Below are 63,129 nucleotides of genomic sequence, written 5' to 3'. Positions count from 1 at the left end.
GCAAATAACTTTATAACATTTTTTACATGCGTTTTTCAGGATTTTTTGTTGTTGTTATTCTGTCTCTCACTGTTCAAATAAACCTACCATTAAAATGATAGACTGATCATTTCTTTGTCAGTGGGCAAACGTACAAAAGCAGCAGGGGATCAAATACTTTTTTCGCCCACTGTATGGACAGTACCAAAATAAATGATGTTAAATGATCTCTGCCTCCTCGCAGCAAAATCTGCAGAGCTGGGAAGATTGTATCCCCCATATATAACATTCTATTGGTTGCAATAATTTTGTATAATTCATTTAAATTGAATAATTCAAAGTTTTGAATCCGGCGTTATTTTGCGTGTCAATTCATAAACCATGTAATCGGTACATCGAAAATCTCTTCACAATTATTTTGCAATTTATATGGCATAGCTGTCAATTTTTTGGTCCATAAATAAAATTGGTATATGTTTTAATTTATCACAATTTTCTTTAACTATTTATGGTCTTTAATGCAGGGCCGACAGACAATTTCCTTACTTTTTCCCCCTTCTACTTGCCTAGTCCATTTTTGTGGTAATGCTGCAATTAGTTAGTTGTAATTTTGGGTAGAGCAGACATTTCCATATGTCTGTTAGCTGCATGTGTGACATAACTCCACCAGTCCTATTTATGATATGACTTACAAAAATTATACCTTTTTTAAACATTTTATCGAAAAATACATTTTTTATATCAATTAGTATATTTTAGTTTAACCACAATATTTATTATATTATTTGTTCTGTCTTTTCAGGTGGATTAAACTGAAATTGCAACCAACTTTAAGGCTTGTTTTAAAAAATAACGATATTTTGGAGATGATTTTGTTTTCAAATAACCGAAAGTGAGCAGTTGTAATCTGAATAAAGGGAAAAAGGCCATTCTTGAACTATAAGGGCACAAGGCGAGACCCAGATGCAGACACAGGAGGCAGATAGTTTGAGTCTTTGATATTTATGAATCAATCCAAAAGGGGTAGGCAAGAGAATGGTCGTGGACAGGCAAAAGATCAAAACCAGCTCTGAGTTCAGGAGGTACAGAGTGGCAGGCAGGCTCGAGGTCAGGGCAGGCAAAATGGTCAAGCAGGCGGGTACAGAGTCCAGAAAACAGGCAAGGGACGAAACCGGGAGGACTAGCAAAAAGAGAATAGAAGCAGGAGTAGGGGAAAACAGTTGACTTGAAAGACACACAAGACAAACTGGCACAGAGAGACAGGAAACACAGGGACAAATACACCAGGGAAAATAAGCGACGCCTGGAGGGGGTGGAAACAATCACAAGGACAGGTGTAACAGATCAGGGTGTGACATGAACATGGGGTGAGACATTCTCACTAATTTACTAGAGAACCATTTCAGATTTAAGTATAACTTTTGTATGACTGATGCCTTTAGTGAGAGGTCTAATGCTTTAATATTTAATCATTTCTGCCTTCCAAATTCATATTCGTTATATAAATAGGCCCATTTAATTTTGTCTGGCTTGCCATTCCAAATAAAATTGAATATTTTTTTGTTCATATAATTTAAAAAGCAGGTCACTAGGTGAAGGCAAAACCATAAGTAAATAGGTAAACTGATATGACTAAAGAGTTAATCAGGGTGATTTTTCCACTAATAGACATGTATTTTCCTTTCCATAGTAGCAAGACACTATTATCTATTTTTGTAAACTTTCTATAAAAATGTATTGGAGTGAGAATTTCTTTCTTTCGGGATTTGAATACCTGAGTTTGTCCACATCCCCGTCAGACCATTTTATTGGTAAACTACACGGTAATGTAGAACTAAAAAAAAATTGTGATCTAATACATAGTACTCTTATCATAATTTGGTTTTAATCCAGAAAGGTTAACAAAAGTATCTAGATCCTCTGAGGCTGTGGAGGGATTCTAATTGTGGTTTCAAAAGAAAACATGAATCATCAGTGTACAATGACACCTTTGTTTTTAAGCCACGGATTTCTAATCCCTTAATATTATTGTTGGATCTAATTTGAACCTCTCTGGGATAGGCATCCCACTAGCGGGACACCTGGCCACAACTTCCCGTGAAATTGGAGGACATGCAATTCAAATAAATAATCAGAAAAATGATGGATATTAAACATTTTGGTACATACAAGTATCTTATATCAGTAAAAAGCTTCATCTAACTGCATTGCCTGATTTACAATAGGCTTTACAGCGAAAGCATACCATGCGATTGTTTGAGGACGGCACCCCACATCAACATATTTTTTTAACCAGCACAGGCTTAATAAAATCACAAATAACGATTAAATAATAACTTACTTTTTGAAAATCTTCCTCTGTTTGCAATCCAAAGGGTCCCAGCTACAATATGCATGGTCGTTTTGTTAGATAAAATGATTCTTTAGATCCCAAAAAGTCTGTTTAGTTGGCGCCATCGATTTGAGTAATCCACTCGTTCAACATGCAGGCAAATTAATCCAAAAAGCTACCTCTAAACTTTGTTAAAACAAGTCAAACTACGTTTCCTTTTAATCCTCAGGTACCCTAAATTGTAATTAAACTATAATATTTCATACGGAAAGAAGTATGTTCAAAAGAAAAGTAAAATTAGCAGGCGCGCGTCCTCTTCATCTTGCGCTGAGTTCCAGATATGACTCCTGGTGCCAAAACTCCAAATTCTTCCTTGTTTGGGAAGAAACAAGCCTGGAACCTTGAAGAAAGACTGTTGACATCTAGTGGAAGCTAAAGGAATTGCAATCTGGGAGCCAGATTTAACATTGTCCCTATACGTTCTAATGGAAGAGCATGGGATCTCAAAAAAAATAATTATGGTTGTTTTTTCTTTGGATTTTCTCCTACCATATCAATTGTGTAATAGTCTCATGTATTATTTTAACATTTCTACAAACTGCAAAGTGTTTTCTATCTAATGCTACAAATAATATGCATATCCTGGCTTCTGGGCCTGAGTAACTGGCAGTTAACTTTGGGCACGTCAGTCAGACAGGAAGTGGAGAAAATAGGGGCCTAGCCCCTGTAGCGTCCCACCTGGCCAACGTCCGGTGAAATTGCAGAGCGCGGAATTCAAACTACAGTATTATAAATATTTAACTTTCATAAAATCACAAGTGGAATGCATCAAAATAAAGCTTAACTTCTTGTTAATCCAGCCACTGTGTTAGATTTCAAAAAGGCTTTACGGCAAAAACACACCATGCGATTATCTGAGGACAGCGCCCAGCACACAAATGCATAACAATAATTTTCAACCAGGCAGGTGGCGACACAAAAGTCAGAAATAATGATGTAATTCATGCCTTACCTTTGAAGATCTTCTTCTGTTGGCACTCCAAAAGGTCCCAGTTACATCACAAATGGTCCTTTTGTTCGACAATGTCCTTCTTTATATCCATAAAAACTCAGTTTAGCTGGCGCGCTTCAGTCAATAATCCACCCATCAAAATGCATACAAAATGAATCCCAAACGTTACTAATAAACTTTTCCAAACAAGTCAAACAACATTTATAATCAACCCTTAGGTACCCTAATACGTAAATAAACAATAACGATTCTCCGTCTTAAATTTTATTGTCTTTACCGGAGAAAAATACCAAAGAACGCGCTTGGAAACACTACAGCCAAAATGGGAGCCACCTAGAAAAACTACAATTTCTGGCTCATTTTTCCAAAAACCAGCATGAATCTCTTTCTAAACACTGTTGACATCTAGTGGAAGCCATAGGAACTGCAATCTGGGAGGATTTCGCCTTATAATAAAAGTGACAGCCATTGAAAACAGTGGTAGGCTGATTTTTTTTGGGGGGGGGGATGGTTTGTCCTCGGGGTTTCGCCTGCCAAATAAGTTATGTTATACTCACAGACATCATTCAAACAGTTTTAGAAACTTCAGAGTGTTTTCTATCCAAATCTACCAATTATATTTATATCCTAGCTTCTGGGCCTGAGTAACAGGCAGTTTACTTTTCATCCGGACGTGAAAATACTGCCCCCTACCCAAGAGAGGTTAACCCATTTTATAAGAGATTATCCAAAATTGAAATATTCTAGGCATTTATATATAAACTCCAGTCGTACTTTATCAAAAGCTTTTTTTAAATCAGCTATGAAAACCAGGCCTGGTTTCCCCGATATTTCATAGTATTCTAAATGACTAATTAATGACGGGTAGGATATCGATATATTCTTGAGTTAATTCAGGAAACAATAACTCAACAAACTGTTCCTGTGGTGCCCAAATTCCTAATTAGTTAATTGTTACATGATTAATTTAATTGAGTAATAATTAAACGTAGTAGGTAATTATTCGATAAGTAGCAGTCATCACATTAATGATAGTGCGAAGGGATCCATAAGAAGTTTTAAGTCAATAAACATGTGTGCAAAGTGTACACTTTTGTTTCACAGTAGATTTGTTTAAGACCACCAAGAAACACCTGATTTAGCCCACTGCATTAATTATTAAGTGGGGTAGAAAATGAATCTGTTTAAATCATAAGTAAAGGGCCCAACTTAAAGAGTACAATTACCCTTTCAAAAAGAGGCAGGCATGATTGACTGTGACAGCTACCCCCTGGAGAGCAGCTCTCCTTTGGGTTGTAAGGGGTATAAACCAATTATTATAATTTTTTTATCCCCAACCTAGGAATAATCACCTGTTGTTTGGGTATCGTTATGTATATATGCCCTCTTATTGTTGAATTGTTTAGATAAAAAAACATTGTTTCAAACACCCCTGCAGAGACATATATATATATATATATATATATATATATATATATATATATATATACACACACACACACACACACACACACACACACACACACACACACACACACACACACACACACACACACACACACACACACACACACACCCCTCACACACAGACACACACAGACACACACACACACACCCCAGGATAGATCAACTGCAAACACATTCTTTAACATATACAGATCTTGTTAAATAAACACTAACTCTAAAGCGTGACAGCTTCAAAGGAATAGATGCGCTATATGCATAAATTAACACTCACTCTAAGGCGTGAGAACAGGAACAGGATGTCCTGACACGATGCCCATATATACACGTCACCCATGACATAGGGTCATAAATCACACGTTTGATGTGTGCCGTCTACTGTATTCTCTCTTCCCTGCATTCTCTATCATAAAGTAGGCTGACCCTCTTTGAGGTCACGTAGGTCAATTCATTGCTCTCTATGCCTTTATAAAGCTCTTTGACATACTGTAAACTCCCTCTGTAGCTAAAATCTACAATAAACATTAGACGTACAAGTCAGAGATATCATACACAGTCTCTGGGATTGCTAGCTTTGGAAATTCCTTTGGTCTGTACAGAGTTAGGTAAATCAGCTCTTTGCACCTTACTTTTTTATTTTTATGTAACCTTTATTTAACTAGGCAAGTCAGTTAAGAGCAAATTCTTATTTACAATGACGGCCTACCCCGGCCAAACCCTAACCCGGACAACGCTTGGCCAATTGTGCGCCACCCTATGGGACTCCCAATCACGGCCGGTTGTGATACAGCCTGGAATCAAACCAGGGTCTGTAGTGATGCTTCTAGCACTGAGATGCAGTACCTTAGACCGCTGCACCACTCGGGAGCCCAGAAAAACTTGGAATAATCTCCAAGCTTCTCTAAACATTGAAGTTTTGGTGCTTCTAGGTTAATTTAGACTGCTGAATGAGGCCTGTTACAATTTACTTACAAAACCTTTATAGGAGTTCGTAAAACTATTTAGTCATGGATGTATGTAAACATATTTAACACCTATTGCTTGCTACAGAAGACTACTGTTGTACATTTAATAGCCATTCATCCCTGTTACACCTCCTTGATGTGATGGTTCTCTATGTCTGTACATGTTTATAATACACATAGTGTGAATAGTGGTTTCCAAAATGTTATTAGCCCCCCTAAACCTGAATCTGAAATTACCTTTATGATCTTTCTTACCACTATTACTTTGGTTCTAATCCCCCCCACTTTCAAAAAAGAAAAGACAACTGTTTTGGGGTTAATTTCACATCTGCTTGCATTGCTTGTGTAGCGTGGTTTGTTCTGCGTTGTGTACTTTTAATTAGGACACTGCCACAACTGGAGGTCTGCTGGTTGAATTATTTTTATTTGCCCTGCACATGAAAAAACAACACACAATACTTTAGCCCTTGGCGCAGTCACAGCTCTCCGGCACCTTGCTATGCCGAAGGTCAGGCAAAAGAGAACAATAAGGGTGTACGGAAATACAGACAACCCGCGATGGGCCAAACCAAAATATACAAAACTTTTACAATCACATGTATGTACAATATTGATATGAAAAAGTGTTTGTACACCAAAGAATGACATTAGCTATGCAGCTGTAATTTAAAAAACACACATTGAATTATTATCATTATCAAATTATTAACATCCCCTCTTGACCTGGCCTATTTGAACTGATCCTTGTGTGCAACTTGGTGCATAATCTAGGGGAACAACATCACACTGCTACACCTGGTAGTGTATTAGCATGGTATGAGACAACATAAATAATACAATTTAAGTAAAATAAAAAAACAGTATTATCCTAAATTGAGGCGTAAATAAAAATTGTTATCACATCAACAACAAAATCTTTCAGAATCTACCTGTTTTCAGTATAGAATGACATGTTACGCGGAGCAAAACAGGGGAACCCAAGAGCGGACTCAGAAGTGGAAGCCGGGATGAATGAACCAAAATGTTTATTGTACACAGAGAAATATGGAGTGCAGAACCGGGGTAGCTCAGGTGAGTTGCAGAAAAAACAGAAGTGTAGAGTGATGTTGGAGTTGGCTGAGTTGAACAGAGAAACAGGTCCTGAGGGGAATCCAAGGTAGTGGTGGTGAGTGATATCCAGGGCAAGGTGGTTGGGTGGTGAGATGTGAAACAGGAGACAGGAGCCAGAGACAGAGCAGTAACTGCAAGAGAGGACACAACAGTGTAAGGCAGGGAAACAAGCACAGCAGAGCAACGGGATCTTGAGAACTAACAAAAGGCTAGGATAATGACTGACTGAGCAGAGATTACAATCTGGCAGAGTGGAAGTGGCAGGAATGAGTATTTGTAGAGATCTTGATTTATGGGACGAGTTGCAGCTGGTAGGGATCTGCTCTGACTCCAGCACACCTGTCTCCAACCACACAATCACACAGAGAGGGAGAGAGAGAATAAAGGGGGAGAACTGCAGGTCAAGAGGACACCGGATGACCACCAGAGGGCATAGCAGGAGCAGATGTGACACTTATACAGATCAGTTGCGACCCACATTTCATTCCTGTTTTGCAGGTTATTTTGGCAATAATACGAGTCACATATACAGTTGAAGTCAGAAGTTTACATACACCTAGGTTGGAGTCATTAAAGCTCGTGTTTCAACCACTCCACAAATTTCTTGTTAACAAACTATTGTTTTGGCAAGTCGGTTAGGACATCTACTTTGTGCATGACAAGTAATTTTTCCAACAATTGTTTACAGACAGATTATTTCACTTATAATTCACTGTATCACAATAACAGTGGGTCAGAAGTTTACATACACTAAGTTGACTGTGCCTTTAAACAGCTTGGAAAATTCCGGAAAATTATGTCATGGCTTTAGAAGCTTCTGATAGGCTAATTGACACCATTTGAGTCAATTGGAGGTGTACCTGTGGCTGTATTTCAAGGCCTACCTTCAAACTCAGTGCCTCTTTGCTTGACATCATGGGAAAATCAAAAGAAATCAGCTAAGACCTCAGAAAAAAAATTGTAGACCTCCACAAGTCTGGTTCATCCTTGGGAGGTTCATCCTTCCAAACGCCTGAAGGTACCACATTCATCTGTACAAACAATAGTACGCAAGTATAAACACCATGGGACCACGCAGCTGTCATACCGCTCAGGAAAGAGAAGCGTTCTGGCTCCTAGAGATGAACGTACTTTGGTGTGAAAAGTGCGAATCAATCCCAGAACAACAGCAAAGGACCTTGTAAAGATGCTGGAAGAAAAAGGTACAAAAGTATCTATATCCACAGTAAAACGAGTCCTATATCGACATAACCTGAAAGGCCGCTCAGCAAGGAAGAAGCCACTGCTCCAAAACCGCCATCAAAAAGCCAGACTACGGTTTGCAATTGCACATGGGGACAAACATCGTACTTTTTGGAGAAATGTCCTCTGGTCTGATGAAACAAAAATAGAAATGTTTGGCCATAATGACCATTGATATGTTTGGAGGAAAAAGGGGGAGGCTTGCAAGCCAAAGAACACCATCCCAACCGTGAAGCACAGGGGTGGCAGCATCATGTTGTGGGGGTGCTTTGCTGCAGGAGGGACTGATGCACTTCACAAAATAGATGGTATCATGAGGAAGGAATATTATGTGGATATATTAAAGCAACATCTGAAGTCAGGAGGTTAAAGCTTGGTTGCAAATGGGTCTTCCAAATGGACAATGACCCCAAACATAATTCCAAAGTTGAGTCAAAATGGCTTAAGGACATTTTGGACTGGCCATCACAAAGCCCTGACCTCAATCCTATAGAACATTTGTGGGAAGAATTGAAAAAGCGTGTGTGAGCAAGGAGGCCTACAAACCTGACTCAGTTACACCAGCTCTGTCAGGAGGAATGGGCCAAAATTCACCTAACTTATTGTGGGAAGCCTGTGGAAGGCCACCCGAAACGTTTGACCCAAGTTAAACAATTTAAAGGCAATGCTACCAAATACCAATTGAGTGTATGTACATTTCTGACCCACTGGGAATGTGATGTAAGAAATAAAAGCTGAAATAAATCATTCTCTCTGCTATAATTTGGACATTTCACATTCTTAAAACTAGTACGGGCAATGTGGGATGCTAGCGTCCCATCCGCGGTACAGCCAGTGAAATAGCAGGGCGGCAAATTCAAAACAACTAAAATCTCATAATTCAAATTTCTCAGACATACAAGTATTATACACCATTTTAAAGATAAGATTCTCCTTAATCTAACCACAGTGTCCGATTTCAAAAAGGCTTTACGGCGAAAGCAAAACATTAGATTATGTTAGGACATCACCTTGACAAGAAAAACCACTCAGCCATTTTCCAAGCAAGGAGAGGCGTCACAAAAAACAGAAATACAGCTAAAATGAATCACTAACCTTTGATGATCTTCATCAGATGACACTCCCATGACTCAATGTTACAAAATACATGTATATTTTGTTCGATAAAGTTAATATTTATATCCATAAACCCCATTTTACATTGGCGCGTGATGTTCAGAAAATGTATTCCCACCAAAACCCCCGGTGAATGAGCACATCAATTTACAAAAATACTCATCATAAACGTTGATAAACTTTACAACAGTTATTGAAAGAATTATAGATATACTACTCCTTAATGCAACCGCTGTGTCAGATTTTAAAATAGCTTTTCGGCGAAAGCACATTTTTCAATATTCTGAGTACAGAGCTCAGCCATCAAAGCAAGCTATACAGTTACCCGCCAAGTTCTGGAGTCAACTAAACTCAGAATTAGTATTATAAATCTTCCCTTACCTTTGCTGATCTTCGTCGGAATGCACTCCCAGGACTCCCACTTCCACAAGAAATGTTATTTTGGTTCGAAATACTAAATAAATACATATTTATGTCCAAATACCTCCGTTTTGTTCGCGCGTTCAGGTCACTAATCCAAAGGCATAACGCGAGAGCGCAGAACCAGAGACGAAAAGTCAAATAGTTCCTTTACCATTCATAGAAACATGTCAAACGATGTTTACAATTAATCCTTAGGGTCTTTTTAACATAAAACATCGATAATATTCCAACCAGACAATAGCGTATTCATTAAAGAGAAAAAAGAAGGAGAGGCGCGCCATGTGCCCGCGCAGTAAACAACTCACTGGTCCTAGGCAGTCCACTGATTGACTGAGCTCCTATTCTCTGCCCAGTAACAGTAGACGGATGAAACAAGTTTCTAAAGTGCAAAATGACCCCACAGACACTGTAGTTTGAATAGGGATTAGATAGAAGAACTACAAGTCACTTCCTGGTTGGATTCTTTCTCAGGTTTTTGCCTGCCATATGAGTTCTGTTATACTCACAGACACCATTCAAACAGTTTTAGAAACTTTAGGGTGTTTTCTATCCAAAGCCAATAATTATATGCATATTCTAGTTACTGGGCAGGAGTAGTAACCAGATTAAATCGGGTACGTTTTTTATCCAGCCGTGTCAATACTGCCCCCTAGCCCTAACAGGTTAAACCCTCAGCCGTGAGGTCTCTGGGGAGGACCAACAGTGAATCTAATCTAATCAGTGATACAGGGGGATCTTCTGAAAGGGACTGACATGCAGGGATGGAACGTAAGGATTTTGGGAACTGGCCAGCAGACCACGATTTCTACTAGCCCGTCTAACATTCAGGTCCTAAATCTGTGGCATGCAATGTTTCTAAAGGCAAAATTTCAGTGCTGTGTCAGGCTAGTTTGGCACATTTTCTACTAGCCATTTCGCTGCTGTGTCAAGCTAGTTTAGCATATTGTCTACTAGTCCAGTCTGAAAAGTATTAGACTCAGGCTAGCTTAATTTCCATTCCTGCTGAACTGACTTCACGGGTCATTTGATTAATCATGTATAACAAATGCACACCATTTGTGTTTTGTATGGGAAAACGTTGAGCCCATAAGTCCTTTGTGAGCTAGCTAGCCAGCTAGTTAACATTAGCTCACCGTTCGTGTAGTCACACTTTTCCACATGGTGATATGCTAGCTAATGTGTAGCTAGCTAGTCACATTAGCTCATCGTTTGCGTAGTCAGACTTTTCCCTAGACCCCACAGAGGTGACATGCTAGCTAATCCACCAGGACAGAGATATGTAACATTAGCTAGTTTGCGCTAATAGGCACATTCACTAGCATGTCACCACATGTTGGGAAGGTTTGACTACACCACGGTGAGATACGGTGCAACGTTAGCTAATGTAGCCAACTAGCCAGCCAAGATGCCTAACTAGCTAGCCCACCAGATGATATTCAGCTAGCTATATCCCTGCCCTGGTGGGCTAACGTTAGTTAGCAGGTCACTTCTTGAAAAAGTGTGACTACACAAACTGTGATCTAACGTTAACTAGCTGGTTAGTTTACAAAGGACTGTTCAAAAATTAAAAGGTCACCACAGTCATTATGCAAGCCTATGCTGGTTTTCTTTTTACTTGTAAGAAAGGTAACATGCGTTGTACACGTAACTACAGTCAGTGGTTATCTAGATCATTTTCAAAAGCATCTAGCTAACCCCAGACCTTATCACACAGCTCCAGCGATGCCTCTTGCTTACAGAGGTCGGAAAAGGATAAAATGCACGTGTGCTTACCGGAGTAGTGTTTTCAATCTGTACATAGCACAGAACCGTCCTTGCTTGTGATCGACAGAGAGACCTAAGGTTAGCTATTTAGCTACAAAGGCCAGGGTCATTTAAAAAAAATCAAAAGGTAGCTTGCTAGTTTGAAAAATGCTAAACAACAATACACATGAGAAATACACAATGTCAATTATTTACACAAGAAACTAAAAAGGCAATAATATCTACTCACTAGATTACTTGTTACTTTTCAATGAGAGTTTGCATGGAGAAATGTTGAGGTTTTTTCCACCCTGGGCCTTGATTGATTACGTCAAAGCTTGTGACAGGATGTGTAGTTCTGTATGATAGCAACAATAGCAGCTAATTTGCATTTAATTTTGTGGTGGAAATTACAGGCGAATATATTGATAAATGTTACCTTGTCTAAGAGAGATTTGCGTATTTATCAAAACATCACACCAGTGTAAGCCTACACGAAACACAGACCTTATATGAAGTAGTTTTAAAATCTCCTGTTGAAAAATTGAAAGGTCGAAAAATTATTGGAACCACTTTTGGGTTTTACCGCTAGGTTTTATGCGTATTGTGACTCATACTGTGGTACTCAATGGAATATGAATGAATTTCATCCAATATGCTGTAATAGAAATGCTCATAAATATGTTCCCTAATCTTAAAAGGAACCAAACGCCACTGACGTGCACACACACATTCATAAGTCTTTGATAGAGTTATATTTGCAGAGCCGCTCAGAACAGTGAAAATAATTAAAACTCTTCCAAGTGGAGAGAGAAAGCAATTTAGAGGTGTGCTATGAAAGACCGTCCATGCTTTTCACTTATTCTTCCAGACAACAACAAAAATATTTTGTGTACAAGAGGAAAGCCTCTGGGATGATTCCATTATTTTATTTTGCCCTGCAACAAATTGGAATGAAATGATCGCTTATGGTGATAGATGAGAATATTTGCACAATACCTGTCGGGTGATTTTCTTGTTTAACTTCTATGGGCTAGGTGGGACGGTAGCGTCCCACCTGCGGGACACAGCCAGTGAAATAGCAGGGCGGCAAATTCAAAAACAACAAAATGTAATAATTCAACTTTCTCAAACATACAACTATTTTACATCATTTTAAAGATAAACTTCTCGTTAATCTAACCACATTGTCCGATTTCAAAAAGGCTTTACAGCGAAAGCAAACCATTAGATTATGTTAGGAGAGTACATAGACAAAAATAATCACACAGCCATTTTCCAAGCAAGGACATGTGTCAATAAAACCCAAAACACAGCTAAATGAAGAACTAACCTTTGACGATCTTCATCAGATGACACTCCTAGGACATTATGTTACACAATACATGTATGTTTTGTTCGATAAATTTCATATTTATATCCAAAAACAGCATTTTACATAGGCACGTGATGTATTCCCACCAAAAACGTCCGGTGAATGTGCACATCAATTTACAAAAACACTCATCATAAACGTTGACAAAATATATAACAATTATTTTAAGAATTATAGACAGACTACCCCTGGATGCAACCGCTGTGTCAGACTTTAAAATAGCTTTACGGAGAAAGCACATTTTTCAATATTCTGAGTACATAGCTCAGCCATCACGGTGAGCTATTCAGACAACCTAAACTCATAATTAGTATTAGAAATATTCTCTTACCTTTGCTGATCTTCGTTAGAATGCACTCCCAAGACTGCGACTTCCACAATAATTTTTTTTGTTCGAAATAATCCATATTTATGTACAAATACCTATGTTTTGTTCATGCGTACAGATCACTTATCCAAAGGCCTAACGCGCGAGCGCAGAATGAGAGACGAAAAGTCAAAATGTTCCATAACCGTACTTAGAAGCATGTCAAACGCTGTTTAAAATCAATCTTTATGGTATTTTTAACGTAACATTGCGATAATTCCAACCAGACAATAGCATATTCATTCAAGAAGAAAAAGAAGGAACAGCGTGTTCACGTGACCGCGCATATCCAATCCCTTTGTTGCCAGGCAGACCACTCAGTAACTGAGCTCCTATTATCTGCCCAGTGACAGGAAAATGCTCAAACCACTTTCTGAAGGCTTTAGACAGCCAATGGAAGCCTTAGGAAGTGCAACGTCCCCCACAGACACTGTAGCTTCGATAGAGAATCAAAAGAAGAACTACAATTCTCAAACTTTTCACTTCCTGCTTGGATTTTTCTCAGGTTTTTGCCTGCCATATGAGTTCTGTTATACTCACAGACACCATTCAAACAGTTTTAGAAACTTCAGAGTGTTTTCTATCCAAATCTACTAATAATATGCATATTCTAGTTTCTGGGCCAGAGTAGTAACCTGTTTAAATTGGGTAAGTTTTTCATCCGGCCGTGAAAATACTGCCCCCTAGCCCAGACAGGTTAATCTCCAATTTCAGGGCCATGTCTGGTAAACGAGCAATGTAAAAAAAAAGAAAGAAAAGGAAGACAACAAGATTCAATTTCACACCATTTTTTCCGTTTTTAGATTGAGGTTGATGAAAACCAGAGGACAATGGCCAGAAGATTCTGAAAAATAGGAATGCCGGTGTAGCACTCACACCTGACCGGAGTTGTGGTCTCGACTAAGACTCAAAGGCAGCAACAACAACACCGTCTCTCCCACAGCCCCTCTCCTTTCTAAGAGGGTTACCCCTCTGCCTTAGTGATTGATCATACTGACTCAATGATCTGTGTTTGGCAATGTAATAACAGATGGCTTGAGTTCCTGCTAAGAGTAGGAGTACAACAGGATTTCAAGCTTTTCAAAGAGAATAATAGTCTTAGTGCTAGTTGGAGATTCTAGACAAAAAAAATGCTGGTTTAAAAACAACCTTGGATTATTGGGTTATTGATGCTTAGGTAGACCAGTTGGGAACAAGTTCTCATTTACAACTTTGACCTGGCCAAGATAAAGCAAAACAGTGCGACAAAAACAACAACACAGAGTTACACATAAACAAACGTAGTCAATTACACAATAGAAAAATCTATGTACAGCGTGTGCAAATGAAGAAGAGTAGGGAGGTAAAGCAATAAATAGGCCATAGAGGCAAAATAATTACAATTTAGCATTAACACTGGAGTGATAAATGTGCAGATGATGTGCAAGTAGAGATACTGGGTTGCAAAAGAGCAAGAAGACCAGTGAGCTGAGATAAGGCGGAGCTTTAAACCCTGTGGCACCCCATAGAGACTGCCAGAGGTCCGGACAGCAGGCCCTCCGATTTGACACACTGAACTCTATCTGAGAAGTAGTTGGTGAACCAGGCGAGGCAGTCATTTGAGAAACCAAGGCTATTGAGTCTGCCGATAAGAATGCGGTGATTGATAGAGTCGAAAGCCTTGGTCAGGTCTATGAAGACGGCTGCACAGTACTGTCTTTAATTGATGCCGGTTATGATATTGTTTAGGACCTTGAGCGTGGCTGAGGTGCACCCATGACCAGCTCGGAAACCAGATTGCATAGTGGAGAAGATACGGTGGGATTCGAAATGGTCGGTGATCTGTTTGTTAACTTGGCTTTTGAAGATTTTAGAAAGGCAGGGCAGGATGGATATCGGTCTATAACAGTTTAGGTCTAGAGTGTCTCCTCCTTTAAAGAGGGGGATGACCGCAGCAGCTTTCCAATCTTTAGGGATCTCAGACGATACGAAAGAGAGTTTGAACAGGCTGGTAATAAGGTTTGCAACAATTTCGGCAGATCATTTTAGAAAGAGAGGGTCCAGATTGTCTAGCCCAGCTGATTTGTTGGGATCCAGATTTTGCCGCTCTTTCAGAACATCAGATGTCTGGATTTGGGTGAAGGAGAAGCGGAGGGGGGGGGGGGGGGGGGGGGAGCTTGGGGAAGTTGCTGCAAGGGGTGCAGAGCTGTTGGCCGGGGTAGGGGTAGCCAGGTCGAAAGCATGGCCAGCCGTAGAAAAATGCTTATTGAAATTCTTGATTATCGTGGATTTATCGGTGGTGACAGTGTTACCTACCCTCAGTGCAGTGGGCAGCTGGGTGGAGGTGCTCTTATTCTCCATGGACTTTACAGTGTCCCAAAACTTTTTGGAATTAGTGCTACAGTATGTAAATTTCTGTTTGAAAAAGATAGCCCTTGCTTTCCTAACTGACTGTGTATATTGGTTCCTGACTTCCCTGAAAAGTTGCATATCGCGGGGGCTATTCAATGCTAATGCAGAACGCCACAGGATGTTTTTGTGCTGATCAAGGGCAGTCAAGGCTGGGGTGAACCAAGGGCTATATCTGTTCTTAGTTCTACATTTTTTGAATGGGGCATGCTTATTTAAGATGGTGAGGCAAGCACTTTTAAAGAGCAACCAGGCATCCTCTACTGACGGGATGAGGTCAATATCTGTCACGAAAATGTTCAATCCCAATGATGATAACTAAACAATCATTTAAGCTTTGACTAATTCCCCGAGGTTTGTAAGACCCTGGGTTTAATAATAATTAGGCAAAGTTTCAGATTCTGCAAAACGTTCGTTGTAGTTTATTCACGAGGGCTCTGAAGTCAACCAAAATGTGAACAGTTTTTATAACCCCCCCCCCACACACACACACACACACACACACACACACACACACACACAGTAGGTGGGCTGTATCTTTTTCCACAGTTCACATTCCTCGTTTATCACTATTCTACCAGCTTGGCAGTTTTCTGGCCGTTCCTCTTCTCCCTAGATTAGAGGGGCCTTGACAGGGCCTCTTTGCTGTTGTAAGTTTTTCAGAGTTACAACCAGGTCATGTGTAGTTCAATTGTCCTTTGTTTTCTCCACCACAGATTTCTCACCTTTAACTTGTCTCACACATACATTATTGGATTATAGTCTTCTAATTCTAATACATTTCACATAGTCTTATAATTCTAATACATTTCACATAGTCAATTACGCTTCAGGGTGGAATTCTTTAGTCATTACTTTAAACATATAAATTCCTTTTTCAATATCCTTCAAGGATATTCTTACTGTAGTACTGTAGTCCACTCGCTACCGGTCACATTGTACAGCGCCTGAATAGCATAATGGTCTAAGACACTTGATAGCAGTGCAAGCTGTGTTGCTACAGATGCTGGTTCAATACCTGTGCCGGCCTCCATTGGGAGAACCATGAGGCAGCTTTTGGTTTTAATTTACAATCTTCCAATCCTCTGTTATTATTGGCGGAGAGTCACATCATATTTTTCAAAATACTGTAGGTGTACCGTAGGTGACATGAGTCTCACTGGTGTTGAGTAATGTGCTGTTAAAAGTGGTGTAGGTCTTATTTATTTAAAGAGCATACTGAATTTAGAAGCAATTGGATTTGAAGCAATAGCCTACAACTATTTTAGCACCGTTTCGGAGCTGCTCTGAGACAAGCATGAGGACAGGTCTTGATAAATCAATGAGATTTTTTATTTTGACTGAATCTCAGTTTGGGTATTGGTTAAACTAACATTATAGTGTATAAATGTTATGCTCTTAGTGTAACCTTTTATTTAACTAGGCAAGTCAGTTAAGAACAAGTGTTTATTTACAATGGCAGCCTACTCCTTCCTCCCCATCTGCCGGGGATTCTTTTGCTAAAGGGCCCTAAACAGTTTCCCATGCATGGTCAATGGGTGTTGTAAACCAACACGGGTGTAATAGAATTCTGGCCACATGCTGACTCACATGCGCTCCTCAATGCAGGACGTGGAAGTGGGGAGGGACGCACACTCTGTAAACAGGAATAGGTGCAACACCGGTCACTGAGCTGGCAAGCTAAAGTTAGCTAGTTAGTCACAGAAATGTACGTTCAGCCTGTTAATTATTTCAGTCCGATTTGACTTATCTTACGAAGTCAGCATGGCTTAACATAGTTCCTTTCGTTTTTGACCTCGACATTGTTGCTGGATAGATACTGTCATAGCTAACATGCTGGCGCTGCTAGCTAATGCTAACGTCGCTAGCTAACCTCATTTCTGGATGCATCACTCTAGTTCCGGAGAGAGCAGCATACTGGTAAGGCAACTTTGCTTTCAAGCGTTTTAATAATCTGTACAATTGTTTTACATACAAGCTAGATAGGTATTTTGTTAAAAAGCCTGTTGTCATTCATTTGTTGCTTATTTGGAGCTAGCTAAGCTATCACTAGCTAGCTAGGTGGATAATAATGTGGTAACGTTACAGTTTTATAGATGAGACAGATATTTCACCGGAGGTATAAATGTGAGACATCCGGTTGGCGTTTCCGCCACTACCAGATGTTGTAGTGAGAGGATGCCCAGTGGCTGGTAGTGGGAGAAGATTGAGCTAGATGGATTTTGGCCGACATTCTGCAAATTTTCTCATAAATGAAACTTTTGATCTCCATACAGTTTTCTGTTTCCAAAACTAGAAGCTATAACAAACAGTTCTAGAAAGGTTTGGTAGACTTGACTTACCTAATTGCTTATGGAGATACATTTTTTATGACGAGTGCATTTTCCTAATGAACGTCATGCATATTCAGTAAGGCACAAATAGTCTAAATCTACTACTTGGCGGTAGCTAGCTAGCTGTCCCAAGTAGATATCTAGCTGGCTAGTTAATTCACAACTAAAAACACAAAACATACTTGACTTAAATAGCTAGAAATCGATTTCTTTGAACGTTTTCCCACTACTAGTACTCCTTTTGTGAATCAACAATTTTTCATGATAAGAAACACGTCATTAATAAATACCTTGTTAACTGTAAAATGGAAGGGGGAAAATCCCTTTTCCAGTTTCCAACAGACGTTGTAAGGTATGTCATAAATAACGAGAAGATGCATTTGGAGTAATTATTGCATGGTGAGGCACACGTTGTTGACTATGTACTCTGTAGTGTGCTGTATCCATGACTACCCATCGAATCAATCACCAAAGCAATAATCACTGATAGATAAAACATGCTAGCTACCAGTAATGAAATAAATGTATAGCTGGGTTTAACACAACTAGCATAAGGCAGCATGGCTAGTTGATGTTAGTATACCAATGTGCACAGCCATATTACATCCAAGGCCATCCCAGCATATGCTGCACAATCAATAGAAGCCATCATTTGTGACACTGGGTCATTGCAAAGTAATTTATTGAGTTGTAGAACACCATTAAGTACCTCTTAAATGATGGTAGAGGTCTGTAAAATGTTATATAGGCAACTACTTATGTTCTGTTGCCCTATGATCAGATTAAGTAAGAATACCACAAAATATAGTCTACTATAGTTGTATGCATCTTCAGGAAATAGACAAAACTCAAAAGGTTGTACAATGGCTTGTGAAAGTATTCACCCCTTGGCATTTTTCCTTTTTTATTGCCTTACAACCTGGAATTAAAATATTTTTTTGGGGGGGGTTGGTATCATTTTATTGACACAATATGCCTACCACGTTGAAGATGCAAAATATTATTTGTGACAAACAAAAAAAAAGAAAAAAAAAAGGAAAACTTGAGGGTGCATAACTATTCACACCCGTGAAGTCAATACTTTGTAGAGCCACCTTTTTCAGCAATTACAGCTGCAAGTCTCTTGGGGTATGTTTGTATAAGCTTGGCACATCTAGCCACTGGGATTTTTGCCCATTCTTCAAGGCAAAACTGCTCCAGCTCCTTCAAGTTGGATGGGTTCCGCTGGTGTACAGCAATCGTTAAGTCATACCACAGATTCTCAATTGGATTGAGGTCTGGGCTTTGACTAGGCCATTCCAAGACATTTAAATGTTTCCCCTTAAACCACTCAAGTGTTGCTTTAGTAGTATGCTTAGGGTTAGTGTCCTGCTGGAAGGTGAACCTCCGTCCCAGTCTCAAATCTCTGGAAGATTGAAACAGTTTCCCTCAAGAATTTCCCTGTATTTAGCGCCATCCATCATTCCTTCAATTCTGACCAGTTTCCCAGTCCCTGCTGATGAAAAACATCCCCACAGCATGATGCTGCCATCACCATGCTTAACTGTGATGGTGTTCTCGGAGTGATGAGGTGTTGGGTTTGTGCCAGACATAGCGTTTTTCCTTGATGGCCAAAAAGCTACATTTTAGTCTGACCAGAGTGCCTTCTTCCATATGTTTGGGGAGTCTCCCACATGCCATTTGGCAAACACCAAACGTGTTTGCTTGTTTATTCTTTAAGCAATGGCTTTTTTCTGTCCACTCTTCGGTAAAGCCCAGCTCTGTGGAGTGTACGGCTTAAAGTGATCCTATGGACAGATACTCCAATCTCCGCGGTGGAGCTTTGCAGCTCCTTCAGGGTAATATTTGGTCTCTTTGTTGCCTCTCTGATTAATGCCCTCCTTGCCTGGTCTGAGTTTTGGTGGGCGGGCCTCTCTTGGCAGGTTTGTTGTGGTGCCATATCCTGTCCATTTTTTAAATAATTGATTAAATGGTGCTCTGTGGGATGTCAAAGTTTCAAATAATTTTTTTATAACCCAACCCTGATCTGTACTTCTCCACAACTTTGTCCCTGACCTGTTTTGGAGAGCTCCTTGGTCTTCATGGTGCCGCTTGCTTAGTGGTGTTGCAGACTCTGGGGCCTTTCAGAACAGGTGTATATATACTGAGATCATGTGACAGATCATGTGACACTTAGATTGCACACAGGTGGACTTTATGTAACTAATTATGTGACTTCGGAAGGTAATTGGTTGCGCCAGATCTTATTTAGGGGCTTCATAGCAAAGGGTGTGAATACATATGCACGCAGCAATTTTACGTTTTCAATTTTTTTCCATTTTTGGAAACAAGTCATTTTTTTCACTTCACCAATTTGGACAATTTTGTGTTCGTCCATTACATGAAATCCAAATCCATTTAAATGACACGTTGTTATGTAACAAAATAGGTAAAACGCCAAGGTGGATGAATACTTTTGCACCTCACTGTACATTTATTAAATGCCTTTTAACATGGTGAAAAAAATAGAACATATAAACACCATGAAAGTAGAGCATTTGATCACAACCTGGAAGAACACATTGTGCATGCATCCCCTGAATAGGAAAATGGTCCAAGTAGAAAGACATACACCATGTGTAGCATTAGAGCAGAGCATCAAAAGATCTATCAGGTTTCAGAGGGCAGCAACTGAAAATGTTTCATAGAATAAAGTGTGGGTCTTTATTATAATGTTTCATAGGACAGGATAAAGTGTGGGTCTTTATTCTATAATATGTTCTCCGTTATTGAGGGTGTTGCTAATCAGGCGATGGTTGTTAAGGCGGTGTCTTACAGAGGAGTGTCAGTTTTGATTGAAGAGGAGTGTGACGTAGACCCCAGATGTCTGCAGACTACAGGGGTGAGTCCATATACACTACTAACTATAGCAGGACACGGTCCGTAAGAATGTCAGGTCCTCATTTGGGTCCTGGTCACAGGAGTAGCTAGAAAGGCTGCCTTTCTGCTGACTTCTGTAGTCTACATCACACTCCTCTTACACATACAGAGAGAAAAAACAACATGGCTGCTGTTTAAATTAACTGTTGAGTACTATAAAAAAAAACTAAAATCAGGGTCAATAACGGGGGTAGAGGACATAATAGTTTATGGTTATCTGCAACCACTACACTACTAAATTTACTATAAAATAGGAAACCTTAAGCATAGACCAACATCCAGCTGAATTCAATAAAATGTGAGATTAAACCTTACACACATTTGTAATTACTCCGGAGGAAGATGTGGCTGAGAAACATCAGGCGTACGGACATCAGTCTGCAGAAGTCCTTTGAGGACCTGAAGAAAGGGGGTTACGCTGTGTGCGAGGAGCACTTCGAAGAGTTTTATTCTGATTATTATCTTTGTCCAAAAAAAAAAGAATCAGTCATGATATTTTCGGGTAAAAATGTCTTTCAACAGAGTTCACGGAAGACACTGTCCTCTGAGGCAGTACCTACCAGAATACATTGCATGAATCCACCCCCTCAATCTGCAACAAATGCACGGCGTAGTGGAAAAAGAAGCCAACCACAAAGTTAGTAGCAATTAAAGATGCATCGTTATTGTTTTATATCAACAGGATTAAAGTCTTAAATTGTCTATTTTTGAAGGAGAGGACAGGGATGCAGATGTAGGAGTTTCAGGTGAGAAAGACAGAGAGAACAAGAGAGTGAAGGCGACCCAGCTCCAGCAGAGAAAGCAGCAGATACTGAATTTAGTTCAGATGGTCTGCAGGAAGTGGTCTGTCAGGTGACAGAGGTGGCAGGAGGCTTCCTCACAAGCATACAGGAGGTGGTCTGTCAGGTGACAGGTGGCGGAAGGAGTCGTCCTCACGAGCATAGAGGAAGCTCAGGTGTCAATGTAGCATGTAGCTCAGGCAGCATGTAGCAAAGGTGTCATGCAGGAGGAGGCCATCCAATTGGAGGAGATCTATAGTATAATAACAAATACACACACATTGAAGGAAAAATATCACAAAGTTAATCTCATACAGATGTTACTTTAAGAGAATACAACTCCTAGAAAAGAAGCTGTCAAAATCACAAAAAAACAACAGCAAATGCAAAGTAGGCATGCTGCAAGACTGAAAGCCACCAAAACCAAGTACATAGTCATCTTATAGATTGGAATAACAAAAAATGGAGGACATAGTTGACAAAAACTCTGGGCAAAAACTGGCATTGTAAAAGTACTAAGAGTCGTCTTACTTAGATCTAGTGCCTTTGATTTCATCCTGGAAGGCCATGTCGAGCATGTCTACCCCTTATAGAAAAAATTATAAAGAAATGCACCCTGTGTAGAATGCGAGCACAGCTTAGAAAAAAAAACATGGTGAAGTTAACTAACCAAAAACCATAGCACAGCGAAAACTGTTTCACCAGATAGTACTTTCCTTTTGGTGCCTGGACTCTCCTGTCTCACTATCCTGGTGAAGAGAACAAAAACAAACAGAGAAAAGGGGAGTCATCCATTCCCTTTATCCCAGGGATCATCAACTAGATTCAGCCGCGTGCCAATTTTTTCTTGAGCAGATTGGTTGGGGGACCGGAATATAATTACAAATAATTTGTAGACTGCAAATTGACTGGAAGAAGCCCCCAAAAATATAATGTTTGAATAAAATAATAATTCAAACCTTGCTTACAATTGTATATGTTCAGGTGTCTCTATTATGCATGGGAATACATTTAATAGATTCTTAAATAAAAATCACTTGGAGCTGATTTCCTGGTGTTTTTCCAGTCTTATGTACAACAATAAAAAAATATATATTTTAAATTGCCTCAATTTTGGGGGCCAAATAAAACCACCCATGTGCCAAATTCGGCCCGCGAGTTGGGGGAACAGTGCTTTGTCCTCACTGTCACTCAGAAACAAATTCCAATGTCCGCCTGGTAATGGTTCTGTTCAAAACAATTGTAAAAATAATTTTGGTTCCAACACCTGGTTCTAGCTCTTTTGAAGTGTAACAATGCAGTACTGTAGAGAGTGCATTCATTCATACAAATGCTGTTCGTCCGTGCTCATCCATGTTCTAGCTTTTTCTAGCTCTTCGAGTAAACAAATAACTTGTGTCCTGTTCACTCTGATGTGCGGTCCTGAATGATTAGCTAGCTAAACTAGCTAGTTACTCTATTTTTCTGACATCGGATTTATTGCGCTACAGTAACGTTAGCTAGCTAACTTTAGCGGAGAAATATAGAATATTGTATATATCAAGCTAGCTACTATTTCTCTCTTCTTGCCCATGTGAAATTCTATAATGTATTAAGAGAAGAGTAACGGGTTAGCCATTAATAACTTCACTCAATTATATTTTACCAAAAGTCTTCAGTATTGATTCGCAAAATGACAACTGTTAACTAGTCCTCAGCTAGTTTCTTGCATGTGCGGAGCCCATCTAATTTAACATTATTGATTTAGCTAACGTTAACTGTTAGCTAACTTACCGTTACTGTTCCTCAGCATGTTACCGGAAAATAGCTAGCCGAACAGTTAACACCCCTACAAAACGTTTTAATATATCATATGTATAACATTAAACTATATATTTGTAACTTACTTTCTATCTTGGTAGCGTTATAAAAAGCTCAACAACTAATAGTTACTTAACGTTGGTACATCAAATCAAGTGTTAAAGTCCCTCTTCTCCAAATCTCCAGTCCAACGTCTGCATCTCATTTTGAATATGATAAACATGTATTTTATTGACGTCATTAAGCCATCTGACTGACATCTGATAGACCAATAAACGTGACTTTGAAAAACCCATCTCGACACTTGATCCCACCTACTCGGCACACTTGCCTCCCATTGGAAAGGACAGGATGTGGTCTATTTTAGTAGAACATCTTTGGTATTACCGAATGACAACAATATAGTCTTGTTACTACTAGTTGGCAAGTTGGTTGATATGGGGTGCAGTAGGCTAACGTTGTTGTTATTTGTTGGGTCCCTTGACAAAATGATGTTATTTTTGGCTTGGTAAAATAAGCTAATGTTTGTGTGCACTCTCACTAGATAGAATTGTGTGGTTTGGTGGCAGATTTTCATAAGAAAATAGACATATACTGTATATTATCAGCAATTCTCAATCAGATGAGATGCACAGTTAACCCATATTGAATTTCATTCATTCATAAATGTGGACACTAATTATTGTTAATATTCCAATTTTCTAGGCCCTCCATTCCCAAACCTGAAGCCCCCTGTCCCCAGCAGGAAAGACCAGGAAAAAGTGTTGGCTTAAGGTACAACTTCCTATTGAGGAAATGTAGGACAACTCAATGTCATATTTAGATTTAGTTACTTACATGAATAGAAGCGTATACAAGCAATCTATGAAATGTATTTTATAAAGCCCCTTTTACATCAGCAGTTGTCACAAAGTGCTTATACAGATACCCAGCCTAAAACCCCAAAGAGCAAGCAACGCAGACATAGAAACAAAGTGGCTAGGAAAAACTCCCTAGAAAGGCAGGAACCTAGGAAGAAACCTAGAGAGGAACCAGGCTCTGAGGGGTGGCCAGTCCTCTTCTGGCTGTGCTGGTGGAGATGATAAAAGAGTACACACATTTAGCCAGATTATTCTTCAAGACGTTTAAATGTTCATAGATGACCAGCGATGTCAAATAATAGAGGGTTATAGAGGGTGCAATAGTTAAGCACCTCAGGAGTAAATGCCACTGGCTCTTCATAGCTGAGCATTTAGAGGTTGAGACAGGATCAAACAGCGGGTCTGGGATAAGTTAGTTCCTCCGGTGAGCCTTGAGCAGGTCAGGGTTCCATAGCTGCAGACAGAAACAGCAGAGACTGGATCAGCAGCACGACCAGGTAGACTGGGAACAAGGACGGCCAGGGAGTCATCAGGCCAGGTAGTCCTGAGGCATGGTCCTAGAGCTCATGTCCTGCATCCTTTATTTCACTTGAGTCTAGACTAAGCCCTAGAGGTTTAACTTCACATGATTTAGCCTACTTGTCAATCCAGATCTGAATATTTGATATCCTTTTTACTGTACTCTGTTTATAGTAATTTTCCCCAAGCTAATCACTGAATGGCCTACTACACGAATGTGGTCAAGTTGACACTTCTAAGTCATAACACAGAACACACACACGCATCAGATTGCAAGTACAATGAGCAGTTGGGAAAATGAAGTCACACGCAAACTTAATTCATTTGTTGTGTTGTATTTATTATGGATCCCCATTAGCTGCTGCCAAGACAGCAGTTACTCTTCTTTGGGTCCAGCAAAACTAAGGCAGATGTACGATTTTAAAAACATTACAATACATTCACAACACATTAAGTGTGGGCCCTCAGGCCACTACTCTACTACCACATAACTACAACACAAAATCCTTGTCTACGTGTGTGTACAGTGCGTATGTTATCGTGTGTACGCATGTGTCTCTTCACAGTCCCCGCTGTTCCATAAGGTGTATTTTTATCTGTTTTTTTAAATCTAATTTTACTGCTTGCATGAGTTACTTGATGTGGAATGGAGTTCCATGTAGTCATGGCCTGGAGTGGGTGACAGGTAACCATCTTTCCACCAAGCTGTTCCAGGCCTGGAGTGGCATGCTGGAACTTCCAGAGGCTTGTAGACCTGAAGCAGTGTGATGTGGTCCAGGTAATTATCAAACTCACTCAATCACTCACTTTGTTTTGTTGTATAATTATTTTAACTTAAGGAAATAGTTCCTCTCTCTTTTAGATTTGACACCCCTATTAGCTCAACCACAGTCTTCACAGCTGCAGTTGTCTGCTCCTGTATCTGCTACCCCAGCCACGACAGGTGGTACAGGTAATTATCACATGCATGTATACACACATGCACGCTCTCCCTCACTTGGGGCTCTATTCAATCACGTCCGCTTTAGTCGACATCCGCATAGCAGTTGTTTTGGTGGTATCTGAGGTAGAACTGTGTTAGAGCTGTCAAATCCACATAGTGGTTGTTTTGGTGGAACTGTGTTAGAGCTGTCAAATCCACATAGTGGTTGTTTTGGTGGAACTGTGTTAGAGCTGTCTAATCCACATAGTGGTTGTTTTGGTGGAACTGTGTTAGAGCTGTCTAATCCACATAGTGGTTGTTTTGGTGGAACTGTGTTAGAGCTGTCTAATCCACATAGTGGTTGTTTTGGCGGTATCTGAGTTGGAACTGTGTTAGAGCTGTCAAATTCACAAGCAGCTCCTGCCATTATACCTAAAGTGGACATTGCCATTGGCTGCACGGAGTCTCATTAACAGACATCTCATGCAGCCCTGTTCACAAGTTAGAACACTGCAATTTGAGATGTAATCAACACCCCGATTAGGCTGGTAGAAATCCTCATTATTTAGTTTAATGATTTTGAATTTGAGCGTCAGTATTTTTATATAACATATATACTTTCTCGTTCAGAACTTGTAACGTGAGTAGGACGGGTGTGGTTTTGTGACAATGATCAAGAGCTGCTGCTTACTGATTAGACAGATCCAACACAGTTACACCTCCGACACGGCCAAAACATCAGCAATGTGGTGTCATATATCACCTGACACCACCAAAACATCAGCTCTGTGGTGTCAGATATCACATCAGACACCACCAAAACATCAGCTATGTGGTGTCAGATATCACCTCAGACACCACCAAAACATCAGCTATGTGGGTGTCGGCTATCACCGGTTAACACTTGATCTGATTGGATCTAGGCCTTACTCATTCAGTCTGTTTAGTTGTATGATTGCTGTCAGTTAAGAAAATTGTGCCTCTCTCTTTTAGATCTGCCACCCCCAGTAGTTCAGCTGCAGTCACAGCAGTCCTCTGCTGGGGTATTTCATTTACTGGCTGCACCAGTTCCTACTACACTGGCCGTGAAGGGAGAAACTTTTGAGGAGACCCAGATGGATACAGGTAATTCAGAATTATATTGCATATGCTCAGTCACACCAACAGATGTACACACAGACATGTTGTTGAGCTGTGTACTTACTGTCACTTTGTGCAAGTCCACCACTGCCTGACAGCCTCACCCAAAAGACACTGGTTCTATCAAGACTATCAAGCAGAGATGGCTGGCTGACAAGGAAAAATAAAACAACAGGCACTCACACACATTATCCACAATGTAAATAACTTGTAATTACTTGTTTAATCTTTGCTCCATTTTATTTTAGGATTGGAGATATCTACTCCTTCATATCCATTCTCAATATCTACATAATTACTCTAAATATCTATCAAATCAGTGTAATTGACAATATTGTAAAAGACTGTGACTTAATGTGTACAGTTAGAGGAAATTCTGTGTGCTTTTTTCTGAGTTGAAAAACATGTCTCCCTCACACACACATTGTGTCTAATTTAAATAAGTTGTAATAACTTGTTTATTTTATGTATGCTCCATTTTATTTTAGAAAAATATCAGCAATAAAGTACATTCACAGTTAAAGCAATGTCTTTGGTTTGTTGGATATTTCTCTGAATACAATGTGTGACCAGAAGGAAGTTGGCAGACCTGCAACCCTTGGACTGTGTAGGTTTTGTCATCTGGAGCTGAAAAATAGAGGGATAGGTAGGGAGGGGAGGAAGAGTGCAATATAAAGGTTTATCATTAATAACACACAATTCTATAATGAATACATATTAGAATAATAATACATAGTGACCAATAGTTACTGTACTGTGACTGTTGAGTATTTTATTTACTCAATCAAGTAGTGCCCCAAGGAGGGATTGAACCATGTCTCAAAAGCAGCAGAAAAGGTCAAATAAGGTCACCAAAATTTCCGTTACGGCTATACACGACTGGCCCCCACGCACGACACGGGGATTCTTTAGCTAAATAGCCCAGCACTGTAGCCTACTCCCGACTGTCACGTTGTACACCACCATATTTTCCGTTCCATCCAGAGAGTTTTTCGTTTTTCTTGGAGTAGAAATACCATAATATTAATCAAATTAATTTAGCAACATTTCTTAAAATCAGTCCCATATACTATGTTCTTACAAAAAAAGGTTTTAAATTCTCTAGTAGAGCCACTATTGAAGGCTATCTGGCCTGCTCGCCTCCCTACCTCTGAGGAAGCACAGTTCCCGCTCAGCCCAGTCAAAACTGTTCGCTGCTCTGGCACCCCAATGGTGGAACAAGCTCCCTCACGACGCCAGGACAGCGGAGTCAATCACCACCTTCCGGAGACACCTGAAACTCCACCTCTTTAAGGAATACCTAGGATAGGATAAAGTAATCCTTCTACCCCCCCCCCCCCCCCTTAAAAGCTTTAGATGCACTATTGTAAAGTGGTTGTTCCACTGGATATCATAAGGTGAATCCACCAATTTGTAAGTCGCTCTGGATAAGAGCGTCTGCTAAATGACTTAAATGTAAATGTAAATGTATCAAATTGTCTCAAAGATGCCCTCTGGTGGTCAAACTAGCACTAACTAGCATTAATGGTACCAGTGGTTGGCACTTAAATAACGTGCCATAGAATTCTGCGGCACCGTGCAAGCTGTGCTACAGTACGCTGCACCTTTTAAAGGACAAACCACTGTATATAAGCCAATTTATGACTGTGATCGTTGCCTTTGTTTGATTGTATTGACATTCCCAGAGTTAGTTACATTCGTCTGTTTTTGTCCAGAATATTGAGTAATTGAAACTAAAACAGTGCATCCCGAATGGAGGCAGCAAACAATGTACCAGGCCAGCTGTGATTTTACAATGTGATAGCAATAGGTATTGGTGAATTATATGAATTATGCATTGAACTGCCTCCATCTATTCTGCCAACAATGCCTTAGTGTATGTCCAGGCTGTATCACATCCGGCTGTTATTGGGACTCCAATAGGGCCGCGCACAATTGGCCCAGCGTCCTCTGGGTTTGGCCGGGGTAGGCCATCATTGTAAATAATAATTTTTCCTTTACTGACTTGCCTAGTTAAATAAAGGTTAAATAAAAAATGTAAATACATGTTATGGAACATTGAGTGAAGTAGAACCTATTTTTAAAATCTCTTTTAAAGTTGGTTTTGTAGCATAAACTGGGAATTTGATATTTTTGATATTATGATTGTCTATTTCATATCTGCAAAGCAGTTCCACTTTAAACTTTAGGTCACCAGTTACTTTGTGTGCTAAACGTGAAATGCCTTTTTGTAATGGGAAGTAATAGTTGTAAATTTAAATTGGGAAATGCTTAATGGTTGTGTTTTTGTATTCTTATGATTGGGACCTACTGGCTTATTATGTCTGAGTTCATGGACTGCTTATGCTTTAACATCATGCTGTGTGAATGCTGTCTTTCCACTGGCCCTATGTAGTGGTGCCTGGAGAAGTGGGTATACTCAAATTTTGCCAAAATAATTCCCCCAAAATACTATTCAGCTAAAGATCCTAAAATCTCAAGAAAGTACTAAACTTGTGTTTTTTGTGTAACAGTAATGTTATACTATGCTATTATATTTGGTTCTGTTATGTAGAATACTAATGAATCATTGTGATCTTCCAAGACATTCATTCATCTTTGATCAAACTTGACTAAATGTGCACTATTGCGAGAAGTGGTAGAGTGAAGCTCAAGTGCCTCTGGCAGCACTACACCCCTGCTCCCGCAGCACTGAACAAATAATTTAAGAGCATGTAGCCTATTCGTTTGCCTTGTGCAAAATTTGGTGATGCAGAAACGAGAGACCACGTGTGCCCGTTTTATGAAAATCTGGGACTATTTGGCAAAGGAAATTATTCTTGTTGGTCTCATTGAATGTAAAACAGGAAGGGAGGCTTTTAAAACGGGGTTGAGTGAAGTAGCAGCAAATATGTTGATTGCACAACTAATGAGCATATTTGGCAAAATTACCTTACATCTTTCAGTCTAATATGGTGAAGTGTTTAACAAGTACCAGTACCACATCCTTACTATACACTACATATACAAAAGTATGTGGACACCCCTTTAAATGAGTGGATTCGGCTATTTGAGCCAGGTCGCTGACAGGTGTATAAAATTGAGCACACTGCCATGCAATCTCCATAGACAAACATTGACCATAGAATGGCCTTACAGAAGAGCTCAGTGAATTTAAATGTGGCACTGTCATAGGATGCCTCCTGGGTGAGGATCCAAGGCTCCGATCAGTGTAGCAATGGCTGACGATAGCCAGACCCCCTCTCACCCACAGAAGAGGGAGGGTGGGGAGCTGGGCCAGTTTTGACACTAACACTGTCATAAATTAGGCAGGAGGTGAATCTCCATTTTACTCTTTAGTATTACTAAAGTGAATATTGGAGCAATATTTCTAAGATATGAATGGTCAGTGGGGATCTAAAGAACAATCGTGTCACATTGTTTATTATTTGGTGATGTCATTAAGAATGTTATCAAGAAAATACTGTAACTTGGAAATTGTACTGATTTCTATTTGCCATGTTTATATCTAAATGTTGTGTATATATATATATATTTTATTTTTTCTTCATATAAACTATGCACAGTGACTAGACACGCACCAAATGAGGTCAGAGAACTTGACAGCATGATGGAACTGCCTTTTCAACCAGAATGCTTAAAAGGACTGGCTAATAATTAACATAGCATACCAGAAGACGTGAAACCGTGGTCCACACGTTGAAACACTCAACTTCTGTGCTAGATGAGAAGATAACCTCACCTACGAGACCAGAAAAGTGTGGAGTGATCGCTACATGTTGTAAATGGTTAAAACTTGGAACCTCGACACGAAGTGAAGATAGCCTCACTACCAGACCAGGATACTGCCAGTCTGCAGCTGCGCATGTAAAGTGCTTCAAACTCTGACTAAAGACACCAGGTGGGAAGGAGAAAATCCCATCTCAGACAATCATTAGTGCATCTGAAAATCTGCTTTGAAAACAGCCCATACAAGCCAAAACAACTAAGGACATTGTCAACCCCTTCCCCATAGAAGGATTTATTGGTATCAACAAAGATAGATGACGGACAAAGACATCCACACGTAAATACATGAATTACTTCTTATCCCAAAATGGGCGGTGGTTCGTGTGCAAGGTATATGTTTAATGTGAGGACAGTCCTATAATGTATCCACGATAAGTGTTCTTTTCCTCTCTATCCCCCCCCCATTCATGTTGTAACAAGCCATCATATCTTGTCAGTCCAGTAGGGCCTTTTGTCTCATGTATGTGTATTTTGTGTTATTATTTAGTTAGTAAATAAAGAAAGAAAGAAACCAATTTGTATAGTACTGAATAATCAGCAAAAGCTCGAGTTCTTGCAGATCCAAGAAGGTTACAACTGTTCAGAATGAGAACTGATATGAGGTAATGATTAATAAGTGACTGTTATCCATATATAATTAGTTAATTGTTACATGATTCATTTAACTGGGTAACAATTAAACATAACTTATTTATTCAATCCAATAACTATCAGATTAATGAAAGTCACGTCACGACAGTATGTTACATTGAAAGTGGCTAATATTGCATTGATTCAATCACAATTGCCACACTAAAGGGAAACAGTGATAGTGTTATCAGGGAAAACTAGAACAGTGGTCACCAAACTTTTCTGAGTCAAGATCACTTTGAGTCAAAATGCAAGCCAAGATCTACGTAAGCCTATGCAACATTAACCAGCTGTACTGGAGCAATGAGGTTTGTGCAGTAAGCTATAGGCCCAATACATTATCACCGCATATTGGCTTTGTTTGAATTACCCTACCAATGCATTGTTGTTCGGGCCATGTAAAAAATATATTTTTCAGCATTTGAGGTAGGCTATATGATCACACTGGTAATAGACCCGTTGTGGTATTACTCGTGAAGCACAGCTGAGTGTGCATAGATTTTAAATAATTTTATTTTTATTTTACTGTGCTGATGGTGCCGGCATCTGATGGTCAGTCTCACTATGTCACGATAGTGTTCTAATTCCCTATTTATATGGTCAGGCCACTGTCTCTTACACCAGTCTCTTATTTTTTGTCCCCTGACCAGTATTCATGGATACAGCTCTCAGATGATAAACATATGGTCCTTGCTATTCCGCCTCCTTTGGACATCCCTACCCAGTTGAATTTGACATTTAAAATGGTTAAGGTTAGGTAAGTAATTTGGTTATGTGTACGGTTAGGGTGGGTAAGGGTTAAGGTTAGGGTTATGCTTTAGAGTAGGGATGTCCCAAGGTCCAGCAAATTACATTTGGCCTATGGTGGGCAGTGGCTTGCGAAAGTATTCACTCCTCTTGGCATTTTGTTGCCTTACAACCTGGAATGAAAATAGATTTTTGGGAGGTTTGCATCATTTGATTTACACAACATGCCTACCACTTTGAAGATGCAAAAATGTTTTTGTGAAACAAACAAGAAATAAGACAAAAAAACGGAAAACTTGAGCGTGCATAACTTCACCCCCGTAAAGTGAATACTTTGTTGAGCCACCTTTTTCAGCAATTACAGCTGCATGCATGTCTCTTGGGGTATGTCTGTATAAGCTTGGCGCATCTAGCCACTGGGATTTTTGCCCATTCTTCAAGGCAAAACTGCTCCAGCTCCTTCAAGTTGGATGGGTTCCGCTGGTGTACAGATTCTCAATTGGATTGAGGTCTGGGCTTTGACTACGCCATTTCAAGACATTTAAATGTTTCCCCTTCAACCACTCGAGTGTTGCTTTAGCAGTAGGCTTAGAAGGTGAATTGTCCTGATGGAAGGTGAACCTCCATCCCAGTTTCAAATCTCTGGAAGACTGAAACAGGGTTCCCTCAAGAATTTCCCTGTATTTAGCGCAATCCATCATTCCTTCAATTCTGACCAGTTTCCAAGTCCCTGCCGATGGAAAAACATGCCCACAGCATGATGCTGCCACCATGCTTAACTGTGGGGATGGTTATCTCGGGGTGATGAGAGGTGTTGGGTTTGAGCCAGACATAGCATTTTCCTTGATAGCCAAAAAACTCAATTTTAGTCTCATCTGACCAGAGTACCTTCTTCCATATGTTTGGGGAGTCTCCCACATGGCTTTTGGCGAACACCAAACATGTTTTCTTATTTTTTTCTTTAAGCAATGGCTTTTGTCTGGCCACTCTTCCGTAAAACCCAGCTCTGTGGAGTGTACGGCTTAAAGTGGTCCTATGGACAGATACTTCAATCTCCGCGGTGGAGCTTTGCAGCTCCTTCAGGGTTATCTTGGTCTCTTTGTTGCCTCTCTGATTAATGCCCTCCTTGCATGGTCTGTGAGTTTTGGTGGGTGGCCCTCTCTTGGCAGGTTTGTTGTGGTGCCATATTCTTTCAATGTTTTAATAATGGATTTAATTGTGCTCCATGGGATGTTCAAAGTTTCTGATATTTTTTTATAACCCAACCCTGATCTGTACTTCTCTACAACTTTCAGCCTGACCTGTTTGGAGCGCTCCTTGGTCTTCATGGTGCCGCTTGCTTGGTGGTGCCCCTTGCTTAGTGGCGTTGCAAACTCTGGGGCTATTCAGAACAGGTGTATATACAGTGGGGCAAAAAAGTATTTAGTCAGCCACCAATTGTGCAAGTTCTCCCACTTAAAAAGATGAGAGAGGCCTATAATTTTCATCATAGGTACACTTCAACTATGACAGACAAAATGAGAAAAAAAGAAATCCAGAAAATCACATTGTAGGATTTTTAATGAATTTATTTGCAAATTATGGTGGAAAATAAGTATTTGGTCACCTACAAACAAGCAAGAGGCTCCTCTGTCCTCCACTCGTTACCTGTATTAACCTGTTGGGGATAGGGGGCAGTATTTGTAGGTTTCCCAATATCCATGCAGTACATGAGGACACAGTGCGATGCACAGTGCTTGCTTTGTAAGTAAGCTAGTTGTGAATCTATCTTATGATTAAACATAGACTTATTGAAGGTTATTTTACTGATTTTAAAGATAATGGACTATTTCCCTGTTTTATATTAGGATACATTTTATTAGATTTAAAGAATGGTTCCATATCTCAGTATCTTTAGAGTATCCTGTGTGGCAGATCAAAGTGCCCTATAGTCAGTAGGAGAGCAGCTTCTTGAATGTTTTGGGGAAAACATTCCCCCAGATGAATCTAAATGTAGAGGCCTTTAAGACAGGAGGAGGAGGCTCGTTCCCCTACAAAAAAAGATTGTTGTCAAGACAACGGAGGACAGAGATGGTGTGGTTGAATTGGTGGCTCAACAATTTGTCAAAGGGAGCATGCAGGTGGCCTTGGAGCAGTAAGTCAACTCTGTCATAAATCTGTGAAGTACTTGTCATTACCTTTTTATTCAGTCCAACCCCCTAAATCAATACACATCACTATATTGTCCATAACACTTATTTTAAATATACATACTGTCTCTAAACCATAACAGGTTGAAATATGGTCTCAACTCGAGGCATTGGGGAACCATCCGGACAGCTTCCGAGCACTTTTTGTGGACTCCATAAAGCCTCCCACTGCCAGGGACCTGTGGGACCTGTTTAAAGTAACCTATTCCATACCTGGCGGCAACCGGTGGTGTTTGGAGAGCGACTCCATCTGCCACTGGTTCAACTGGCTGGCTGAGGTGCAAGGTAAAATAGTAAATTGTTCCAGTTTATCGGTAACTGCATATTATTCCATTTTGCGATTTAAATATGTACTTTAATGGTTTTACTGTGTACTCCTCAGATGGAGAATGTCCTCCTCTAACAGTGCCGATGGTGTTGGATTTGCTACTGGGGCAATGGTGGTGCCACCCCTTGGGTTTGAGGACACCCCGACCATCGAATTCCTCCACACAGCGCGAGGGCGTCTCGCTTCGCAGCAGAAGAAAAAGTACCCAGAGGCAAACACGTGCTGTGATACTAAGGCTCCCTCTTCATAGCACCTACAATGCCTTTAGGGAATTCATGACCTCCGGTATTGTGAATTCCCCACATTTCGGTGTTGCATAAAAACATTGATACGATATCTAGTTGCATTAAACTACAGTAGCAATTGAGTGTTTGAAAATGTAACTGCACATCAATATTTAAGCATTTATCTACTTACAACTGTCCACTTAGGAAGCAACACTGATTGACAATAAATTACACATGCTGTTGTGCAAATGGAATAGACAACAGGTGGAAATTATAGGCAATTAGCAAGACACCCCCAATAAAGGAGTGGTTCTGCAGGTGGGGACCACAGACCACTTCTCAGTTCCTATGCTTCCTGGCTGATGTTTTTGTCACTTTTGAATGCTGGCGGTGCTTTCACTCTAGTGGTAGCATGAGACGGAGTCTACAACCCACACAAGTGGCTCAGGTAGTGCAGCTCATCCAGGATGGCACATCAATGCGAGCTGTGGCAAGAAGGTTTGCTGTGTCTGTCAGCGTAGTGTCCAGAGCATGGAGGCGCTACCAGGAGACAGGCCAGTACATCAGGAGACGTGGAGGAGGTCGTAGGAGGGCAACAACCCAGCAGCAGGACCGCTACCTCCGCCTTTGTGCAAGGAGGAGCAGGAGAAGCACTGCCAGAGCCCTGCAAAATGACCTCCAGCAGGCCACAAATGTGCATGTGTCTGCTCAAACGGTCAGAAACAGACTCCATGAGGGTGGTATGAGGGCCCGACGTCCATAGGTGGGGGTTGTGCTTACAGCCCAACACCGTGCAGGACGTTTGGCATTTGCCAGAGAACACCAAGATTGGCAAATTCGCCACTGGAGCCCTGTGCTCTTCACAGATGAAAGCAGGTTCACACTGAGCACATGTGACAGACGTGACAGAGTCTGGAGACGCCGTGGAGAACGTTCTGCTGCCTGCAACATCCTCCAGCATGACCGGTTTGGCGGTGGGTCAGTCATGGTGTGGGGTGGCATTTCTTTGGGGGGCCACACAGCCCTCCATGTGCTCACCAGAGGTAGCCTGACTGCCATTAGGTACCGAGATGAGATCCTCAGACCCCTTGTGAGACCATATGCTGGTGCGGTTGGCCCTGGGTTCCTCCTAATACAAGACAATGCAAGACCTCATGTGGCTGGAGTGTGTCAGCAGTTCCTGCTAGAGGAAAACATTGATGCTATGCCCGTTCCCCAGACCTGAATCCAATTGAGCACATCTGGGACATCATGTCTCGCTCCATCCACCAACGCCACGTTGCGCCACAGACTGTCCAGGAGTTGGCAGATGCTTTAGTCCAGGTCTGGGAGGAGATCCCTCAGGAGACCATCCGCCACCTCAACAGGAGCATGCCCAGGCGTTGTAGGGAGGTCATATAGGCACGTGGAGGCCACACACACTACTGAGCCTCATTTTGACTTGTTTTAAGGACATTACATCAAAGTTGGATCAGCCTGTAGTGTGGTTTTCCACTTTAATTTTGAGTGTGACTCCAAATCCAGACCTCCATGGGTTGATAAATTGGATTTCCATTGATTATTTTTGTGTGATTTGTTGTCAGCACATTCAACTATGTAAAGAAAAAAGTATTTAAGATTATTTCTTTCATTCAGATCTAGGATGTGTTGTTTAAGTGTTCCCTTTATTTTTTTGAGCAGTATACAATAACCATAGGCCGTATATCTTAACAGTACCTGACTTTCTCCAAACATGACCAAACAGAATCGTACTGGAATGGGGAAGTACTTAACAAAAGTTAAGGCCACCTGTGTCTAAACTCTGGTCCCCATCCGTTTAGAGTTGAAGATGTCTGTCGTACCTTTCTAGAGACCAAATCATACAGTGTGTGAAAGAGGGGGAATGTTAGTATTATAACATGTATAATAGTATTATAAAAATGAACTGATTCAAAGGAACGAGTGGCGCTGAAGATATAGCGTCCAATCCCTCATCCCAGTAGGGGAGTATCAGGGCTGTAGTAAGTCAGGTTGGAGTAGGAACGAGTGGCGCTGAAGATATAACTGCCACAACCCTCTGTAGATTGTCAACTCCCAGGCTGCCTCTGGGGCCTTCCAATGGAATTATTGTCCGCAACAGTTCCATCTGTGTGTTGCTGATGGTGAACTGGATTTGTGGTACAATCACCCATTCCGACCAATAAAGAGCTGAGGTGGTGGTTGGAGGAGCTGAGGTGGTGGTTGGAGGAGGAGCTGAGGTGGTGGTTGGAGGAGGAGCTGAGGTGGTGGTTGGAGGAGGAGCTGAGGTGGTGGTTGGAGGAGGAGCTGAGGTGGTGGTTGGAGGAGCTGAGGTGGTGGTTGGAGGAGGAGCTGAGGTGGTGGTTGGAGGAGCTGAGGGTGGTGGTTGGAGGAGCTGAGGTGCTGGTTGGAGGAGGAGCTGAGGTGCTGGTTGGAGGAGCTGAGGTGCTGGTTGGAGGAGGAGCTGAGGTGGTGGTTGGAGGAGGAGCTGAGGGTGGTGGTTGGAGGAGGAGTTGAGGTGGTGGTTGGAGGAGCTGAGGGTGGTGGTTGGAGGAGGAGCTGAGGTGCTGGTTGGAGGAGGAGCTGAGGTGGTGGTTGGAGGAGCTGAGGTGGTGGTTGGAGGAGGAGCTGAGGTGGTGGTTGGAGGAGGAGCTGAGGGTGGTGGTTGGAGGAGCTGAGGGTGGTGGTTGGAGGAGCTGAGGGTGGTGGTTGGAGAAGCTGAGGTGGTGGTTGGAGGAGGAGCTGAGGTGGTGGTTGGAGGAGGAGCTGAGGTGGTGGTTGGAGGAGGAGCTGAGGTGGTGGTTGGAGGAGCTGAGGTGGTGGTTGGAGGAGGAGCTGAGGTGGTGGTTGGAGGAGGAGCTGAGGTGGTGGTTGGAGGAGGAGCTGAGGTGGTGGTTGGAGGAGGAGCTGAGGTGGTGGTGGTTGGAGGAGGAGCTGAGGTGGTGGTGGTTGGAGGAGGGGCTGAGGTGGTGGTTGGAGGAGGAGCTGAGGTGGTGGTTGGAGGAGGAGCTGAGGTGGTGGTTGGAGGAGGAGTTGAGGTGGTGGTTGGAGGAGCTGAGGTGGTGGTTGGAGGAGGAGCTGAGGTGGTGGTTGGAGGAGCTGAGGGTGGTGGTTGGAGGAGCTGAGGTGCTGGTTGGAGGAGGAGCTGAGGTGCTGGTTGGAGGAGCTGAGGTGCTGGTTGGAGGAGGAGCTGAGGTGGTGGTTGGAGGAGGAGCTGAGGGTGGTGGTTGGAGGAGGAGCTGAGGTGGTGGTTGGAGGAGCTGAGGGTGGTGGTTGGAGGAGGAGCTGAGGTGCTGGTTGGAGGAGGAGCTGAGGTGGTGGTTGGAGGAGCTGAGGTGGTGGTTGGAGGAGGAGCTGAGGTGGTGGTTGGAGGAGGAGCTGAGGGTGGTGGTTGGAGGAGCTGAGGTGGTGGTTGGAGGAGCTGAGGTGGTGGTTGGAGGAGCTGAGGTGCTGGTTGGAGGAGGAGCTGAGGTGCTGGTTGGAGGAGCTGAGGTGCTGGTTGGAGGAGGAGCTGAGGGTGGTGGTTGGAGGAGGAGCTGAGGTGGTGGTTGGAGGAGCTGAGGGTGGTGGTTGGAGGAGGAGCTGAGGTGCTGGTTGGAGGAGGAGCTGAGGTGGTGGTTGGAGGAGCTGAGGTGGTGGTTGGAGGAGGAGCTGAGGTGGTGGTTGGAGGAGGAGCTGAGGGTGGTGGTTGGAGGAGCTGAGGGTGGTGGTTGGAGGAGCTGAGGGTGGTGGTTGGAGAAGCTGAGGTGGTGGTTGGAGGAGGAGCTGAGGTGGTGGTTGGAGGAGGAGCTGAGGTGGTGGTTGGAGGAGGAGCTGAGGTGGTGGTTGGAGGAGGAGCTGAGGTGGTGGTTGGAGGAGGAGCTGAGGTGGTGGTTGGAGGAGGAGCTGAGGTGGTGGTTGGAGGAGGAGCTGAGGTGGTGGTGGTTGGAGGAGGAGCTGAGGTGGTGGTGGTTGGAGGAGGAGCTGAGGTGGTGGTGGTTGGAGGAGGGGCTGAGGTGGTGGTTGGAGGAGGAGCTGAGGTGGTGGTTGGAGGAGGAGCTGAGGTGGTGGTTGGAGGAGGAGTTGAGGTGGTGGTTGGAGGAGCTGAGGTGGTGGTTGGAGGAGGAGCTGAGGTGGTGGTGGTTGGAGGAGGAGCTGAGGTGGTTGGAGGAGGAGCTGAGGTGGTGGTTGGAGGAGCTGAGGTGGTGGTTGGAGGAGCTGATGGTGGTTGAATATGGGGCGAACAAATCCCTTACTGCTGTCAGATTGGCCCTCTGCATTGCCAGGGAACCCGAGACAGAACAACTGCAGAGGTGACTGCCGTTGTTCAGTCCTCAGCCCATGGTGGTTCCACTGACTGGCAAACACAGCAAGATCTCTGTTCACCCGTGGCAGGAACACAAAGTGCAGTGCCCACAGGTGCACCTCATTGTTGATGTCGATGATCTGCTCCGTCTCCAAGAAGGTGAACAGGTCATGGTAAACGTTGGAGACTCCATGCTCCTTCCCCTGAGGGAACTTCCCCTCTCACCACCACTGAACTTCTCAATGAAGGCATAGATACGGTTGTTTTCACCACCCGGTCACATCTCACCCGGGATGGTACTCCGTAGCTGGTGATGGCTGCTTCAAATGACTCCATGACTGTGGCACTCCTGTTGTTGTCAGAGGCCTTCAGAAACACAACAAGTCTAGTGTAACCATCCACAGCACCATGGATAACAATCCTCCAATCCTCCACCTACTTTGTTTTCTCTTATAGTGACGCCATTCTGTTTTTATTGATATCAGCTCTTTGATCCTCTCATCCAGCTAAGCGTCTGACAACAGTGAATAGGACCTGAAAAGCTGAAAATGACTAAATACAAAAATAACAGAAAAAAATACATCAATCAGGAATGTGATCAAATCTAGAGAGGATGTAGAGATCTCCCTCTTGTGTTACAATTGCTTTATTCAATTACGATAACTTATGCTTGACCACAGAGTGCGACACATTGAGAACATCTGCCATTTGTCTGATGGTGAAATTATAATCTATGAGGAACTCAAGCTGCTCCTTGGTGATGTGATACTGCCTTCCCTCCAAAGGCGCTTGATAGGCTACTGAAATAAAAAATACAATAGATAATTAATTACAAAATACACTCCTAAAAACTTTAGGTTAAAAGACTATAAGAGCACCATATAGAATTTAGGAACAGCATTATAGGCCAACTAAATGTTTTTTTCATTGATTGACTTGACACAGGAGACTTAACACAGGACAAGTAAAATGATACAATCTCAGCCTTTGTCACTCATGCCTTACAAAAACAATTATACTGTAACGCAGGTCGTATAAAGGGGACCAAGGCGCAGCATGTAGAGTGCTCATATTTATTTTTAATGAATATATGTTTGAACAAAACAACCAACAACAGTTCCATCAGGTGACATACACTAAACAGAAAACAACTAACCACAAAACCCAAGAAGAAAAACCCCTACTTAAATATGATCTCTAATCAGAGGCAACGAGGATCAGCTGCCTCCAATTAGAGATCAACCCAAACAATCCCAACATAGAAATAGAAAAACTAGAACTTAAACATAGAAATAGAAAACACCCCCTGTCACGCCCTGACCTACTCTACTATAGAAAATTGCATCTAACTAGGGTCAGGACGTGACATATACAAATGTAACAACTTGCCATCTTCGTAAGGTTCCCGTTGTTGGATGTCATTTGCCTCTTGTAGGAACTCCTCTGCAACAGCAATTAGATTGCTGGCCATCTCTTCGTCAATCAAATGACCGCTTGCCCACCGAAGGCTCCGCAACATGGTCTCTAGCCTGAAAAATAGATCGCAGACCCGATTGGTCCAGTGACATTTTATTTGTATGTAGTTAACAACCCCTAAGTGTTCTCTTGTCTAAACTGTGCCAACTATGAGCCTCCGACCTATGAAGACAACCATGCATTGACAGGCGATGCAGTTTTAAATAACGTAGCTAAACGTAGTAAAAAAAAAAGGTTATTCATACAGACGTCGCTAGTTAGCTAACGTTACTGTACAGCAGTAACTAGTTAACGTTTTATAGATTCCATAATTAACGTTAGCTAGCTATCTTGAGTTCAGTTAAATATCAATGGCAGGCAGATCTAACGTTAAATAGCTAACGCCGTTGGTAGTTAGGTAACGTTAGCATTATATTATTGTTAGGTTGCGTCAATTCGAATCTGGTATCAGAACAAAATAGTCAGCACATAGTAACTTCTGATTTCTTTGTACTTTAATTAATGCAAACATATTTATGGTAAATATGATGTTCGTATATACGGGGTCGCTGTGTCACCACGCAGGGCAGACAGAGAACTGAGTTTCACATCCTTTGCTTTTCATTAAATACTCTGACAGAGATAGTTCCCACTCAATGCTGGCCTGTCAGAGGGAGAATGAGCGTGGTTAAACTTACTCATCCTATCGTTGGCGTGCAGGTTGGTCCCAACCTCGAGACGCCTCCTGTTGCCGGGCGTAGTTATTATCTTTGGCAGTCGATTTATCTTGTGACTGCACAATGCCCAGTTCTCTAAAACCCCGACACCCCTCCGCATATACATTTCACCCATATCCTGCCCTTATCTTTTAACAAGCTCTTCCACATCCCTGATTCACAGCATCTGCATTCTTTCCATATGACTCACCATCCCATGAGCCCCTTCCTCTCACACAGCGGTATGCTCTTATCATATAGAGTATAAACTTAATATTATAGCATAGCTTCTTTGTTATATTATATAGGTTATGCAAACAAATAGTTGGTTAAACCCTAACATTATGTAGTTACTTTTTTTTGCAGCTGTTACACCACTCGCTCTCAACACCTATGTTAGCTAGCTAGCTAACATTAAGTTAATGTTACCTGGCTATTGATGGTTGAAGTCTCTTCTGTCCGTGAGCAGCAGTCTGGTGCAATCAGAGATGGTAGATTTACAATTTTTTCGAGAAATTGGGCAGTCATTAGCTAGCTAATTTTACCTCGGAAGAACAGAAGTTGAGTGATCGTCTTTCATCAGCACCTGAGAATTGGGAGTCCAAACGACAATTATGATCATCAGTGACAAAATCTATGACTCATAGCATACGTATCGCTGAATCATTGTGACATATGAAATACGAGTGAGAGTGCAATCAATGTGTAATAACTACGTACAAAATGAATGAACATGTTACATTATTATGTGACGTGGAGTCATATTCAGGTCCTGATTGGTAAAGAAGCTTATTTGACATGTCAAATGGTGTTATTTGTCGTGTATCTTTTTGACACGCAAAGACCCAAACGGCGTTCCAGACATACCACTTTTCTGTTTATTTTTGTATTTTTTGTATTTTTTGAAACAAATTCTTTTTTTCATTTCACTTCACCAAATTGGACTATTTTGTGTATGTTCATTACATGAAATCCAAATAAAAATCCATTTAAATTACTGGTTGTAAAGCAACAAAATAGGAAAAACGCTAGGGGGATGAATACTTTTTTGCAAGGCACTCTATTTTGTCAGTGTGTATCGGCGATTACAGATAGGCTGTAGCCTATTTTTCTATGGTAGGCCTATGACACTGAGATGTGATGTCTTTCGTGAATCATGTATCCCAAGTCATCCTATATTTAACGTGGCCAACCAGGATACGCCTAAAAATCGCTAATGCCATTATATTAAGCCAGGATTGGCCGAAGGACTGAAATTAATAGAATTAGTGTGAGTGGGGTTCCAAATAAATATGTATAAAAATCTGATTCATTTATGGCATAGATTCTCTTGTGTCCTTCTCTATCTAATAGCCTAATGGGCCTCATTTTTGCTTGCAAATTACCCAGCAAATTCAATGTGAAATTATTACATTACTTGGTTTTTTATTCTTCCATCACCTGCCGAATAAAAACCTCAAATCAAATTTATTTATATAGCCCTTCTTACATCAGCTGATATCTCAAAGTGCTGAACAGAAACCCAGCCTAAAACTCCAAACAGCCCTACTTCTGCAAAAGTTTATCGGGCCAGATATGCTGAAGTGGACTCGTCCCGAGTACCGTTACCCAGAACCCAGAGTAATATGATTCTGCCGGAGTCGGGAAGAGCTCCGCCCATATGAAGCCCCCTGAGTCCGAGTAGATGCCGAGTCCCCAGAGTCTCAAACGGAATAGGCCCAAACCCATCGTGTTGACTGGGTATTGCATGGGACACTTTTTAAAATGTGCCTTCAGTGGTCATACAATTCTATACTCATCTTGAAAACAAAAACATATATATATTATTTTTATTTTAACAAAGGAAATAAAATAAATAACAGTACAGATGGATTGCAATAAAAACTGTACCATAGAGGCACAGAATAAGTTATAGAGGCACAGAACAAAAATAAATGGAGGAAATTGTTTGGGAACGATCAAGTATAATATATTTAAAAAATATATGGAGTCTTCCCTGGCCTAAAGGCTTCTGTGGATTACAACCGAACTATGATAAGTGTACCATATTACTTATTGGATCGCTAAAAAATACTTTTACATTACCGTGTAGTTTACCAATAAAATTGTCTGATGGTGAAGTGGACATACTCGGTATTCTTATCCCTAATGAAACAAAGGAACTTACTACAACAAATTTCAACAGAAAGTTAGCAAAAATACATAAGATCTATGATAGGTAAATATCTGTGTATTTGTTGAAAAATCACCCTGAATAATTTGTTAGTCATATCCCAGTTTACCTATTTACTTATGGCCCTGCCTATACAGAACGATTTGTCTTATAAATTATTTGAGCAAAAAAATATTTAACTTTATTTGGAACGGCAAGTCAGAGAAAATTAAACGTGTTTATTTATATAATGAATATCAGTTTGGGGGGTTAAAAATATTAAATTTGAAAGCATTATCCTCTTTGGGATAGGTGGGGCACTAGCGCCCCATCTCGACAACATCCGGTGAAATTGTAGAGCGCGAAATTCTAAATGGAAAATTCGTAATATTACACATTCATGAAAATACAAGTGTCTTACATCGTTTAAAATCTTAACTTCTTGTTAATCCAGCCGCTTTGTCAGATTTCAAAAAGGCTTTCCAGCAAAAGCATACCATGTGATTATCTGAGGACAGCGCCCCGCGTACACAAGCATTAAAAACATTTTCCAAACAAGCAGAGGCGTCACGAAAGTCAGAAATAGCGATAAGATAAATCACTTACCTTTGAAGATCTTCCTCTGTTTGCAATCCCAAGGGTCCCAGCTACATAACAAATGGTTGTTTTGTTCGATAAAGTCCTTATTTAGATCCCAAAAAAGTCAGTTTAGTTGGCGCGCTTGATTCAGTAATCCACCTGTTTCCCTCGTTCAAAATGCATACAAAGGAATCCCAAAAGTTACCAATAAACTTCGTCCAAACAAGTCAAACAATGTTCCTAATCAATTCTCAGGTACCCTAATATGTAAATAAACGATAAAATTTAAGACGGAGAATAGTATGTTGATTACCGGAGATAAATAACGAAGTGTGCGCCCTCATCCACATGCGCCACAATACTACAGTCAAAATGAGAGCCACTTAGAAAAAGTACAAATTCTAGCTCATTTTTCAAAAAACAAGCCTGAAACTCTTTCTAAAGACTGTTGATATCTAGTGGAAGCCTAGGAACTGCAATCTGGGAGGTATTCCTTTGATTTTCCCATAGACAGCCATTTCAATGGGTGGTGACCTAAAAAAAAAGAAATTGCCTGCCATATCAGTTCTGTTATACTCACAGACATTATTATAACAGTTTTAGAAACTTCAGAGTGTTTTCTATCCAATACTACCAATTATTTGCATAATCCTAGCTACTGTGCCTGAGTAACAGGCAGTTTACTTTGGGCACGTCCGAATGTGGGCACGACCGAATCATCCGAATTTCCGAATACTGCCCCCTATCCCAATTAAAGCTTCAACTAAAAGCATCAGTCATACAAAAGTTATAAGAAGTTATACTTAAACCCAAACTGGCTCTCCAGTAGATTAGTAAGAATGGCTCACCCAACTTCAGCATTAGAACTGTTCGTCGGGAGCTTCATCAAATGGGTTTTTATGGCCGAGCAGCTGCACACGAGCCTGAGATCACCATGCTCAATGGCAAGCGTTGGCTGGAGTGGTGTAAATCTTGCCGCCATTGGACTCTGGAGCAATGGAAACACGTTCTCTGTAGTGATGAATCACGCTTTACCATCTGGCAGTCCGACACACAAATCTGGGTTTGGCGGATGAAAGGAGAACGCTACCTGCCCCAATGCATAGTACCAACTCTAAAGTTTGGTGGAGGAGGAGTAATGGTCTGGGGTTGTTTTTCATGGTTCGGGCCCCTTAGTTCCAGTAAAGGGAAATCTTAACACTACAGCCTACAATGACATTCTAAACAATTCTGTGCTTCCAACTTTGTGGCAACAGTTTGGGGAAGGCCTGGGACCTCACTAATTCTCTTGTTGCTGAATGGATGTAAGTCCCTGCAGCAATGTTCTAACATCTAGTGGAAAGCCTTCCCAGAAGTGTGGAGGCTGTTATAGCAGCAAAGAGGGGACCAACTCCATATTAATACTCATGATTTTGGAATGAGATGTTCGACGAGCAGGTGTCCACATACTTTTGGTCATGTATTTACATTTTCTATTTTTTCATAAGTGTAATGTGACTGTAAGAGAAAGGTTGGAATGTCTGACTGAAATACAAGACAAATCAACCGTTTTCTTTAAATTAGTGGTGTTTGAATTTGTTGATAAAATGTGGGACGTGATTGCTTGGTTGCAGAACCAAGGGCCAAAATGCAGTACTCATGGGCTGTGACCATGTGGGTGTTTGAGTGAGAGACAGAGGACAACCAATTAGTAAAAAAGCATAGCCCCCTTCATTATCAACGCATCGTGCCTACAACATCAAGCAGCCTTTCCAGACTCCGCCAGACTAGGAGGTGGGGGGATTGGAGAAGATATGAACACATAAAAATGTCACACGTGTTCTACGAACTTTAAGCTCTGCATGCTGATCTTTCTCTCTCTCTCCATCTTTGTTTCTCTACTCTGCCACACACTTTCTTTCATACTCTCTCACACACACACACACACCCCTTTTCTGACGACTTGGAGTAAACCCCTATTATTACTGCATTCACCCGCCTACATTTTTACGCTTCCTTCCTCGACTGCAAGACAGTCAGTCACAGGGAAATAACAGCAAAGCCCTGCAGATAAGGCATCTGCCTAGCATCGGGGTGTCATGGGAACTGTAAAATGAGTGTTTCATCGACTGTGAGCCGAAAAATCAGGTTTGAAGGAAGGATTTATCCCGCCCATAAATTATGAGCCCAATGTTTGGTTTGTTTCTCTCACTCCCGGTGGGGAGATGTAGCGCCGCACTGCCCCCCCCTTCTCCTCCTCCTCCCCTCTCTCTGTTCCCTGGGGTGTCTGTGGCAGCTCTTCTCTCCTCCGCACAGTGTGTTGTGCAGTGCCTCCTTGTCTCTGCTGCTGCAGAGCTTTCTCCCAGGATCTCTGCCTCTTCTCTCTTTCTCTCTCTTGCTCTCAGCTTTGACGGTGATAGGGAAGGCAGTGGGGTCTCTATCGTTCTCACACGCACACACTTACACGGGTGCACGCAGTGTGTCGGAGAAGGGATGGGGCAGTTGTTTGTCAGTCTGGAGTCCTGCAGTCCGTGGAAGGGAGGAAAGCGCCGGTTGTAGTCTGTGGAAGGGAGGAAATCGCCGGTTGTGTGCCGCGAAACCCACATTGCTCACAGTGGAGTGTTTCTCCCAGTCTGCAGCTAACAACAACAGCAGCCACATCAGTTTTTCAGAGCAGCACTCCCTCCCTCCCTTCTTCCTCCTCTTCATCTCTCTTGCTCTTTCTCTCCCTCCCTTTCTGTCGCTCGCACTCCTGCTCTCAACACTGCCGCCAATGTAGCGTTCTGAGGTAGCAAGCAAGTAGCCATGGCTTTAATTTTTCTACCACAATGACAAGCGGTGGACAGACAGCTGGAGAAAGACGGACAGTCCGGCAGATCTGAGGGGAAAGGCATTTGATGGACATCAGTTGGATTTAACCCCCCCCTTCATCCCCCTGCCAGCCTCATCCCTACAAATCCTCTCCCTCACTCTCGCTCTCTATCCAGTTTCACTGGCTCTCTTCATGTAAGATTACCATCGGCTACTAACGCTAAAGCACCGCTGCACAGGGCTGTCTGGGAGTGAGGGGAAGCTGAGGCTGACCCAAAACAGGGAAGAAGACTGAAGAGGAAGCCCCTGAACTGGAGCATAAAAAACACAGTAAAAAAAGCTGCAGAAAAGGGTTGCTGCCCTGCCTGGCCTGTTTCTCATTGACAGACACACACAGGATGTACAGCTCTGGTCTGAAGCTTGCCACACCGTGGATCAATACCCTCCTGCCTGCCTTTTTCTTATGCATTTTTTCTCACGGGAGAGTGAAGCATCTTGGGATTTACCGTCATTTCGTTTCCACCTAACTACAGCGAGGCTTGCCCCGCTGGTCAGCACTTTCACCTGCCCATGTCCAACCTGTGTGTGTATGAGTGTGTCTGTGTTTGTTTGTGTGTATAATTAGCTAGCTCGGCGCCAGAGGGAGTGTATATTTGCTTACATGTGCATCCGTGTGAGCTGCTTGGCTTGTAATTACTTGTATGTGTCTGTGGGTGCTGTCTTGTGTCCATGTGTGTGTGGGTATAAATGTAGGAATTTTGTGTGGATTAATTAGTATGATGCCCAGTATTGGTTCCTTGCCCCATCCCCTCCCTCATTCCTGCCCTTTTGTCATTGGTGCCCCGGTTTGACCCCTGACCTTTGAAGGCATCAGCAGGATGAGTGAGCACTCGGTAGCAAGCACTCTGGGGGCCATGACCCTGGAAGAACCCGGGGGCGAACAGGTCTCCCCTCGGGCCCCGGGGCCTCTTCGCTGTGGGCCCTGTGCGGTGTGGCACCGGCAGCAGACCTGGCTGTGCGCAGTGCCCTTAGTGATGGGCTTCGTGGGCCTGGGCCTTAGTCTCATGCTGCTCAAATGGATTGTAGTGGGTTCCGTTCAAGACTATGTGCCCACAGACCTAGTGGATGCCAAGGGCATAGGGCAGGACCCCATCTTTCTCTCCGAACCCAGCGCTCCACCCAAGCGGCCAGACACTATGACCACGACTACAAAGACCACTGCCACCGCGTTTGTCTCCACCACCTCTCTAGAGGCCGACGGCACGGTCCCAGCCCCGAGAACTCAATTTGGGTTGCCCTCCAACCACTCGGTCCCGCACCTCCACAACTGGGTTGGCAGTGGCACCCGTGTGACTGGCACCACCACCCGCACCACACGACTCCCCCCGCCCGGGGGTAAAGAAGTGACCCCACACAGCACCACGGTACTTTGGGTCAGCGGCACAGCCAATGGTCGTAAGGATAAGGACCCCCCGAACTCACGAGCCGGTCCAACCTCCAAAGCTACTAGCACAACCTCTACCGCCAACACCACAACCAAGGCGCTACCACCAACTTTTCCACCATCTCCCCCAGCCAAGCCCACCGGGCACTGGAAACCTGGACGCTCTGCGAAAGGTCCCGCTACACGCCCTCACCACCGCTACAGAACACGTAAGTCTGCTTTTCTAAAAGGGAGGGTGTGTTTGTGTGCAAATGAAATAGTGTTCACAACAGCTCTAGCGTTTGTTCTATCTGGCTGATGGCATCGGAGAGCTGGTGCCCAATCAAATCAAATGAAATTTTATTTTTCACATAAGCCAAATTCAATAGACCTTACCGTGAAATGCTTACTTACAAGCCCTTAATCAACAATGCAGTTCAAGAAAGAGTTTAAATTTGTTTTACTAAATAAACTAAGTTTAAAAAAAGTAACACAATAAAATAACAATGATGAGGCTATATACAGGGGGTACCGGTGTTGAATCAATGTGCGGGGGTACAAGTTAGTCAAGGTAATTTGTACATGTAGGTAGGGGTAAAGTGACTATGCATAGATAATAAACAGCGATTAGCTGTGTAAAAACAAAGAGGGGAGTGGGTGGTGTCAATGTAAATAGTCCGGGTGGCCATTTGATTATTCAGCAGTCTTATGGCTTGGGGGTAGAAGCTGCTCAGGAGTCTTTTGGACTTAGACTTGGTTCTCCGGGAGTGCTTGCCTTGCAGTATCTGAGAGAACAGTCTATGACTTGGGTGACTGGAGTCTTTGACAATTTTTTGGACCTTCCTCTGACACCACCTAGTATGTAGATCCTGTATGGCAGGAAGCTTGGCTCCAGTGATGTACTGGGCCGTACACACTACCCTCTGTAGCACCTTACGGTCAGATGCCGAGCAGTTGCCATACCAGGCAGTGATACAACTGGTCACGATGCTCTTGATAGTGCAGCTGTAGAACTTTTTGAGGATCTGGGGACCCATGCAAAATCTTTTCAGTCTCCTGAGGGAGAAAGGGCATTGTCGTGACCTCTTCATGACTGTCTTGGTGTGTTTGGACCATGATAGTTTGTTGGTTATGTGGACACCAAGGAACTTGAAACTCTCAAACTGCTCCACTACAGCCCTGTCTATGTGAATGGGGGCGTGTTTGGCCCTCCTTTTCCTTTAGCCCACGATCAGCTCCTTTGTCTTGCTCAGAGTCAGTGTTATAGGATTAAAAGTGTCAGCTTTAGCCTTTAGCTCGCTACGGATGTTGCCTGTAATCCATGGCTTCTGGTTGGGATATGCATGTACGGTCACTGTGGGGACGACGTTGTCAATGCACTTATTGATGAAGCCGGTGACTGAGGTGGTATACTCCTCAATGCCATTGGAAGAATCACGGAACATATTCCAGTCTGTGCTAGCAAAACAGTCCTGTAGCGCAGCATCCGCGTCATCGGACCACTTTCGTATTGAACGAGTCACTGGTACTTCCTGCTTTAGTTTTTGCTTGTAAGCAGAAATCAGGAGGACAGAATTATTGTCAGATTTGCCAAATGGAGGGCGAGGGAGAGCTTTGTATGCATCTGTGTGTGGAGTAAAGGTGGTCTTCCTCTGGTTGCACATGTGACATGCTGGTAGAAATGAGGTAAAACAGATGTAAGTTTGCCTGCATTAAAGTCCCCGGCCACCAAGAGCGCCGCTTCTGAATGAGCATTTTCTTGTTTGCTTATGGCCTTATACAGCTCGTTGAGTGCAGTCTTAGTGCCAGCATCGGTTTGTGGTGGTAAATAGACCGCTACGAAAAATATAGATGAAAACTGTATTGGTAGATAGTGTGGTCTACAGCTTATCATAAGGTACTCTACCTCAGGCGAGCAATACCTTGAGTCTTCTTTAATATTAGACATCGCTCACCAGCTGTTATTGACAAATAAACACACACCCGCACCCCTCGTCTTACCAGACATAGCTGTTCTGTCCTGCTGATGCAATGAAAACCCAGCCATCTGTATATTATATGTGTCGTCATTCAGCCACGACTCAGTGAAACATAAGATATTACAGTTTTTAATGTCCCACTGGTAGGATAGTCTCGAATGGAGATCATGCAGTTTATTCTCCAGTGATTGCACATTGGCCAATAGAACGGATGGTAGAGGCGGGTTTCCCACTCGCCGACAAATTCTCACAAGTCACCCCGATCTCCACCCCCTGTATTTCCGTCTTTTATTCACGCAAATGACAGGGATTTGGGCCTGGTCTCAGAGAAGCAGTATATCCTTCGCGTCGGACTCATTAACCTGTTAGGGCTAGGGGGCAGTATTGACACAGCCGGATAAAAAACGCACCCGATTTAATCTGGTTACTACTCCTGCCCAGTAACTAGAATATGCATATAATTATTGGCTTTGGATAGAAAACACCCTAAAGTTTCTAAAACTGTTTGAATGGTGTCTGTGAGTATAACAGAACTCAAATGGCAGGCCAAAACCTGAGAAGATTCCATGCAGGAAGTGGCCTGTCTGACAAGGTGTGTTTTATCTTGGCTCTTTTTATTGAAGACTGAGGATCTTTGCAATAACGTGACACTTCCTACGGCTCCCATAGGCTCTCAGAGCCCGGGAAAAAGCTGAAGGATATCGAGGCAGGCTCTGGCTGAAACACTTTATCGCTTTTGGCAAGTGGCCGCTCAGAGTACTATGGGGTTAGGCGCGTGCCCGAGTCGACCGAATGCTTTCTTTTCTTTTGTCTGTTTACCTAAACGCAGAATACAAAAACTTCCATTTTTCAAACATATGACTATTTTACAGCATTTTAAAGATAAGACTCTCCTTTATCTAACCACACTGTCCGATTTCAAAAAGGCTTTACAGCGAAAGCAAAACATTAGATTATGTCAGCAGAGTACCAAGCCAGAAATAATCAGACACCCATTTTTCAAGCTAGCATATAATGTCACAAAAACCCAGAAGACAGCTAAATGCAGCACTAACCTTTGATGATCTTCATCAGATGAGACACCTAGGACATTATGTTATACAATACATGCATGTTTTGTTCAATCAAGTTCATATTTATATCAAAAAACAGCTTTTTACATTAGCATGTGACGTTCAGAACTAGCAAACTTCCGGAGAATTTGCTAACAATTTACTAAATTACTCACGATAAACGTTCACAAAAAGCATAACAATTATTTTAAGAATTATAGATACAGAACTCCTCTATGCACTCGATATGTCCGATTTTAAAATAGCTTTTTGGTGAAAGCACATTTTGCAATATTCTAAGTACATAGCCCAGCCATCACGGGCTAGCTATTTAGACACCCGGCAAGTTTAGCACTCACCAATATCAGATTTACTATTATAAAAGTTTGATTACCTTTTGTTGTCTTCGTCAGAATGCACTCCCAGGACTGCTACTTCAATAACAAATGTTGGTTTGGTCCAAAATAATCCATCGTTATATCCGAATAGCGGCGTTTTGTTCGTGCGTCCCAGACACTATCCGAAATGGTAAATCAGGGTCGTGCGCATGGCGCAATTCGTGACAAAAAAAATCTAAATATTACATTACCGTACTTTGAAGCATGTCAACCGCTGTTTAAAATCCATTTTTATGCCATTTTTCTCGTAAAAAAGCGATAATATTCCGACCGGGAATGTCCATTTAGCTAAACAGAGGAAAGAAAACAAAGCTTTCGGTCGACGCGGGCACGAGCCTGAGTCTCACAGTACTGTAACCAGCCACTACCCAAACACGCGACTTTTTTTCAGCCAGAGCCTGCAAAGCCACGATTCAGCATTTTGCCGCCTTCTGAGAGCCTATGGCAGCCGTAGGAAGTGTCACGGGACAGCTAAGATCCTCACTCTTCAATAAACAGAGACAAGAAGAATGACACCTTGTCAGACAGGCCACTTCCTGCATTAAATCTTCTCAGGTTTTTGCCTGCCATATGAGTTCTGTTATACTCACAGACACCATTCAAACAGTTTTAGAAACTTTAGGGTATTTTCTATCCAAAGTCAATAATTATATGCATATTCAAGTTACTGGGCAGGAGTAGTAACCAGATTAAATCGGGTACGTTTTTTATCCAGCCGTGAAAATACTGCCCCCTAGCCATAACAGGCTAAATATGTATAAAGATGAGCTCCTCAAACGGCATGAAAGGAGGCACTCATGTAACATAATGGCATTCACACTATGGCTGAATAGTAATCTGAGAGCACTTGATTTTCTTCCCCTCACCTTTATCTTTGACTTGTACATTAAACATCTACTGCAGTGGGCTAAATCAGGGTCACAGAGTGTTTCTTGGTCATCTTAATCAAAGCTACTTTGAAACGAAAGCATACACCTCACATACATGGTTATGGTCTTAAAAAAAAGTACACCTTTATATTCATCACAGAAGACTGAAATATGAAAAATATTAATAACATTCCACCCATGAGGCAACCAGAGGATGATTTGGTCATTTGACTGCAGGAAAGTGCTACTGCATTAAGAATCTCTGCTCCTGCAGGCTCCACGCACTTGATATTAGTGTCATTAACCTCTCTGGGCTAGGCGGGACGAATTCGTCCCACCTACGCAACAGCCAGTGTAATCCCGTGGCGCGATATTCAAATACCTCAAAAATGCAAAAACTTCAATTTTTCAAACATATGACTATTTTAAATCATTTTAAAGACAAGACTCTCGTTAATCTAACCACACTGTCCGATTTCAAAAAGGCTTTACAACGAAAGCAAAACATTAGATTATGTCAGCAGAGTACCCAGCCAGAAATAATCAGACACCCATTTTTCAAGCTAGCATATAATGTCACATAAACCCAAACCACAGCTAAATGCAGCACTAACCTTTGATGATCTTCATCAGATGACAACCCTAGGACATTATGTTATACAATACATGCATGTTTTGTTCAATCAAGTTCATATTTATATCAAAAACCAGCTTTTTACATTAGCATGTGACTAGCATGTGACTAGCATTCCGACCGAACACTGCCGGTGAATTTACTAAATTACTCACGATAAACGTTCACAAAAAATATAACAATTATTTTAAGATTTATAGATACAGAACTCCTCTATGCACTCGATATGTCCGATTTTAAAATAGCTTTTCGGTGAAACCACATTTTGCAATATTCTAAGTAGATAGCCCGGCATCACAGGGCTAGCTATTTAGACACCCAGCAAGTTTAGCACTCATCAAAGTCAGATTTACTATAAGAAAAATGTTATTACCTTTGCTGTTCTTCGTCAGAATGCACTCCCAGGACTTCTACTTCAATAACAAATGTTGGTTTGGTCCCAAATAATCCATTGTTATATCCAAATAGCGGCGTTTTGTTCGTGCGTTCAAGACACTATCCGAAAGGGTAAATAAGGGTTACGAGCATGGCGCATTTCGTGACAAAAAAATTCTAAATATTCCATTACCGTACTTCGAAGCATGTCAACCGCTGTTTAAAATCCATTTTTATGCCATTTTTCTCGTAAAAAAGCGATAATATTCCGCCCGGGAAATCGTTTTTTATTACAAAGAGAGTGAAAGTAAAAGCATGCTATCCCCTCATGCACGAGCCTCAGTCTAATGGCCCTCTGATAGAGCACTTGCCAAACGCGCTAATGTGTTTCAGCCTGGGGATGGAATTACATCGTTCAGCTTTTTCCCGCCTTCTGAGAGCCCATGGGAGCCGTAGGAGGTGTCACGTCATGCCAGAGATCCCCTGTATTTGTTAGAGATGATCAAGGAGGGAAAGAAATGGTCAGACAGGCCACTTCCTGTAAGGAATCTTCTCAGGTTTTGGCCTGCCAAATGAGTTCTGTTATACTCACAGACACCATTCAAACAGTTTTAGAAACTTTAGGGTGTTTTCTATCCAAAGCCAATAATTATATGCATATTCTAGTTACTGGGCAGGAGTAGTAACCAGATTAAATCGGGTACGTTTTTTATCCGGCCGTGCAAATACTGCCCTCTAGCCCCAACAGGTTAAAAAAATGGTTGCTTACAATACTTCTGTGAATTGGCTCTTTGACTATGGGCCTGTTTCACAGCTGAACGTGGGGGACGCAAAAGCTTTTTAGACATGTGCCATCACCGTGGGCAACATATCCATCTTTTGTAAAACAAATATGTAGTTAGGGAGCTTTTAGTATTCAGATGATTGATTTGAATAAAGCTTTCAGAACATTCACACCTAGCCTACTGGTCAATCGGCTCACAGTCGTCTGGACACATTCCTATGTGCAGTGCTGGCCAGTCATATTTCCGTCTCCTTTTCATATCGAAAAATGCAACTGGTAGCCTATTGATGCAGACTTTAAATAGACTATTGGTGCCAGTCACTATATCCTAATACTCCTTCAATCGATGGAAAGATTTAGTGTGCTGCTGAAAACAGCTGTGCATAATCTCTAATAATTAGCTTATCCTAAAGCCAATCAGGGTGTGTGTGGAGGATAGGCCTTATTCAAGGAAATATCATATGCCTAGTTTAATTATATTGATAACTAGATTCTATAAAGCAAACTGAAAGAAAATTGATTATTGCAAGGTTGAAATAACTTTTCTTCACATATGCACGTTTTTTATTTATTAATGTATTAGTAGGCTTATGGATTACATTTTTTGATTTATTCGCCCAACCCTGTTTTATTTATTCTGTCTTAAAGGATGTCAACTAATGCAGCACGTATTTATTTACCTACAATATTCTGCCCATATGAACACATTTATTTTAGGGCGTAAGTGAGCCCATTTATACAGTGCATTTGGAAAGTATTCAGACCCCTTGAATTTTTCCACATTTTGTTACGTTACATCCTTATTCTAAAAGGGATTGCATCATTTTCCCCCCTCATCAATCTACACACAATACCCCATAATGATAAAGCAAAAACAAGTTTTAAAAATGTTAGCAAATGTATATATAATTAAAAAAAGAAATACCTTATTTACATAAGTATTCAGATTGTTTGCTATGAGACTCGAAATTGAGCTCAGGTATATCCTGTTTCCATTGATCATCCTTGAGATGTTTCTACAACTTCATTGGAGTCCACCTGTCGTAAATTTAATTGATTGGACATGATTTGGAAAGGCACACACCTGTTTATATAAGGTCCCACAGTTGATAGTGCATGTCAGAGTAAAAACCAAGCCATGAGGTCGAAGGAATTGTCCATAGAGCGCTTAGACAGGATTGTGTCAAGTACTGTCCGCATTGTCCGTACTGTGAAATGCCTAAGACAGTGCTACAGGGAGACAGGACGGACAGCTGATCGTCCTCGCAGTGGCAGACCATGTGTAACAACACCTGCACAGGATCGGTACATCCGAACATCACACCTGCGGGACAGGTACAGGATGGCAACAACAACTCTCCCCCTGGTGGCTAACCTGCTGTACGCCACATACACCCCCCCCCCCCCAGCTCTGTTGGGGAGGGGACTGTCATCAGTGCAACGTAGGTCTCCCTTCTCGATAGGGCATCCGCGTTTCCATGCTTCGCCCCTGACCTGTGCACAACAGAAAAAGACAAGCATTGAAGGGACAAGAACCACCTGGTGACCTGATCGTTCGTGTCCTTCCCCCTGGCCATCCAGACCAGGGGAGCATGGTCCGTGACCAGGGTGAAGTGGGTACCTAACAGGTAATACTTGAGTGTCCAGCGGCCACTTCACTGCTAGACACTCTTTCTCAACGATAGAGTATTTATTTTCCCTAGGCATAGAGTATTTCTTTAACCCAGCTTTCAGCTGATGTACATGATGGGGTGCTCCTCCCCCTCGTGTACCTGGGACAGAACGGCCCCTAGTCCCCTATCACATGCGTCCGTCTGGACCACCATCGGCACCTGGAAATCGGGGCATTACGAGAATCGGATGGGCGCACAGCGCTTTTTTCAGACCGTTGAACGCCGCTTCTGTCTCGTCCGTCCATTTCACTGTTTTCGGGAGGTGGGCCCTGGTTAGATCAGTGAGGGGGGAAGCTATAGCCGCAAAGTTGGGGATAAACCGGCTATAGTATTTTGCCAGTCCCAGGAAGGACTTGACCTGTGTCTTGGTGCATGGAACGGGCCAGTCACGCACCGCGTGAACCTTCGTCTCCTGGGCCTTGACGTTCCCCCGTCCAATCAAATACCCCAGGTACTCCACCTCCTCGAACCCTAGCTTGCATTTCTTGGGGTTTGCGGTCAACCCGGCTTGTCTGAGTGCGTCCAGCACCACCTGGAGGCGCGTCAAGTGCTCTTCTCAACCTTGGCTGTGGATGATGATATCATCCAGATATGCCGCTGCGTACTGCTGGTGGGGTCGAAGCACTCTGTTCATCAGCTGTTGGAATGTGGGCGGGGCTCCGTGGAGACCGAACGGGAGCACCCAGGACTGATACAACCCGTCTGGTGTCGAAAACGCCGTCTTCTCCTGGGAGGAGGCTGCCAAAGGTACCTGCCAATATCCTTTGGTCAGGTCAAGGGTGCTGATGTACTGGGCCATTCCCAAATGGTCGATGAGCTCGTCCACCCTCGGCATGGGGTAGGTGTCGAATATGGTTATGTTGTTCACACCCCGGAAATCATTACAGAAGCAGAGGCTACCGTTCAGTTTGGGCACCAACACGATGGGGCTGCACCATGTGCGGTGAGACTCTTCAATGACCCCCATCCTCAGCATAGCCTCCACTTCTTGTTTCACGGTCTTCCGTCGGGCCTCCGGAATCCGATACCGCCTCTTTCTTACCATTTCCCCGGGCCGGGTACGGATATGGTGTTCAATGAGGGTCGGGCGGCCCGGCTTCTCGGAGAACACTGCCGTGTTCCGATCGACAAGCTCCCTGAGCTCTTGCTTCTGGGCCGGGTCGAGGTCCTCATTGCTCGGGACCACCACTGGTTCTGTTGGTGTCCTGGGTCCCGACCATAACACGGCCAAGGCTGTCTGCTCGTGCCACTTCTTCAGCAGGTTCACGTGGTAAATCTGTTGAGGTTTCCGTCTCCCCGGTTGTCGTACGCAGTAATTGAGAGGTCCCAGCTTCTCGACCACCTCGTATGGTCCGTGCCATGTTGCCAGGAACTTACTTTTGGGCCGTGGGGATCAATACCAACACCCTGTCTCCCACCTGGAATTCTCGGGGCTGGGCTCCCCGATTGTAGACCTGGGCTTGGGCGCGTTGGGCCTTCTCCATATGTCCCCTCACGACTGGCCATATGGCTGTCATCCGCTCCCGCATCGTCTCCACGTGCTCTACCACGCTGCGTAAGGGGGTTGGTTGGGCTTCCCACACCTCCTTGGCGAGGTCCAGTAGGCCACGTGGCCTCCTCCCGTAGAGGAGTTCGAACGGGGAAAACCCAGTGAAGGATTGGGGTACTTCTCAGATTGAGAACATTAGGTGGGGTAGTGGCTGGTCCCAGTTCTTCCCGTCCTGCTCAATGACCTTCCGCAGCATCTGTTTGAGCATTTTGTTAAAGCGCTCGAGAGCCCATCCGTCTGCGGGTGAAAACCGAGGTCCGGATCTGCTTGATCTGCAGTAGGGCACACAACTCTTTCATGAGGCGGGACATAAACTCTCTACCTTGGTCTGTCAGGATCTCGTTCGGGATGCCTACCCGGCTAAAGAGGTGGAGCAGCTCCCGGGCGATTCCCTTGGATACCGCCGCCCATAGGGGAATGGCCTCGGGATACCGGGTGGCATAGTCTACTATTAGCAAGATGTACCTGTGTCCTCGTGCAGTCTTTACCAGGGGTCCAACTATGTCCATGGCGATGCATTCAAAGGGCACCCCGATGATCGGCAGGGGGACCAGAGGGTTTCGGAAGTGTGCTTCCGAGGCAGTGAGTTGACATTCCGGGCAGCTGCGACAGTAGTCTTCCACGGCTCTCCTCATCCCGGGCAAGTGGAACCGGGCAGTGATCCATTCCCGGGTCTTCTCCATTCCCAAGTGTGCCCCCAACAGGCGGGTATCGGCCAGCTGAAGAACGGTTCCTACGTACCGTCGGGCAGCAACAATACCTCTCGAAGTTCCCCCTGTTGGCGCGACACCTGATACAATAGGTTATTCTTAATTTGAAAATGGGGGTATCTTCAGTCACTCACCCACGGAGGTAGCTGTCCATCCACCGCTATCACTTGGGCGGCGGCAGCTTTCAAATTCGGATCCTCCCACTGGGCCGTCCCGAATTGTCCCCTCAGTTGGCCCCCAGCGGGGGTCTCGACTGGCCCCTCGAAATCGAGGAGGGGGAGGCTGGACGACTCCTCCTGGACGACTCCTCCAAGGTCTGGGGCAGTTTCCTGATTTCCTCAACGAGGCTGAAGTTTTGTAGTCGCTGGTTCGGGTTCCGGCACCCCCTCTGACTCTGACTCCGGAGCCGCAGACACCAGCTGGTTAACCGGTTGCTTCCGGGCCACACAGGCTATTGGTCGTCCCCGCTCCCTTCTTTGGCCGGCTCGTACCTTCTTCCTCATTTTGTGCCCCCATAGGGCCGCGAACAGCGGACAATCCCGTCCCACTAGGAGAGGTACCGGCAGCTCTGGTACTGCATCCACCATCATCTGACAGCTCCCTTGTGGCATCACGATGTTGGTCCATATGGTGGGATACCGCTTTGTGTCCCTGTGAACACAGGGAATGGACATCTCCCTACGCCATTCGGTCTCCTGATTCAGCAGGCTCGTGGTTACGAGCGTAACCATGCTTCCGGAGTCTAATAGCGCTTTCGTGTCGTGTCTGTCCACCTTCACCGGGACCATGGGTGCATTTGATTTCGTGGTCGCCCAACAGGAGGTGACATAGTTCACGGCGTGACCCACCTCGCCTCCGGGGCTAGCTGATGGCATTGACTCCTCTCGAGCCGGGCATTTCCAGGCAATTTGCCCCCTGGCACCACACTCAAAACACCTCCTTTGGTCTCCCTCTACCTGGGTTCGTCGGTGGCGGGTCGGACCTAGCCCCGCCGTCTCTCCACAGGTTTGCGGTCCTTTGGCCCTGCCGACTGTCGGTTCAGGGTACACCGCGGTGGGGCTGTCCTTCCGTCCCCTCGAAGCGGTCGCCGAATCGTCCCGGCTCCCATTCAGCAGGGCCTGCGTGTTATGATGCGTCTCCACTGCTTCCAGGAGGCCCTCCAAGGTCTGGGGCGTGCACAGACTCGCTGCCCTCTTCATGTCGTAGGGTAGTGCCTGTAAGAAGTGATCCAGAACCACTTTGTCGAGGATGGAGTGGGTGGATACGTTGGTTAGGAGCCATGCCCTGGTGACACGCAGTAGGTCGCTCATCTGGGCTCGGGGGGACGCGTCGGCTACAAACCTCCAGTCGTGGAACCGTTGAGCCCGATGGGCCAGGCTGTACCCGTAGCGGCTGAGTATCTCCCGTCGCGGTTTTGTCTCACCAGGGGTGATGGTCGGATTGGCATTTATCGTAGAAGGAATGAGCGTTACACCGAGGGCTGTACTCTGGAGCGGGATCGATTTGGAGGGTCCATCATGGTCCGGGGCGGTGTGTCACAGTATCATCGGACTGAGCTTGTTGTCATTGCAGGCAATCTCAACACTGTGCGTTACAGGGAAGACAACCTCCTCCCTCATGTGGTACTCTTCCTGCAGGCTCATCCTGACATGACCCTCCAGCATGACAATGCCACTAGCCATTTTGCTCGTTCTGTGCGTGATTTCCTGCAAAACAGGAATGGACTACATTGAACATGGCTGCCATGGCCAGCGAAGAGCCCGGATCTCAATCCCATTGAGCACGTCTGGGACTTGTTGGATCGGAGGGTGAGGGCTAGGGCCATTCCCCCCCAGAAATGTCTGGGACCTGTTGGACATGCTTATATGCTTTCATCATATCAGACTTTACACATATTCCCACTCCCCCAGAGCCCCTGGGGGCTTTCACATGAATGTTTCTGTTGTGTCCATACCATACATTCCCTTCAATATCAATAGTTTCTTGCCAACGCAAATGCGTTTCATTTATCGAGATAATGTCTGGGTTTAAGGATTTTCGTATTATTATTTGTAATTTATTGTTCAATGTAGTCCATCCGTTAACATTCCAATGGAATGTCCGCGTTGTCCTTTTGGTTGATCTCGTTTCATGAGTCTTCCGCTTCCCGTGACAAAGTATTCCTTTCCTCCTTGTATTTCTCTCAGCAGCTTCTTGAAGTTCAGTTCTATAAGGCGATCAGTGTGAGACTTGGCTGATCAAAGAAAGACTTTGTTATAATCAGGATGGTCTTGTAGCTGTAGTTTTTTCCCCTAACAGAGCCACTTTCTCCTCCACAGACACTCCACCTTCACAACCCCGGGACCTTTACCTCTCTCCCTCATCCTCTCAACTACAATCACCTGTTTCTCAGCCTAGGCCTACCGATATCAACTGGTTCACTTTGGAGATTAGGTCCTCGTTTTCATCAGCTGTCAGTCCTGCCACTATGATAGACACGTCTGGGTCAAATGTATTGTTTTGGCAGCGCCTATTCTCCCAGATTCTAGGAATTCTGCACGGGACTCCAGACGTCCAACTTCAAGAGCTATATGCTTTTGTAGCTGCTTGTTATTATTCTCCAGTTGAGTCAGCAAAGCTGTATGATTATCCTGAATTGCTTTCTCCAAAGAGGCACGTAAGCTGTCCACTTTACTATTCATTCCGTTTTCAATACTCCGCTTCATTTCGTCCATCTTTTTTTCCATTTTTGTACCTAGACTCCTTATCTCCATCATGAGTTTAGCCATGCTATTGGCACTTTCTTTTTGTGATAAATTCATCTCCATGCTTTTCTCACCACTGTGTAGAGTTCTACCGGTGTCCATATGTTTTAGCAGTTAGGTGTTTCTGTTATTGCTGTTCACGGTAACGTTAGATAGCCAGCCAATGTAATGTTATATCTAGGTTAGCCAGATTACTCGCCAAACAATCCCGACAAGTCTATTGATTTTCTTTCACCCTCACGGGATTCAGACTTCAGCTGCCTCCATTTTCGATCCAATCGCTATGTTTTAACTTTGAAAACGTTTCAATTAAAAAAAAAGTGAAGTAGTTTAGTCACATAAAGACGCAGCAGCGTTTTTCCACGTGTGCCCCGGAAGTTATGTTAATGTGATATTTCAATGTTTTATTTTTTATACATTAGCAAAAAATTCTAAAAAACTGTTTTTGCTTTTTCATTATGGGGTATTGTGAGTAGATTGATGTGGGGGAAAAAACTATTTAGTATTTTTTAGAATAAGGCTGTAAGGTCACCAAATGTGGGAAACATCAAGAGGTCTGAATACTTTCTGAATGCACTGTAAGAGCCTTCAAACAGGTTTCAACGAATCACAAGATTCCCCACAGAGTCATAGACCCACCAGCCAGTCATCGTTCCCCAACGAATCGCAGATGAAAGAGTGTTAGACAAAGGAGTTCGCTTCTGCTGCAGCATTTGCTGGAAAATATAACCTGTTGCTGCAGTGCTTCGGTTAGGGTGTGTATGAGTAAGTGTGTGTGCTTGCATGTATGTATTTACACTATGATTGTCTATGCTTTAATGTTCTTGGTTACTTTCCCTTTTATTGCAATTTCATAAAGAATTTGATATCCAGGACATAAATATCCTATTGGTTTATAAAGTTGATTCAAGTGCATACTACTGTATTTTTTCAAATAATTTATAGTTAGTAGCAGTACACAAGATGCAATAGAAGTTTAGCACTAATTAATAAACATTTTGTCATGAAAAAGAGGGTTTGAGTTTATTTATTTAATAAATTATTTGAATGTCACAAGCCTGTCTGAAATACAGTTTTAGCATTGAAACATAGAATGTGATCAAAACAGAGACGTATGCAAATAGTACTGCCCCAGAAATTACATACTTTTTGCCGTTGAAAATACATAATTTCAACAAGTTTTGCTCACTGGAATGTTTTCAAATGGATTTCCATGATTAACCCTTTTTGTTCAGTCCCCTCCCATGTTCAAAGCTTTTTGTCCAATCTCCATCAATGATATTGGTTCTCAATGGTAAGACACTGTGACAAAGTGAGATGAAGCGCAGACTGGCTTTAGTTGAATATAAAACTCCATGAATGTGTGTTTAAAGCGGGAGATGCTGTACATGGCTGATGATGTCAGTTATGCAAAACACTGCGAATGAGGGGGCTGTCTCCGTATATACAGATTCTAAGACATGGATGGTGACTTCACAGAGAATAATGTTTAAGCCTCCTCGTCGAGGCTCATTCCCGTGGGGCTTTGGGTTAAATTTGGCAGGGAACGTCATAATGCCGTTATTTTCTGGTTGAAAAACTCTGTTTCAGGTTGAGGAGATGTTACATAACCAGATTAAAACTAAGTAAAGACTTATTTTTCTGGTCATTAAATATTCACGTTATTTCTATGTTTTGACCTGGCTCAAAGACTGTGCTGAATCAAGTGTTTTGTAAGAACAATGACATTACATAAGATATATTTGTAATTATCATGTGCCTACCCAGGTCAAGCAATAAAATGTAAAGTGAAACCCAGAAGGATTATTTACTATGTAGTTACAGTGTAGTTACAATCTAACAACCTTTGCAGACAAAAGGCTAACCAGAAGAAATTAGGAGACAGGAGAATATTAGGTATAACCCTTTTAGTTTTACATTGTACTTACAATGTAACAATCTTTATCCACCAACTCTGTAATTAAAATGTTGTTACAAGGAATATACATGTATTTAAAATGTACTTACCCAGGAGCAAGCAAATTAATGTAAAGTGAAGTGACATTTTAATGACTTTGTAGTTATAATGTGACAACCTTTGCAGACAATAGGCTGGAGTAAGGAGACAGTTGGACTTTTCTTTAATAGATTGGACAAAAAAAATCATATTCAAGCCATTCAATTTAAATTCCCCATTTTAGACTCAAAGCAATAACTAGTTAGTGAAACATGCTAAAACAGGGTGGTAAAGCTAGCTAGCATTTCCCAATTGTTCACTAATCTAGCTA

The 63,129-nt window shown here is 42.7% G+C and overlaps 2 protein-coding genes and 3 long non-coding RNA genes across 20 annotated transcripts in view; 3 read left to right on the top strand and 2 right to left on the bottom strand.

The window, feature by feature from the left end:
- Window positions 1–6,155: 6,155 nt before the first annotated feature.
- LOC106578365 (uncharacterized) lies at window positions 6,156–17,240 on the bottom strand. Its single transcript, XR_001322445.1, has 3 exons — window positions 17,107–17,240; window positions 7,089–7,201; window positions 6,156–6,993 (listed from the first exon to the last, which is right to left on the bottom strand). It is a non-coding gene; the product is annotated as an uncharacterized LOC106578365 (long non-coding RNA).
- On the top strand, window positions 17,133–27,315 carry LOC106578363 (uncharacterized). 15 transcript variants are annotated; one of them, XR_001322440.3, is made up of 7 exons: window positions 17,137–17,436; window positions 21,291–21,405; window positions 24,053–24,121; window positions 25,412–25,504; window positions 25,589–25,678; window positions 26,642–26,773; window positions 26,869–27,315. XR_001322440.3 is itself a non-coding variant. In XM_014157081.3 (6 exons), exons 1-6 carry the CDS (start codon window positions 17,369–17,371, stop codon window positions 26,940–26,942), a joined length of 522 nt encoding a protein of 173 aa, XP_014012556.1. In that variant the 5' UTR covers window positions 17,137–17,368; the 3' UTR covers window positions 26,943–27,315. The 15 variants fall into 15 exon arrangements, 1 of the variants encoding a protein (XP_014012556.1); XM_014157081.3 differs by lacking the exon at window positions 21,291–21,405 and having other exon boundaries at window positions 25,432–25,504; window positions 25,573–25,678; XR_014381597.1 differs by lacking the exon at window positions 21,291–21,405 and adding an exon at window positions 20,653–20,730 and having other exon boundaries at window positions 17,133–17,436; window positions 24,053–25,504; window positions 26,642–27,315.
- On the bottom strand, window positions 18,515–23,564 carry LOC106578364 (uncharacterized). Of its 2 annotated transcripts, none has more exons than XR_001322442.3 (3): window positions 23,434–23,564; window positions 22,079–22,296; window positions 18,515–21,800 (listed from the first exon to the last, which is right to left on the bottom strand). It is a non-coding gene; the product is annotated as an uncharacterized LOC106578364 (long non-coding RNA). The 2 variants fall into 2 exon arrangements; XR_006760669.2 differs by having other exon boundaries at window positions 23,321–23,552.
- A 793-nt stretch (window positions 27,316–28,108) lies between the features above and the next one.
- LOC145862291 (uncharacterized) lies at window positions 28,109–35,142 on the top strand. Its single transcript, XR_014381598.1, has 2 exons — window positions 28,109–34,428; window positions 34,526–35,142. It is a non-coding gene; the product is annotated as an uncharacterized LOC145862291 (long non-coding RNA).
- Window positions 35,143–43,624: 8,482 nt separating this feature from the next.
- LOC145850475 (pro-neuregulin-3, membrane-bound isoform-like) overlaps window positions 43,625–63,129 on the top strand; it is a 286,197-nt gene continuing 266,692 nt past the window's right edge. Inside the window, exon 1 of the mRNA XM_082965586.1 lies at window positions 43,625–48,325. Coding sequence (XP_082821712.1) covers window positions 47,551–48,325 — 775 coding nt within the window. The 5' untranslated portion in view covers window positions 43,625–47,550. The remainder of the gene's footprint in view (window positions 48,326–63,129) is intronic.

The sequence above is a fragment of the Salmo salar genome, chromosome 19 (assembly GCF_965601325.2).
Source record: "Salmo salar chromosome 19, fSalSal1, whole genome shotgun sequence".
NCBI classification, from domain to species: domain Eukaryota; kingdom Metazoa; phylum Chordata; class Actinopteri; order Salmoniformes; family Salmonidae; genus Salmo; species Salmo salar.
The sequence above is the reverse complement of the archived record's forward strand: the minus strand, read 5'-3'. Positions and strand labels throughout refer to the sequence as shown.

Coding starts and splice junctions, on each gene's coding strand:
- LOC106578363 (XM_014157081.3), top strand. CDS start 17,369: ATGCTAACGTCGCTAGCTAACCTCATTTCTGGATGCATCACTCTAGTT. Junction 24,122..25,431: donor GGAAAAAGTGTTGGCTTAAG/GTACAACTTCCT, acceptor CTTTCCACCAAG/CTGTTCCAGGCCTGGAGTGG. Junction 26,774..26,868: donor GGAGACCCAGATGGATACAG/GTAATTCAGAAT, acceptor ACTTTGTGCAAG/TCCACCACTGCCTGACAGCC.